Source organism: Oncorhynchus masou, chromosome 28, assembly GCF_036934945.1.
Source record: "Oncorhynchus masou masou isolate Uvic2021 chromosome 28, UVic_Omas_1.1, whole genome shotgun sequence".
Lineage (NCBI taxonomy): Eukaryota > Metazoa > Chordata > Actinopteri > Salmoniformes > Salmonidae > Oncorhynchus > Oncorhynchus masou.
Window position 1 is genome coordinate 55,246,115 of NC_088239.1, and position 72,089 is coordinate 55,318,203.

General features: G+C 43.3%; 2 protein-coding genes across 2 annotated transcripts in view; one reads left to right on the top strand and one right to left on the bottom strand.

Moving 5' to 3' along the window:
* The window catches only part of LOC135517924 (gelsolin-like), a 16,974-nt gene extending 2,757 nt beyond the window's left edge, over positions 1-14,217 (top strand). Inside the window, exons 2-16 of the mRNA XM_064942650.1 lie at positions 3,689-3,886; positions 4,257-4,411; positions 4,721-4,882; positions 5,138-5,287; positions 5,482-5,571; positions 5,708-5,840; positions 6,799-7,103; positions 7,666-7,799; positions 7,885-7,975; positions 11,623-11,793; positions 11,912-12,086; positions 12,179-12,306; positions 12,396-12,473; positions 12,809-12,869; positions 13,066-14,217. Coding sequence (XP_064798722.1) covers positions 3,694-3,886; positions 4,257-4,411; positions 4,721-4,882; positions 5,138-5,287; positions 5,482-5,571; positions 5,708-5,840; positions 6,799-7,103; positions 7,666-7,799; positions 7,885-7,975; positions 11,623-11,793; positions 11,912-12,086; positions 12,179-12,306; positions 12,396-12,473; positions 12,809-12,869; positions 13,066-13,235 — 2,196 coding nt within the window. The 5' untranslated portion in view covers positions 3,689-3,693 and the 3' untranslated portion in view covers positions 13,236-14,217. The remainder of the gene's footprint in view (positions 1-3,688; positions 3,887-4,256; positions 4,412-4,720; positions 4,883-5,137; positions 5,288-5,481; positions 5,572-5,707; positions 5,841-6,798; positions 7,104-7,665; positions 7,800-7,884; positions 7,976-11,622; positions 11,794-11,911; positions 12,087-12,178; positions 12,307-12,395; positions 12,474-12,808; positions 12,870-13,065) is intronic.
* A 3,279-nt stretch (positions 14,218-17,496) lies between these two features.
* Positions 17,497-50,736, bottom strand: LOC135517925 (stomatin-like). Its single transcript, XM_064942652.1, has 7 exons — positions 50,580-50,736; positions 46,851-46,960; positions 35,723-35,795; positions 33,097-33,179; positions 32,800-33,003; positions 31,590-31,724; positions 17,497-17,808 (listed from the first exon to the last, which is right to left on the bottom strand). The coding sequence occupies exons 1-7, from the start codon at positions 50,641-50,643 to the stop codon at positions 17,617-17,619; spliced, it is 861 nt and encodes a 286-aa protein (XP_064798724.1). The 5' UTR covers positions 50,644-50,736; the 3' UTR covers positions 17,497-17,616.
* Between the last annotated feature and the right edge of the window lie 21,353 nt (positions 50,737-72,089).

Below are 72,089 nucleotides of genomic sequence, written 5' to 3' on the forward strand. Positions count from 1 at the left end.
ATAATCATATATGCAATGCAACTTAATTAGCTGCTTTCTCTGATGAGACGTGACAGTGGGAGCTGAGAGGAGCTGGCTTCCCGCTCAAAGAAAGATTCCTGCAGGGTTCTTGCTCAGATGATGTTTCATATGTAAATACCTTGGTAGTGATCTAGCACTGGGGGCCTTGATGTTCTCACAGAGAGAACAGTCCTCTCTGTCAGAGTAGAGATCACAGTTACAGGTATTTGGTCATGTAACATCATACTTCATACTGCAAGCACTTCAAAAAGTTTGGAATTAAAGTTTGGAATTCATTTAATACAAATTGTTCAAGGCATGGAAACATAGTGAGCTGCAGGTGTAGTTCTCTCCATATAAATAAGAATGAATAGAACGGGTGTCCCCATTCAAGTCAATGATGGCATAATGGGTGGATTAACGGTCATTGCGTGATGTACCCATAGGAGCAAAGCAGGAAGCAAAAGCAGGAAGTGTACCCAGCAATGTACCCAGCAATCTGTGCTGTGATTTGTTGAATCAACTCAAATTACATTACAAAAAATGCATTCCATTGCATGAGCCACATCAGTTAGCATCATTTGAATGAACATTCTACCTTACCATGGAAATGACCTCATAATACCAAGCAACCATTGCGAGGGTACCCATGATGAGTTTACCAGTTGAATGGCAAGTGTTAGAGGTTTCAAGCCCATTCTATTCATTCATCATTTATTTATATGGCTCTCTCTATCTGGAGGCATGGCAATGTTCATGGTGTTGGACAGAGTTTCAAGTAAAAGCTGACTTGGGCTGATCTGTCAATATACATTAGTTCAAATCAAATTGTATTTGTCACATGCGCCGAATACAACCTTACAGTGAAATGCTTACTTACAAGCCCTAACCAACAATGCAGTTAATTATTATTATTATTATTATATATTTTTAGCCTAAAAAAAATAAGAATGAGAAATAAAAGTAACAATAATTAAAGAGCAGCAGTAAAATAACAATAGCGAGGCTATATACAGGGAGTACCGGTACAGAGTCAATGTGCAGGGGCACCAGTTAGTCGAGGTAATTGAGGTGATATGTACATGTAGGTAGAGTTATTAAAGTGACTATGCATAGATAATAACAGAGAGTAGCAGCCGTGTAAAAGAGGGGGGGGGGGGGGCAATATGCAAATAGTCTGGGTAGCCATTTGATTAGATGTTCAGGAGTCTTATGGCTTGGGGGTAGAAGCTGTTAAGAAGCCTTTTGGAACTAGACTTGGCACTCCGGTACTGCTTGCCATACGGTAGCAGAGAGAACAGTCTATGACTAGGGTGGCTGGAGTCTTTGACAAATTTTAGGGCCTTTCTCTGACACCGCCTAGCATAGAGGTCCTGGGTGGCAGGAAGCTTGGCCCCAGTGATGTACTGTGCCATATGCACTACTCTCTGTAGTGCCTTGCGGTCAGAGGCCAAGTAGTTGCCATACCAGGCAGTGATGCAACCAGTCAGGATGCTCTCGATGGTGCGGCTGTATAACCTTTTGAGGATCTGAGGACACATGCCAAATCTTTTCAGTCTCCTGAGGGGGAATAGGTTTTGTTGTGTCCTCTTAATGACTGTCTTGGTGTGCTTGGACCATGTTAGTTTGTTGGTGATGTAGACACCAAGGAACTTGAAGCTCTCAATTTGCTCCACTACAGCCCCATCTATGAGAATGGGGGCGTGCTCGGCCCTCCTTTTCCCGTAGTCCACAATCATCTCCTTTGTCTTGATCACTTTGAGGGAGAGATGGTTGTCCTGGCACCACACGGCCAGGTCTCTGACCTCCTCCCTATAGGCTGTCTTGTCGTTATTGGTGATCAGGCCTACCACTGTTGTGTCATTGGCAAACTTAATGATGGTGTTGGAGTCGTGCCTGGCCGTGCAGTCATGAATGAACAGGGAGTACAGGAGGGGACTGAGCACTCACCCTGAGAGGCCCCCGTGTTGAGGACCAGCGTGGTTGATGTGTTGTTACCTACCCTTACCACCTGGGGGTGGCCCGTCAGGAAGTCCAGGATCCAGCTGCAGAGGGGGGTGTTTAGTCCCAGGTTCCTTAGATCCCCGGGAGCTGTAAATCTGACTTCATGATCTGGTGTTGATCAAATTATTATATTTTCAACTGAAACAGGAATCAATGTGTTGTTTATGGCCAATGGTTTGTTCTCTGTTTGCTCTCTCCGGTGGCAGATTGTTCCCCCTGTGAAATTTGTAACAGGACAGATACCCGTGTGATTGAAAACTACATCAATATTGAACTTTACGATGGCTATAAGACTTACTACCATGTCTTCATGTAAGAAAAGATATGGGAAATAAGTATGTGGTTACTTGTGAAATTTGTCATAGGTTACAAAAGAGTAGAGACAGAGGAAAAAGGAACATCATATTCTTTGGGGTTAGGGTTGCCTGAATTCTCTCCCAAACAAAGATCACGTGTGAATTTTTTTCCATGCACTGATGCTGAGGGTTAGTCATAGAAGGAGACCCAAACGGCAGTCTTTCCCTAAATATATTAGTTGGAGACTTGAGTCCTGAGGCATGCAGATGGGCCCCGGTGCAGAAAGCACTGCGTTTACTCTCTAGAACATGGCCTCATTTAGGAGCACAGAGCAGCCTGTTTGCGCTGTCTGAAATGTTGTGTGGATAGAATTCATTCAGGGTGTGTTATGCTATGTAGATGTAGGCCTACCGTAACAGTAATTTAACTTCTCATTTGATTTGAACTGTTGTTGTTGTGTGTTTCAAAACGGATAAGAAACGAGGCCTTGTAATCTTATCTTGATCGGTTACTGCTTTTGAAACCTGAGCAAATATAGATGTCTGACACTTCCCTTTCAGTGGGCATCACCTTATGTGTTTGGTTGCTGTGGAAACAGTGTGTGGCAGGGCTACTGTCTAAGTGCAGGAACCAACTAAGGCATGATTACCTGGCATCTAGACCACTGACTGAACATTTTGAAACGCTTTTCTGTGGTCACTATAGTGATCTGCAAAGAGGATCGGTATTAAGTTAGACAGTTAAGACTCCTCAAGTCTTAAAAATCTCAACCATTCCCACATGCCAAAATGAGCTCAAATACAATATGTGATAATCTCACTGAGTGTAGCCATCCACTCCATGCCTTTAATACAGTTCCTCATTTTGGTGTCTGATATGACTGAAGTGTGATGTTTGTGGGCCTGTCCCATTGGGCTGTGTGCCTGACTGCGAGTGTGCTGTGTGTGTGTGCACTATGCCGTAGTTCATCTATGGTCTCTCCCCTCTCTTCTCTACACACACTTATAATGTGGTGGCACCACTGCTGGGGCTGCCGGTCTCAAACCGAGTCACAGCACTTTCCCATCAGAGAGAGGAAGAAACACCCAACACCCAGCACAGGGCACCAATGAGTCACCACATCACACATTATTAACTCACGACTCTAAATGTTATCTTTATATCCATGACAACAGCTCTCAGTGAAGGGAGTGGCTCCCTTCTGCAAAATATGTCCATAAATTGTAGAGACTGACTTTTCTTGTCTTTCACTAGATCTTGGTCCTTGGTCCATATTTGTTCTTATCTTACTGTCTCTGTATAACTTGGCAATTGGTGAATTAATAGTGTTCCATATCATCAATATCTTCTATCAAAGCATGTGTGTGTGTGTGATCTTTCCATGCAGTCAGCATGGTGTACCATCCTGAGTTTGAGAAGGCTGGCCAGCAGGCGGGCCTGCAGGTGTGGAGGATTGAGAAGTTTGACCTGGTGGCCGTGCCAGAGAATCTGTATGGAAGCTTCTACACGGGAGATGCCTACCTCATCCTCAACACCATCAAGCAGCGCTCCGGGAACCTGCAGTATGACCTGCACTTCTGGCTGGGTGAGGACAGAACCAGGAGCAGGATGGGTTGCATTACAAACCCTGGTGGATATGATTGACGTCATAGAAATACTTTTACTAGAATGGGCATCCTCTTTCAAGTCACTGTGACTTGTGGTGGGTATGTACTGTAATTCTATCTCTATGATTGATGGGATATGGGCTAAGTGAGTGATATTCAAACTTGGTTCATTCGATGTACCGGTATGTGTCCATTGAGTTTTGCTTTAGGGAAATAGTCATCCATGACGTCTGTGGAATCTAGCAGACTAAGTAGCTATTGGGGGTTGGGCCTCCATTGTACAAAGACAAGAGAGTAAAACATTGCAATTCAGAGGTTGAGTTTAACTTCTGTGGTTTTTCTACCCAGGCGACTTTTGCACCCAGGATGAGAGTGGAGCAGCAGCCATCTTCACAGTCCAGATGGATGACTATTTGGGAGGTAAACCCATCCAGTACCGTGAGGTCCAGGGACATGAATCCAAAGTATTGCTGGGTTACTTCAAGGCTGGACTGAAGTACTTGGTGAGGAGATGTTATTTGAGATAACAATTAGAATTTTCTTTGACAGTTTTGTCATTATTGAGCTTAAACCCAGGTCATGACACACATAATATTGCATTCATACCTCAGGCAGGGGTATTGTTATAAACTAGTCTCTATACCTAAATTGTTTTGGAGTACATCAACCATTTAATAGGTATAAAGTATGCCCTCATTGTATTGTCCCCTTTTTTGTGATAATAAAGTTAATCTAATCTAATGGTGGAAATATGCCCTAGAAATGTGAATGGCTCCATATTAACCGTGCCATATCTTTTGTCACTGTTTTAGAAAGGAGGCGTAGCATCTGGGTTCAAACATGTTGTTACCAACGAGGTGGTTATGCAGCGGGTGCTACAGGTCAAAGGTCGGCGTGTTGTCAGGGCGACGGAGGTGCCTGTCAGCTGGGACAGCTTCAACCAGGGAGACTGCTTCATCCTGGACCTGGGCAGCGTGAGTTACCATCAGGCTGAGGGAGACGGTGTACTTTTAATTTCATAGGACTTAGTGTCATCAAACATTGGCGTCACATTTCAATAAAATAAACAGAGAAGCATGCACATTGCATGTTTCACGTCTTGCTTAAGAGAAAAGAGAAACGTTTAATAGAGAGATTGTCCAAATACACATACAATTCTTGCAAACAAATTCCTGGCCGATGCTGACCACATCACGTATCCTGTTTGTTGTGTATCTCTCCTCCCACAGGAGATCTACCAGTGGTGTGGCTCCCAGAGCAACCACTTTGAGAAGCTGAAGGCCACTCAGGTTGCCAAGGGTATCCGTGACAACGAGCGCAGTGGGCGAGCCCGCGTGTACGTGTGTGACGAGGGAGCAGAGCGAGACAAGATGATAGAGGTGAGATCATAAACCACTAAAGAACAGAAGAGTCTTCTTACTCTCTTTATCACTCTTTCTGTCTGTGATTGGTTGACGTTTATTGTGGTGTTTAATGGTGAATAATGGACTTTTGAATAAACTCCAGCTGTGGTTAAAGCATTGTTTAATTTTCAACAGTATATCTAAAAGGGATCTTCTCTGTGCGTCTTCAGGTTCTGGGAGATAAACCCCACTTTCCTGAAGGATCTTCTGATGACATCAAAGCTGATGCCTCAAACAGGAAGATGGCCAAACTGTACAAGGTGGGAAAACAGGGAACAATCTACTGAAACCAAGATCAACTGGTCTAGCTGCATAATGAGAACATCTGAGGACTTTTCACATACACGTCTCTGATCTCTCTGCAATTCTTCCTCTGTCGCTCCTCATCTCCCCCAGGTGTCAAATGCCAGTGGAGACATGTCCATGTCCATGGTGGCAGCAGAGAACCCATTCTCCCAGAGTGCATTGGAGTCCAGCGACTGCTTCATCCTGGATCACGGCTCCGATGGCAAGATCTTCATCTGGAAAGGTCAGCTGGGTTCACCCAATATCAAAGACATATTTATGATCAGCTGATTTTTCACAGTTTGCAACACTCTCCACCAATTCAACCAGTCAATGAAAGCATAATACTGTAGCTGGAATTGTTTTGGCATGGTATGGCTGCTGACATGTCCATTTGGTAACACGTAGAATTACAGACCACATTTAGAGAATGAGACATTGTCTTGGACAGTTTCACATGATAAACTTCCACAGAGAGCATATGATGCAACCACGGGTGTCATTTCAGCTTAACCTCCAAGAAATGTATATAAAATTGAAGCTCATTTACTGCATTTCTACACCATTTAAAAACTCAAAAATGCAACTTGGAGAACAGCAAAAACAACTTCCAGCCATTATCATCTTGTTGCGGTAGCTTCAATCACCTCAGTCAATAGGGGACTTAACATTCGACAAACACGTCATACAATAATTAGTTGCAACGCACGAGGGATTAAAACTAGTTTTGTTTCATGTGAAGTCAAACAGCAGTTACCTAGCCAAAGCCATCTACTACAGCCATCTTTAACTCTGCACTCTTTTGAGAAAAAGTTTTGCTGTTCCCAGCAGCTGCATCGAAGCACCTCCCATTAAGCCTGCTAGCCACACAAACAGCCTTCCCTCCAACTCCCAGGTGTCCGCATAGTTCTAAAGTCAGCCTTCTAATACCACTAAAGTACATTTGCCTTTTAATCAGGATTGGAATGATTTTATTAGCCTATTTGACATTTTTGGTGTTGAGCTAAGGTATGGCGAGCGCCATACCCTACCGTACACAATTGATACCCCTGGATGCAACTGAAAGGTGTTGTTCTTAATTCAAAATATAATTGTCCTCCGTTATTTATATAAAGTCCTCTGTCTTTATAGTTTCTAAGTGGTTGAATTCATTAAACCCACTTTTTGTATTTCTCACCCAACTTCCACACACTCTTACCCAGGTAAAGAAGCCAACTTGGAGGAGCGTAAGGCAGCCATGAAGGCAGCAGATGAGTTCATCAAGAAGATGGGCTACCCCAAACACACCCAGGTGCAGATCCTGCCGGAGATGGGAGAGACGCCTCTCTTCAAACAGTTCTTCAAGAACTGGCGTGACATGGACCAGACGGAGGGTCTGGGTGTGGCCTATGTCTCCAACAGCATCGCCAAGCTAGAGAAGGTGCCATTTGATGCTGCCACACTCCACGACTCCCCCGCCATGTCTGCCCAGCACGGCATGGTGGATGGTGGAAACGGAGAGAAGCAGGTGGGTGGACAAGACCAATGGCTGGGCCTGTGCCCACATTGTATGACAAGCCTTCCCAGTAATCTTTCTTAGAGTAACTATCAGGATGAGTATTTAACCTGCATTTAATTTAACCTGTATTTAACTAGGCAAGTCAGTTAAGAACTAATTCTTATTTACAATGATGGCCTAGGAACAGTTAACTGCCTTGGTCAGGGGCAGCACAACAGATTTTTACCTTGTCAGCTCTGGGGATTCAATCTAGCAACCTTTCGGTTACTGGCCCAACGCTCTAACCACTAGGCTACCTGCCGCCCCAGTATTGCTTGTCACTATCAACTTTATGTATTAGGGCTATTATACAGTAAAAATAATTCTGTGAGCTAATCTATGTAGACTGTGAGGGAGGTATGCTAGGGTTTCAGCCCAATGTAGCCGATAGAGGAAGGATATTGAAGTAGGAAATCTCTGATGAACAGATAGCAACCAAATGACAGGGGCATGAATTTGTATTTACATATATAGCTCTGTTTTGGTAGCCTGCCACCATTAGGGGTCACATCATGCGTATGTTTATGGACAGATCTGGCGTATTGAGGGATCAGACAAGGTGGAAGTGGACCCCTCCACACATGGACAGTTCTATGGCGGAGACAGTTACATCATCCTCTATAACTACCACCATGGAGGACGCCAAGGGCACATCATCTACATGTGGTAAGAGAGACACTAAAGTAAAAGTCAAATTAAACAGTAGAGAGACAATCTGAAGAGATACATTGCTAACTAGAATGTCTCTCAGGCAAGGAAGTGACTCTTCCCAGGACGAAATTGGTGCTTCGGCCATCTTGGGTGCCCAGTTGGACGATGAGCTTGGTGGTGGGCCTGTGCAGGTAATGAATGTGTGTTTGTAAGTGGATGGGTGTGTGTGTGGGTATAGAAGTGGCATATTCCTTTTTTCTATGGTTTCCTCTTAGCCTCATCTATATTCGAACCAGTAACCCTGTGTAACCCCGTGTAACCCCGTGTGTCACTCTCCCTCTTCCACTCATTGTTTCCTGTCTTTCATTTGCTTTCTCTCCCCAGGTTTCAGGTGCTCCTATTACCAGCCACTCTCAGGGCTGCATAACTCAGTACAGAGCAGAGTATTTAACTGATATGGCTCAATGTGTTTACAGAGAAATGAGCTGGTTGAAATCAACAGGGACCCAAAACAGGATATTAAGGGCCATGTTTATGAGGGTGTTCCCTTTATCCGCTCGGATTCTGTTGCTTCATCACTCTGGCACAGTTACTGTTCCCCGACGAGCCAATTCCCTGACCTGTTGTAGGGACAAAGAGCTGTCTTGCTCGTCCTTATGAGATGTGCTCAACTCAAGCAAGGACCATTGCATAGGTTATATAGAGGCCACCAGTGATTCTAGGTCAGCTTTTCCCAAACTCGGTCCTGGGGACCCCAAGGAGTGCACATTTTGTTTATTGTCCGAGCCTTACACACCTGATTCAAATAAGGGACTCATCATCAAGCTTTTCTTATTTGAATCAGCTGTGTAGAGCCAGAGCAACAACCAAAGCATGCACACCTTGGGGTCCCCGAACCGAGTTAGGGAAACGCTGTTGTGGGTTGTCTTATATACTGCAGTTCATTATGATTTGGCTAGATCATGCCCTGGCTCTGTATAAGGTTCCATGCTCTGGGAATGTCTGCAACCATCTCTTTCTGTCTATCTGTCTGTTTGTGCCTGTCAGTCTCACCTTCCTGTCTATAGCCAGTATGAAAAAGGGGCCCTGCACTACGTAGTTATTTAATTGATTTGTTATAATGCATGACTAACAGTGATCCTACATTTGTGGAGAAGCCCACCAGGGTGGAAAAGTCAGTCACAAACCTGTTTATGTTCCATCAAACTGTCCATGAATTCTAACAGCTGATGGCTACCCAGACCCCTCTTTTACGCTGCTGCTCCTCTCTGTTTATCTTCTATGCATAGTCACTTTAATAACTCTACCAACATGTACCAAATTCCTCAACTAACCGGTGCCCCTGCATATTTACTCTGTACCGGTAAAACTCTGTATTTAGCCTTGCTATTGTTATTTTACTGCTGCTGTTTAATTATTTGTTCATTTTAATTTCTATTTTTTTTACTTATCTATTTTTTACTAAATAAGTTTTAAGAAAAAAAGTGTTAAAGCATTGTTGGTTAAGGGCTTGTAAGTAAGTATAGTTTGTTAAGGGCTTGTAAGTAAGCATTGTTGGTTAAGGGCTCGTAAGTAAGCATTGTTGGTTAAGGGCTCGTAAGTAAGCATTGTTGGTTAAGGGCTCGTAAGTAAGCATGGTTGGTTAAGGGCTTGTAAGAAAGTATTGTTTGTTAAGGGCTTGTAAGTAAGCATTGTTGGTTAAGGGCTCGTAAGTAAGCATGGTTGGTTAAGGGCTCGTAAGTAAGCATGGTTGGTTAAGGGCTTGTAAGTAAGTATTGTTTTTTAAGGGCTTGTAAGTAAGCATTGTTGGTTAAGGGCTCGTAAGTAAGCATTGTTGGTTAAGGGCTCGTAAGTAAGCATTGTTGGTTAAGGGCTTGTAAGTAAGCATTGTTGGTTAAGGGCTTGTAAGTAAGCATTGTTGGTTAAGGGCTTGTAAGTAAGCATTGTTGGTTAAGGGCTTGTAAGTAAGCATTGTTGGTTAAGGGCTTGTAAGTAAGCATTTCACTGTAAGGTCTACAACTGTTGAATTTGGCGCATGTGACAAATTCAATTTGCTTTAATTTGACACACAATCATACATACATTTGTAACAGTGTGATTCATAGTCATTCAACAGAAACAGTATTTAGAGGAACTCAGTGCATGGAAATTAGTCATCACACTAAACATCCAAGATTGAAACATTGCCTCACACATGTTTTCAGTACAGAGGTAGACTTCTTCATTAACTCTGTGCAATATGCACCTAATCTCTATTTCTCCGATTAGTAGTCTCCAATTTTGAAAACAAATAAAACTGAACAAGGCTTTGTGCAGGCTCACCCAGGTCCCAAAATGTCAGGAATGGTGTTAAGGGGAGAACAAACACACTCGAGAGACTAAACAGGGAGAAATGCACACAGTCAGACTTTGGATAGCCCATTGCTTTGGGATAGTTAGGGACCGTCAATAAACTACACAATGTAAGTGGGATAACATTTTCATGTTGCACATCTTTTAGTTCTCTCATTAAATGCTTTTAATATTTGTATATGATTTTAGTTGGTTTGAGGTTATTAAGTAATTGAAATTTGGAGCTATGGACCTTTTAAAAATATTGTCCTATGTACATTGTGTAATTTACTGATGGTCCCTAACTAGCCCCGATTGGGAAATCGAATGTTAAACCAAATTGACCATGCGCATTACATTTGGGTCGCATGCAACTGCGCTCTGAATTGATGATTGGGTGCTGCCAGCTGTGGGAACAATTCAAATAAACACAGCCCACTGAAACCTGTTACGGTACTCATCATTCCGTGACATACTGCACAATTTATCCTATCATCTCGAAAATGATTTCCGTTTTGGACGAGACTGACATTATGTTCATAATTATTCTATTTACACTTTGTTAATTTTTACACAAAATACATTTTTCTGACTCATATCAATGCCACATTGGCCATTTTCTAATCAAGAAGTTGCTTTTTAGGAGCAGTTGCTCTTTAAGGGTAGGAGAGAAAGAAGGCCCCTTTGTGCTGGCGGATGGCGAGACAAGCTTGCTGCATCCACTAAACAGGACTTCCTGTTGTCAACCAGCCAGACAGATACACAGCATGCTGGGAGATTAGGGTGGGGAGCGCTGTAGAACACTTAGTGCTTAGTGTTTTCATGCCTTGTTGTTCAGAGCTCACTGCTGCCACCCTGTGGGAAATATTTGCAGACACATGCAAGGCTACGTTGCAAGTATGTCCATAGATTTCCAAATAGATGTAATTAAATACAATTATATTCTTCCAAAGATCCACTTCTTTTTGTTTTTCACCACACTGGCCCATGTTGACTCCAATGCTTCCCACAGTTGTCAAGTTGGCTGGATGTCCTTTTGGTGGTGGACCATTCTTGATACACACGGAAAACTGTTGAGTGTGAAAAACACAGCAGCATTGTAGTCCTTGACACAAACCGGTGTGCCTGTCACCTACTATCATACCCCGTTCAAAGGCACTTAAATGTTTTGTCTTGCCCATTCAGCCTCTGAATGGCACACATACACAATCCATGTGTAACTCTGTGTTGTTGTATATGTCGAATTGCTATGCTTTATCTTGGCCAGGTCGCAGTTGCAAATGCGAACTTGTTCTCAACTAGCCTACCTGGTTAAATAAAGGTGAAATAAATAAAACAATGTCTCAATGATTAAACTCCTTATTTTTAATTATTTAACCAGGCAAGTCAGTTTTAAGAACAAATTCTTATTTTCAATGATGGCCTAGGAACAGTGGATTAACTGCCTTGTTCATGTTTGGTATACCTATGTGTATGTTTGTTAACTAGTTTGCTCTGTGTGGTCCAGGTGAGGGTGGCCCAGGGCAAGGAGCCAGCTCACCTCATGAGCATGTTTGGGGGGCAACCCATGGTTGTGTACAAGGGAGGTACGTCCAGAGATGGGGGCCAGTCCGCCCCCGCAGAAACACGCCTCTTCCAGGTGCGCTCCAACTCTGCAGGGTGTACAAGAGCTGTGGAGGTGAGTGACATGAGGACAATGCCTCTCTTTTTTCTGAAATCAGCTACTAAACTGCAATATATTTACAGGCATGACACTCGTGGTCATTTTCTACCCACCATGTCTTATCCACCTCTAGGTTGATGCTGTGTCCTCCAACCTGAACTCCAACGATGCCTTCCTCCTGGTGACTCCTGGAGCCTCCTTCGTGTGGATGGGCCAGGGGGCCAGTGACACTGAGAAAAATGGCACCCAGCAGCTCTGTGTTATCCTGGGGGTGTCCTCCTCAGAACTGCCTGAGGGCGGAGAGACCGGTATGTACATTGTGCCAATGACATTTGCTTACCTTTGCTCTGTGGCTGGCTGTGGCATGTCATAACCAACTGACTATTGTGTGTCTATGCAGATGATTTCTGGGAGGCTCTAGGAGGGAAGGCAGCGTACCGCACCTCCTCTAGACTCAGAAGCAAGGACAAGATGGACGCCCATCCACCCAGGCTCTTTGCCTGCTCCAACAAGTCTGGAAACTTCATTGTGAGTCCCATTATTAATATCATAAGCCATTCATGGTTAAACATCTTTAACCCTGTTTTTTCAAATGCCTTGTTGCCTTCTCCACCCAGATTGAGGAGGTGCCTGGGGAGATGACCCAAGAAGATCTGGCCACTGATGATGTCATGATCCTGGACACATGGGATCAGGTAGATAAATTAGCATGTGGTATTTTCTGAGATGTGAATGTTATTAAGTATGCAGATATAGGATCTTAATTTGACCTATATTTTAACAGCAAAATAAGGTTGACTAAAGTAAACTACATAAAAAATGCAATACTCTTAATATAACCCTGTCTTAGTGTGGGTTGTCAGTGAATTTATGTAAATCACAAAGCTCATCTGCATTTCCTGTGGGAAAGGAAAATTCTCAGCAACAAGTCCAGCTGAACAAATTAAGATCTTACACCTGCATAGTAACACAGTGGATAACATATGAATTGCTGTACATAGTCTAATGAAAGTTGAATATCCTCTTCTAGGTGTTTGTCTGGATCGGGAATGAAGCCCACGAAGAGGAGAAGACTGAGGCGATGGCCTCCGGTAAGTAATACAATTGAAAACTGCTTAATTTAATACATTATTTACGAATTATCTTGCAGGCGGTTTTACATAGAGAATGTTCATGCCACCTTTTCCTTTTGAGTGCCTTACTCATGACTACAATCATTTGATTGAGAAGTTTCCCACCGAGAAAACTGCTCTCTATAGAACTATAATTGAATCCCCTCCTCCCCAGCTGTGCGTTACATTGAGACGGACCCTGCCAACCGTGACCTCAGGACACCCATCGTGAAGATCAAGCAAGGGTTCGAGCCACCCACGTTCACCGGCTGGTTCCTGGGCTGGGACCATGAGTACTGGACCAGCGACCCCCTGGAGCGGGCCATGGCTGAGCTGGAGCTGTGAACCCTCACCTTTAACCCCTAACCCTGCCGCCTGACTTTACCGCACGCACTGAGCAGCTCCAGCCATGAGACTTAATGGGGAACCCTCTATGCCCCGCCAACCTCCTTTCTTCTGACTGCCAGTGGGAGGAGGCTTTTTGTTGATTTTTTACATTTTGAAAAAGGAAATGTGTCAAAGAATATTGAGCTTTTAGGTTAGAATGTGTTGCTTTGATTAGAGTAGAAGAGGCTGTCATAACCCTTTATATCTGATACAGAGCACTGGTGCACAATTGCAATGCCAATAAGGTACTGTAATAGAGTAGCTCTACTCCCCCACCACATGTAAAACGTATGTTTCTCATTTCATGTTTTTGTATTGTGATAATGTTGTGTCATTATTTCAGCCCACCCCTGCTTCTAAATTCATCCAAGGATATTTAGGAGCAGTGACCCAATGCAGTCTTCTGATAATAAAATGGAGACTTTATTTGTTTTTTTTACGTATGCAAATAGCATGCAAGTGACCAATAATAAGGGCTTTAATGGAACCACAGGTTTAGATAAGGCTTTGCACCTGCTACAATCTGCATTAAGATTGAAATATATTTTATACGACGTTAGCAACATTAGGCTGTTTCTATTCAGTATCTCACCATTAAGAAACCTAGAATATTACAATCATCTGAACCAACAGAGGCAGGGAGACAAAGCTTTGAGGAAATCACACTGCCAGACATAACCTCACTAGTTATCAATCCGTATCGCTACAGTTTTCGCAATAACAATTTAAAGGTCATTTTCCGATTGAGACGATATATGCAGTGTTTACCGTGAATGCAGTCTCCACTAACGTGGGAACATTGCCTTTAAATTGTATTTGTTTGGTGTCAGCCAGTCAGGAGTATAAGGATCACACAATTAACGTAACAGCAGTCAATGTCAAGTTCAATGGTTTTCCCCAGGCCTTACTATTGTTTCAATAAAACCTTATGCCACCGACACTAGATGTGTTGTCTCCATCATATATATCATGTAAAGTGTATATCATTTTTATTTAAAGGCTGAATCATAGTGAACATAACAATATGGCTTTGAAGGACAACAGTGTAAGAGAACAGTTCAGTTTCAAATGTATGTCAATACATTTACAATTCATCGTAATCAACATTGACCTTTATAGAAACTGTTCAACAGCAAGTTTGCATGATAAGGATATGAAAATATAAACATGAGAAAAAATGATTTCAATATGAGAAAAATAGGTTACAACAGAGTACTTTAGTAACATGAAATAATGTAACTATGTCCTCCTTCACACACACAGTAACACTATACACCAGAATACATTTACAATACAAAACATTCAGAACACCTGCTCTTTTCATGCCAGACTGACCAGGCCATTTCAGGTGAAAGCAATGATCCCTTATTGATGTCACTCGTTAAATCCACTTCAATAAGTGTAGATAAAGAGGAGGAGACAGGTTAAAGAATGATTTTTAAGCCTTGAGACAATTGAGACATGGATTGTGTATGTGTTTCATTCAGAGGGTGAATGGGCAAGACAAAAAAGTGCCTTTGAACGGGTATGGTAGTAGGTGCCAGGCACACCGGTTTGTGTCATCAACTGCAATGCTGTTGGGTTTTTCACGCTCGACAGTTTCCCGTGTGTATCAACAATGATCCACCACCCAAAGGACATCCAGTCAACTTGACATAACTGTGGGAAGCATTGGAGTCAACATGGGCCAGCATCCCTGTGGAATGCTTTCAACACCTTGTAGAGTCCATGCCCTGGCAAACTGAGTCTGTTTTGAGGGGGTGCAATTCAATATTAGGAAGGTGTTCCTAATGTTTTGTAAACTCAGTGTATAACACATACCATGTATTATACAGTAATGTATACTGCATAGGTACTGTAACAGCATCTGAAGAGCATGTAGTCTTAATGATAAATACTGCTATTAAAACAGACTTAAATGCACTTACAATTTCCACCCAGGTATGCATAAAAACTGTGTGAGATGAGTACATTGACTCCATGGCAATGATTTAAGGCTGTGAGCTGTTTAAATGGCTATAGTAAAGAGGTTGCTTCCCATGGAGACAGACAAACAGACAGGGTCCCTAGTACATCCTGGTCTCATAGCAGGGCTGGAAACACCACACCTCAGTAGTACGGGCGAGTGGCGACTCAGTTTCCCTTGTTTTTGTTCAAATCCTGTTCCTCTGTTCCATTCAATGGGAACTCACAATACAGAATATAGTCTTAACACACAAAACATTTACATTAAGTTCTTCGACTCAAAGCTCAACCAAGCTCTTCAGCTAGCGTCCTCTGCACCAGCTGGCATTGACATAATGTTTGGCACAAGGGAAAGCAGCACACTATGATATACAGTGGGGCAAAAAAGCATTTAGCCAGCCACCAATTGTGCACGTTCTACCACTTAAAAAGATGAGAGAGGCCTGTAATTTTCATCATAGGTACACTTCAACTATGACAGACAAAATGAGTGGAAAAAAATCCAGAAAATCACATTGTAGGATTTTTTAAAGAATTTATTTGCAAATTATGGTGGAAAATAAGTATTTGGTTACCTTCTGGCTCTCACAGACCTGTAACTTCTTCTTTAAGAGGCTCCTCTGTCCTCCACTCGTTACCTGTATTAATGGCACCTGTTTGAGCTTGTTATCAGTATAAAAGACACCTGTCCACAACCCCAAAAAGTCACACTCCAAACTCCACTATGGCCAAGACCAAAGAGCTGTCAAAGGACACCAGAAACAAAATTGTAGACCAGCACCAGGCTGGGAAGACTGAATCTTCAATAGGTAAACAGCTTGGTTTGAAGAAATCAACTGTGGGAGCAATTATTAGGAAATGGAAGACATACAAGACCACTGGTAATCTCCCTCGATCTGGGCTCCACGCAAGATCTCACCCCGTGGGGTCAAAATGATCACAAGAACGGTGAGCAAAAATCCCAGAACCACAAGGGGGGACCTAGTGAATGACCTGCAGAGAGCCTACCATCAGTAACACACTACGCCGCCAGGGACTCAAATCCTGCAGTGCCAGACGTGTCCCCCTGTTTAAGCCAGTACATGTCCAGGCCCATCTGAAGTTTGCTAGAGAGCATTTGGATGATCCAGAAGAAGATTGGTTTCATCTGACCATATGACATTCTCCCAAAATATTACTTTTTGGTAAAAACTCAACTCGTCATGTTTGGAGGACAAAGAATGCTGAGTTGCATCCAAAGAACACCATACCTACTGTGAAGCATGGGGGTGGAAACATCATGCTTTGGGGCTGGGTTTTTCTGCAAAGTGTCCCGTTCTGACCATCGTTCGTGTGTGTTTTCCTTGTTTTAGTGTTGGTCAGGACGTGAGCTGGGTGGGAATTCTATGTTGTGTGTCTGGTTTGTCCATTTCTATGTTAGGCCTGATATGGTTCTCAATCAGAGGCAGGTGTTAGTCATTGTCTCTGATTGGGAACCATATTTAGGTAGCCTGTTTTGTGTTGGGTTTTGTGGGTGATTGTTCCTGTCTTTGTGTTTGTGGCACCAGATAGGACTGTTTTGGTTTTTGCACGTTACTTGTTTTTGTAGATTGTCGTACTTTCATCTTTATTAAAGATGCACAAAACTAACCACGCTGCATTTTGGTCCGCCTCTCTTTCCCCACAAGAAAACCATTACACAAAGGGACCAGGACGACTGATCCATGTAAAGGAAAGAATGAATGGGGCCATGTATCGTGAGATTTTGAGTGAAAACCTCCTTCCATCAGCAAGGGCATTGAAGATGAAACGTGGCTGGGTCTTTCAGCATGACAATGATCCCAAACACACCACCCGGGCAACGAAGGAGTGGCTTCGTAAGAAGCATTTCAAGGTCCTGGAGTGGCCTCCAGATCTCAACCCCATAGAAAATCTTTGGAGGGAGTTGAAAGTCCATGTTGCTCAGCAACAGCCCCAAAACATCACTGCTCTAGAGGAGATCTGCATGGAGGAATGGGCCAAAATACCAGCAACAGTGTGAAGACTTACAGAAAACGTTTGAACTCTGTCATTGCCAACAAAGGGTATATAACAAAGTATTGAGATAAGCTTTTGTTATTGACCAAATACTTATTTTCCACCATAATTTGCAAATAAATTCATAAAAAAATCCTACAATGTGATTTTCTGGATTTTTTTTCTCATTTTGTCTGTCATAGTTGAAGTGTACCTATGATGAAAATTACAGGCCTCTCTCATCTTTTTATGTGGGAGAACTTGCACAATTGGTGGCTGACTAAATACGTTTTTGCCCCACTGTATGTGGGAATGTTTGTTTCGTGTGTGTGTACTGTATGTGTGTAACAGCACTCACACAGCACCCAACAGGCTCCCCTCAGTCTCTCTTCATGAAGGCCTGCATCATGTCCATTGGCAGGGGGAAGATGATGGTGGAGTTCTTCTCGGCAGCTATGGTGTTGAGGGTCTGCAGGTAGCGCAGCTGCAAGCCCGATGGAGACTCAGCGATCACCAGAGAGGCCTCCTTCAGAGCCCGCGAAGCGTTCATCTCCCCCTCCGCTGCTATCACCTACACACAGGACCCAGGGGACAGGAGGCAGGGCGGAGGGGGACAGATAGAGAGAGGAAGGGAGAGATGGGAGAAAAAGAGGTTAGGTAATGACCATTAAGTAACGAAGATAGATAATGGAGAGAGAGAGAGAGAGCAGGCTAGAGGTCATGATCACATGAGCTCCTGCATTTTTCAGCATTTTCTTAAAAAAAGATAGATTTAGAGTTAGATGAACATGGATTTTTTGTCAGGAACATATACAGGATGCTACCCTTGACAACATAGCCTTCACTCCAAATCAAAACTCAAAACCTACAACCTGATTTTGGACAGAATTAAGGAATCACCGGGAGGTTTACAACTACCAATGATTATTATTCTATACAACAAATTCTCTGGAAAACAACAGAAACCTGAAAACCCCATCCAACCTGGAACTGAGTGAGTAATGTTTAGTCTGAAACTGTATTTTATTTCAAAAAGCCAAGAAGAAAAATACACTACATTACTTTATTGGGACTGAATGGTAAATTAAGGGTGCCAAGTTTGATACAGCTTCAATTAGCACTGACGTGTCAAGTGAGAGGTGTCAAAGTCCTTTAGCCCAACAATGGCAGGAGAGTCAAACAGTCACCTCCAACCAAATGGAGAGGCCTTAGAAGCTGCCTCCCGCTGTTCAGAGGTAATTAAAATACAGTATCCTGTGTATGTAAAGAATGATAAAGCAAGAAAAGACTACAAAATGAAGCTCCTTATGGAAAATCAAGAGACACTTTTTGCTGACTATTACAAAAATGGGAACATCAGCAACCTTATCTTCCACACAAATCATCCCCTGGCATGGCACAGTGCTATATTTGCACACTACCCCTTTGTTAATTAAAAACCTCTTAGAGATCGGGCTACTTTTTTCAACATTCTGTTAAAAATCGCGCAACATTTCAACGTCCTGCTACTCATGCCAGGAATATAGTATATGCATATGATTAGTATGTGTGCATAGAAAACACTCTGAAGTTTCTAGAACTGGTTCAATGGTGTCTGTGACTATAACAGAACGAGTTCCGTGGTCAAAATCGCCAGAAAACCTGGTCACTAAATCGACGAAGAAAAAATCAATCCACCAGCACATGTATTGTCAATTGGAAGGAAAAATAATTAAGGGTGAGATTATAGTTCCTACAGCTTTCACACGATGTCGCCAGTGTTGTGATTTCGATTCAACTAAATCATTGGTCATCTGAGTAATAGCCACATCCGGTTGTCAAGTCCACAGTTGTAAACAATGGAACCGGAAAAGTTAGTTATGTTTCCCAAACTCGTGCTTATTGAATACAGATCGCTCCGTGATCAATTTGATCGTTTATTAACGTTTAGTAATACCTAAAGTTGGATTACAGAAGTAGTTTGAAGTGTTTTGTCAAAGTTTATAGGCAACTTTTTTAATTAAAACAAATAACGTTGCGTTTAAAAAATGTGTTTTTACTGGATCTGACAGTGTTCATAAATTGACATTTTTGGTACACAAGGACAGATTTAATCGAAAAAAAGACCCAATTGTGATGTTTATGTGTAACGGCATTCTTCGTTTGTCGAAAGAAAGTCGGACCGAAATGCAGCGTGTTGGTTACTCATGTTCTTTAATGGAACAAATGACGATACACGAAATAACTTATAAATACAAAAAACAACAAAACGGAACTTGAAACCTATTACAGCCTATCTGGTGAACACTACACAGAGACAGGAACAATCACCCACGAAATACAAAGTGAAACCCTGGCTACCTAAATACGGTTCCCAATCAGAGACAACGAGAATCACCTGACTCTGATTGAGAACCGCCTCAGGCAGCCAAGCCTATACAACACCCCTACTCAGCCGCAATCCCAAATACTACAAAAAACCCCACTATGAAATACAACAACATAAACCCATGTCACACCCTGGCCTGACCAACTAATTAACGAAAACACAAAATACTAAGACCAAGGCGTGACATTATGGGACATATAGGAGTGCCAACAAAGAATCTCGTCAAAGGTAATGAATGTTTTATATTTTATTTCTGCGTTTTGTGTAGCGCCGGCTACGCTAATTCCTTTGTTTACGTCCCTTCTGGTATTTCGGCGTGTTGCCTGCTATCAGATAATAGCTACTCATGCTTTCGCCGAAAAGCATTTTACAAATCTGACTCGTTGGCTTGATTAACAACGAGTGTAGCTTGAATTGACTACCCTGCATGTGAATTTTAATGAACGTTTGAGTTTTAACGAGTGCTATTAGCATCAGGCGTAGCGCATTTGCATTTATTGTTGGAAGGGGGTGCGGTTGCGTCCCGGGTGGGCCAGACAGGTTAAAAGAGGAGGTGTTAACGAGGGGTGGAAACTCAGGATACTTGACAACGAGGACTCTGAGTCAGCTAATATAAATCTCTATAAGTCTGGAACAGTAATGGTACAGGGCAACCCAAAACAGTTTCAGCTGGACTTTCACCTAATCAAATAATTAGCCCAGCAGGAGAAGCTCTCCCTTGAGAAAGATACCCCCACATCGAGCGGGTCAGACCAGACCTCTTCATTATATAACCCCACAAATGAGCCACCCCCAGCGGAAATTCAATCTGGGGCGGCAGGATAGCCTAGTGGTTAGAGTCCAAACGAGCCACCCCCAGCGGAAATTCAATCTGGGGCGGCAGGATAGCCTAGTGGTTAGAGCGTTGGACTAGTAACCGGAAGGTTGCGAGTTCAAACCCCAGAGCTGACAAGGTACAAATCTGTCATTCTGCCCCTGAACAGGCAGTTAACCCACTGTTCCCAGGCCGTCATTGAAAATAAGAATGTGTTCTTAACTGACTTGCCTGGTTAAATAAAGATAAAAAAAATAAAAATCTCCCAGCACAGAGTACTACCCTCACATTGATAATAAGGATACATTTACCCAGCTGGAGGTAAGGCAGGTGGAGCTGGAACAGCAGGTGATTACACTCCAGTCAGCACAGACCCAGGCCACAGTCCGGAGTGCTGGAGGTGGAGAGAGACATATCTGCACTCTGGACAGTGGTGAGACAACTTCAACAGGAGCAAGAGCAGGAGAAGAACAGAGCACTAGAGGAGAGGATCAGACTGCTGGAAGAGAGATTGAGGGGGATGGCGTGTGACAGAGAACAACCCTAGAGAGGTGGCCATCCCCGCAGAGAAGCCAGCAGAACAGCCCACCTCAGCACCTGACAAAAGTCTCGACATCACAGCAGAACAGACAAATGAAGAACCCCAGGGGCTCTCACCGCCTCTGAGCACCCCCCCTGTCAGCCACCCTGATAGGCCTTCTGACAACCCCCCACACCCACTGAAGACATACACAAGACACAGATTGTTCTCTATATGGACAAATGGGAAATATATACAAGAAAAAAAAACGTTTTCCCAAACACAGTGTGTCTAAACTCTGATGTCCAAACACCCAGCACCCTAGACCTTCTGTCTGAGGACCAACTAGGTTCACCTAGCCAGATAATAATACACACAGGCACAAATTACCTGAGAGCACAGCAGGAAAGGGTGGCCACAGCACTGAAGGGAGTGATTGAAAAAGCTTCTTCTACTTTCCCCAACACACAAGTGGTTATCTCCACCCTGCTACCACGAAAATACTTCCACCCTGCCACAATACAGCGGTTAAACGCAAGTATTTCCCGTGACTGTGCCTCAAAACCAAATGTTTCCCTGGCCCACCACTCCACCCTGGACATGAACAGCCTTTACGACCAGGTCCACCTATACAAGGCAGCAGTGCCCACCTTCGCCCGGACCCTAAAGGACATTGCTCTCAAACGTAGCCCCAACACTTCACACAGCAGCAACAGATCAATAGACACAACGCCCAGACCAGCGAGACACCCTCCCAAACCTGCGGGACCTCCCCCTCCTGGACTTACACATAGAGGACCCACACCAAGAGGACTTACATCCAGACCACAGCACCACCAGCCACATCCACACCCCCACCCCAACCAATCAACACCCCCCCACGTCAACCATGCCCACACCCCATTTAGGCCCCGTCCGATCAGACCTATGTAAAAATCACAGTCTACTTGAACAGAGCAATACTCAATCATGAGGCATCAAAGCCAAAGGAACTGAGTAACATTAAGAAATGCTATAGATGGAAGGAATGCAGTTTGGAAACCTACCAAAAAACAATTAGGCAACAACAAATTAAATCCCTTTTAGACAATTTCCTGGGTAAAACGTTCCACTGTAATAGTGAAGGTGTAAACTTGGCAGTAGAAAATCGTAACAGTATATTTGACCTCTCAGCTTCCCTATCAAATCTAAAAATCTCAAATAGAAAACCGAAAAAATGAACAACAATGACAAATGATTTGATGAAGAATGCAAAAATCTAAGAAAGAAATTGAGAAACCTGTCCAACCAAAAACATAGAGACCCGGAAAACCTGAGTCTACGCCTTCACTATGGTGAATCACTAAAACAATACAGAAATACACTACGGAAAAAGAAGGAACAGCACGTCAGAAATCAGCTCAATGTAATTGAATAATCCATAGACTAACCACTTCTGGGAAAATTGGAAAACACTAAACAAACAACATCACAAAGAATTATCTATCCAAAATGGAGATGTATGGGTAAACCACTTCTCCAATCTTTTTGGCTCTATAACAAAGAATAAAGAGAAAAAACATATACAGGATCAAATACTAGAATAAATCTTAGAATAAACCATTAAAGACTACCAGAACCCGCTGGATTCTCCAATTACCTTGAATGAGCTACAGGACAAAATAAAGACCCTCCAGCCCAAAAAGGCATGTGGTGTTGATGGTATCCTTAATGAAATGATCAAATATACAGACAACAAATTCCAATTGGCTATACTAAAACTCTTTAACATCATCCTTAGCTCTGGCATCTTCCCCAATATTTGGAACCAAGGACTGATCACCACAATCCACAAAAGTGGAGACAGATTTGACCCCAATAACTACCGTGGGATATGCGTCAACAGCAACCTTGAGAAAATCCTCTGCATTATCATTAACAGCAGACTCGTACATTTCCTCAATGGATAGAACGTACTGAGCAAATGTCAAATTGGCTTTTTACCAAATGACCGTACAACAGACCATGTATTCACCCTGCACATCCTAATTGACAACCAAACAAACCAAAACAAAGACAAAGTCTTCTCATGCTTTGTTGATTTCAAAACAGCCTTCGACTCAATTTGGCATGAGGGTCTGCTATACAAATTGATTGACAGTGGTGTTGGGGGTAAAACATACGACATTATAAAATCCACATACACAAACAACAGTGTGCAGTTAAAATAGGGAAGAAAAAAACACATATCTTCCCACAGGGCCGCGGGGTGAGACAGGGATGCAGCTTAAGCCCCACCCTCTTCAACATATATATCAACGAATTGGAGCGGGCACTAGAAAAGTCTGCAGCACCTAGCCTCACCCTACTAGAATCTGAAGTCAAATTTGCTGATGATCTGGTGCTTCTGTCACCAACCAAGGAGGGCCTACAGCAGCACCTAGATATTCTGCACAGATTCTGCCAGACCTGGGCCCTGACAATAAATCTCAGTAAGACCAAAATAATGGTGTTCCAAAAAAGGTCCAGTCGCCAGGACCACAAATACAAATTCCATCTAGACACCATTGCCCTAGAGCACAAAAAAAAAACTATATATACCTTGGCCTAAACATCAGCGCCACACTTCCACAAAGCTGTGAACGATCTGACAGACAAGGCAAGAAGGGCATTCTATGCCATCAAAAGGAACATCAAATTCAACATACTAATTAGGATCTGGCTAAAAATACTTGAATCAGTCGTAGAGCCCATTGCCCTTTATGGTTGTGAGGTCTGGGATCCGCTCACCAACCAAGATTTCACAAAATGGGACCAACACCAAATTGAGACTCTGCAAGCAGAATTCTGCAAAAATATCCTCAGTGTACAACATAAAACACCAAATAATGCATGCAGAGCAGAATTAGGCCGATACCCACTAATTATCAAAATCCAGAAAAGAGCCATTATATTCTACAACCACCTAAAAGGAAGTGATTCCCAAACCTTCCATAACAAAGCCATCACCTACAGAGAGATGACCTTGGAGAAGAGTCCCCTAAGCAAGCTGGTCCTGTGGCTCTGTTCACAAACACACCCCACAGAGCCCCAGGACAGCAGCACAATTAGACCCAAACAAATCATGAGAAAACAAAAAGATAATTGCTTGACACATTGGAAAGAATTAACAAAAAAACTGAGCAAACTAGAATGCTATTTGGCCCTAAACAGAGAGTACACAGTGGCAGAATACCTGACCACTGTGACTGACCCAAACTTAAGGAAAGCTTTGACTATGAACAGACTCAGTGAGCATAGCCTTGCTATTGAGAAAGGCCGCTGTGGGCAGACATGGCTCTCAAGAGAAGACAGGCTTTGTGCACAATGCCAACAAAATGAGGTGGAAACTGAGCTGCACTTCCTAACCTCCTGTCCAATGTATGACCAAATTAGAGACACATATTTCCCTCAGATTACACAGAATTCGAAAACAAACCCAATTTTGATAAACTCCCATATCTACTGGGTGAAATTCCAGTGTGCCATCACAGCAGCACGATTTGTGACCTGTTGCCACAAGAAAAGGGCAACCAGTGAAGAACAAACACCATTGTAAATACACCCCATATTTATGCTTATTTACTTTCCCTTGTGTACCCTTAACCATTTGTACATCGTTGCAACACTGTATATATACGTAATATGAAATTTATCATTTATGTCTTAATTGTTTTGAAACTTCTGTATGTGTAATGTTTACGGTTTATTGTTATTGTTTATTTCACTTTTGTATTTTACCTACTTCACTTGCTTTGGCAATGTTAACACGTTTCCCATGCCAATAAATCCCCTTGAATTGAATTGAATTGAGAGAGAGAGAGAGAGAGAGAGAGAGAGAGAGAGAGAGAGAGAGAGAGAGAGAGAGAGAAATAATTCCACATTGTCATGGAGCGCGTGTCCATGACTTACAGACAATGACACTGAAACAAATGATTGGTTGGAGAGACTCTTTATTGTGTCTCTTTAAGGTATAGCCAAGAATCCTGAAACTAAAGAGAATATGTTGGATTGAGTAGCACATTCTGTTTGCCAACAACACCTTGAGATAAGGCGTCAAAGTCTAGTGTTTGTTATGCATGCCAGTTACTAAAACAATGTAACTTGTGAACCATGGTTGTACTGTGTATAAAGCTGCCTATTTAAACGTACATGCTCTAGTAATGTGAAAAATATTACTAGAATAACGATCAAAGTGTTGGTAGAGTATAATCACATCGTTTAACCTAAATTGTGTTTGTCTGAAGCGCCGCAATGTTTCCTTGTTGAAGTGCCACTGTGCATTACGCATTACACAAATTAGTCTACGAGTCATCGAGGAACATGTATTGGTTGATGGGAATAACCAAAGTGATGAATTATCCCGGGGGTGAATTACTTCATTAATGTGTATTGTGCGATTTAAAGAAGAATTCATGGTACAAGTAATCAAAGGGTTTGTTTATGTAAAACTGTTGTTTAGGACGTTATATGTCCATAGGAAATTACACATTTATGGTAGAAATGTGTTTTGGGGTGTGGGGTACTAACTTCTAAAGTCGAAATATCCTTATTCATGTTACCATTTTAAAACTGAGGGTAGGTAAATATACAGAGTGAGAAAGGGGAGAGCAGAAAGTTTAAATTCTGTCAGAACATGTTATTGTTCAATCTCATATGGAGAGCTGATAAACCACAGTCTGGTGTCAGTCACTGGTAAGGTGGGAAAGCAGTGAGTTAGGGAGAGGTGAGGACTGTGGCTTGAGGTAAGGTCAGAGAAGTGAAGAGGAACAGTTCTATGACATACACACGTAGGAGGCAGAGCCATGACTACCCCAATGAGAGGAGCCACTTAAGTTGTTAGAGGCAAAGAGTTGTTGCCGGAAGAGTTTAAATTGAGAATACCTTTGATTTATTAGTCTTTGTAAACGTCCTGTTTGTTATTTTCTGTACAAACTTTATTGGCCAATTAGTCCTGCACCTGGTAATATTGTAAAAGAAAAGTGTCTACGAGAGGTGAGCACCAAACCATCCTGTCTGTCCCCTCGCGGTCCGATCCGATTCGGCACACATGTCAAGTGAATGTAAGCATACAGAGAGTAACCATAGTGAGTGGATGATTAAATAAATCAATCCCAGAGAGCCCTCTTAACTTTAACCAGCAGATTGAAGATGATATCCAATTAGTGTAATGGCCGATGGGAGGAGACTCGGGCAGAGAAGCCCCAGCTTGTGACCTGCTATGCTCTCGGGTTCTTACGATATGACTACCGGTTGCTAAGGAACAAGGGAGATGACGTGTTGACCCGTCAAAAAAACATTTTCATCTGGATGATTTATTTTGGGAGTCAATCAAATCAACAAACGATATAATAGAAGCCAAGTGGGGATATTTCACTCAGAGGAAAAGGATTTAGCTCAACTCAAGGGACTGAAAAATAGACTAAAGACCAATGCCTGTATATTTGTTATGAACTTGAGTGAAGACCCAAAAGCGGTTTTAACAGAAAACAGAGTTCTTTAATGAAAAACAGGAATGGCATAAATCCTCTTCCAACGTTGTCAGCGGAACAAAAAGAACGTTAGTATAGTGCAGGATGCACCTGCCAGGCAGACTCCGACAGGACAGGACAAGGTGGAAGCAAACGAGACGACAGCTTGCTTCTGGCATCAAAAACACAAACAAGAATCAGACACTGAAAGTAGCAGGAACAGAGAGAGAAATAGAGACCTAATCAGAGGGGAAGAGAGAACAGGTGGGGAAGAGTGAATGAGCTAGTTAGGGGAGATGTAGAACAGCTGAAGAATGAGAGACAGAGAAGGTAACCTAAAAAGACCAGCAGAGAGAGACAGAGTGAAGAGAAAGGACAGGAACAGACATAACAAGACATGACAGTACCCCCCACTCACCGAGCGCCTCCTGGCGCACTCGAGGAGGAAACCTGGCGGCAACGGAGGAAATCATCGATCAGCGAACGGTCCAGCACGTCCCGAGAGGGAACCCAACTCCTCTCCTCAGGACCGTACCCCTCCCAATCCACTAGGTACTGATGACCACGGCCCCGAGGGCGCATGTCCAAAATCTTACGAACCCTGTAGATGGGTGCGCCCTCGACAAGGATGGGGGGAGGGACGAGCGGGGGCGCGAAGAACGGGCTTAACACAGGAGACATGGAAGACCGGGTGAACGCGACGAAGATAGCGCGGGAGAATAAGTCGCACTGCGACAGGATTAACGACCTGAGAAATACGGAACGGACCAATGAACCGCGGGGCCAACTTGCGAGAAGCTGTCTTAAGGGGAAGGTTCTGAGTGGAGAGCCATACTCTCTGACCGCAACAATATCTAGGACTCTTGGTCCTACGCTTATTAGCGGCCCTCACAGTCTGCGCCCTATTACGGCAAAGTGCCGACCTGACCCCTTCCAGGTGCGCTCGCAACGCTGGACAAAAGCCTGAGCGGAGGGGACGCAGGACTCGGCGAGCTGAGATGAGAACAGCGGAGGCTGGTACCCGAGGCTACTCTGAAAAGGGGATAGACCGGTAGCAGACGAGGGAAGCGAGTTGTGGGCGTACTCTGCCCAGGGGAGCTGTTCTGACCAAGACGCAGGGTTACGAAAAGAAAGACTGCGTAAAATGCGACCAACAGTCTGATTGGCCCGTTCGGCTTGACCGTTAGACTGGGGATGAAAGCCGGACGAGAGACTGACGGAAGCCCCAATCAAACGGCAAAACTCCCTCCAAAATTGAGACGTGAACTGCGGGCCTCTGTCGGAAACGACGTCAGACGGAAGGCCATGAATTCGGAAAACATTCTCGATAATGATCTGAGCCGTCTCCTTAGCAGAAGGGAGCTTATCGAGAGGAATGAAATGAGCCGCCTTAGAGAATCTATCGACAACCGTAAGAATAACTGTCTTCCCCGCTGATGAAGGCAGTCCGGTGATAAAATCTAAAGCGATGTGAGACCATGGTCGAGAGGGAATGGGAAGCGGTCGGAGACGGCCGGCAGGAGGAGAGTTCCCAGATTTAGTCTGCGCGCAGACCGAACAAGCGGCGACAAATCGACGCGCGTCACGTTCCCGAGTGGGCCACCAGAAACGCTGGCGAATGGAAGCGAGCGTACCCCGAACGCCGGGATGGCCGGCTAATTTGGCAGAGTGGGCCCACTGAAGAACGGCCGGACGAGTAGGAACGGGAACGAACAGAAGGTTCCTAGGACAAGCTCGCGGCGACGGAGTGTGAGCGAGTGCTTGCTTTACCTGCCTCTCAATTCCCCAGACAGTCAACCCGACAACACGCCCCTCAGGGAGAATCCCATCGGGGTCGGTGGAGACCTCAGAAGAACTGAAGAGACGAGATAAAGCATCAGGTTTGGTGTTTTTTGAGCCCGGACGATAAGAAATAACAAACTCGAAACGAGCGAAAAACAGAGCCCAACGAGCCTGACGCGCATTAAGTCGTTTGGCTGAACGGATGTACTCAAGGTTCCTATGGTCAGTCCAAACGACAAAAGGAACGGTCGCCCCCTCCAACCACTGTCACCATTCGCCTAGGGCTAAGCGGATGGCGAGCAGTTCACGATTACCAACATCATAGTTACGTTCTGACGGCGATAAGCGATGAGAGAAAAACGCGCAAGGATGGACCTTGCCGTCAGAGAGAGAGCGCTGAGAAAGAATGGCTCCCACGCCCACCTCTGACGCGTCAACCTCAACAACAAACTGTCTAGAGATGTCAGGTGTAACAAGAATAGGTGCGGACGTAAAACGATTCTTAAGAAGATCAAAAGCTCCCTGGGCGGAAACGGACCACTTAAAGCACGTCTTAACAGAAGTAAGGGCTGTGAGGGGAGCTGCCACCTGACCGAAATTACGGATGAAACGACGATAGAAATTAGCGAAGCCCAGAAAGCGCTGCAGCTCGACGCGTGACTTAGGAACGGGCCAATCAATGACAGCCTGGACCTTAGCGGGATCCATCTTAATGCCCTCAGCGGAAATAACGGAACCGAGAAAAGGGACAGAGGCGGCATGAAAAGTGCACTTCTCAGCCTTCACATAAAGACAGTTCTCCAAAAGGCGCTGGAGGACGCGTCGCACGTGCTGAACATGAATCGAGAGAGACGGTGAAAAAATCAGGATATCGTCCATGTAAACGAAAACAAAAATGTTCAGCATGTCTCTCAGGACGTCGTTAACTAGTGCCTGAAAGACAGCTGGAGCGTTAACGAGGCCGAAAGGAAGAACCCGGTATTCAAAGTGCCCTAACGGAGTGTTAAACGCCGTCTTCCACTCGTCCCCCTCCCTGATGCGCACGAGATGGTAGGCGTTACGAAGGTCCAATTTGGTGAAAAACCTGGCTCCCTGCAGGATCTCGAAGGCTGAAGACATAAGAGGAAGCGGATAACGATTCTTAACTGTTATGTCATTCAGCCCTCGATAATCCACGCATGGGCGCAGGGACCCGTCCTTCTTCTGAACAAAAAAACCCCCGCTCCGGCGGGGAGAGGAGGAGGAGACTATGGTACCGGCGTCGAGCGAAACCGACAAATAATCCTCGAGAGCCTTACGTTCGGGAGCCGACAGAGAGTATAATCTACCCCGGGGGAGTAGTTCCCGGAAGGAGATCAATACTACAGTCATACGACCGGTGTGGAGGGAGAGAAGTGGCCTTGGAACGACTGAACACCGTGCGCAGATCGTGATACTCCTCCGGCACCCCTGTCAAATCGCCAGGCTCCTCCTGTGAAGAAGAGACAGAGGAAACAGGAGGGATAGCAGACATTAAACAGGTCACATGACAAGAAACATTCCAGGATAGGATAGTATTACTAGACCAATTAATAGAAGGGTTATGGTGCACTAGCCAGGGATGACCCAAAACAACAGGTGTAAAAGGTGAACGAAAAATTAAAAAAGAAATGGTTTCGCTATGATTACCAGAGACAGTGAGGGTTAAAGGCAGCGTCTCACGCTGAATCTTGGGGAGAGAACTACCATCTAAAGCGAACAAGGCCGTGGGCTCCCCTAACAGTCTGAGAGGAATGTCATGTTCCCGAGCCCAGGTCTCGTCCATAAAACAGCCCTCCGCCCCAGAGTCTATCAAGGCACTGCAGGAAGCAGATGAACCGGGCCAGCGGAGATGGACCGGAAAGGTAGTGCGTGATCCAGAAGGAGAGGCCTGAGTAGTTGCGCTCACCAGTAGCCCTCCTCTTACTGATGAGCTCTGGCTTTTACTGGACATGAGGTGACAAAATGACCAGCGGAGCCGCAGTAGAGACAGAGGCGATTGGTGATTCTCCGTTCCTTCTCCTTGGCCGAGATGCGGATACCCCCCAGCTGCATAGGCTCAGCATCCGAGCCGGCGGAGGAGGGTGGCAGTGAAGCGGCAGGTGGCAGTGATGTGGAGAGGGGAGCAACGGAGAACGCGAGCTCCTTTCCACGAGCTCGGCGACGAAGATCAAACCGTCGCTCTATGCGAATAGCGAGAGCTATTAAGGAGTCCAGACTGGAAGGAACCTCCCGGGAGAGGATCTCATCCTTAACCTCGACGAGGAGACCCTCCAGAAAACGAGCGAGCAAAGCCGGCTCGTTCCAGTCACTAGAGGCAGCGAGAGTGCGAAACTCAATAGAATAATCCGTTATGGATCGATTCCCCTGACATAGGGAAGACAGGGCCCTGGAAGCCTCCTCGCCAAAAACAGAACGGTCAAAAACCCGTATCATCTCCTCCTTAAAGTCCTGATACTGGTTAATACACTCAGCCCTCGCCTCCCAGACTGCCGTGCCCCACTCACGCGCCCGTCCGGTAAGGAGAGAAATGACGTAGTAGGCGATGCGGGCTGCGCTCCTGGAGTAAGTGTTGGGCTGGAGAGAGAACACCACATCACACTGAGTGAGGAATGAGCGGCACTCAGTGGGCTCCCCAGAGTAACACGGCGGGTTGTTGATCCTGGGCTCCGGAGACTCGGAAACCCTGGAAGTGGGCGGTGGATCGAGGTGGAGTTGGTGAACCTGTCTTGTGAGGTCGGAGACTTGGACGGCCAGGGTCTCAACGGCATGTTGAGCAGCAGACAATTCCTCCTCGTGTCTGCCTAGCATCGCTCCCTGGATCTCGACGGCGGAGTGAAAAGGGTCCGGAGCCGCTGGGTCCATTCGTGGTCTGATTCTTCTGTTATGAACTTGAGTGAAGACCCAAAGCGGTTTTAACAGAAAACAGAGTTCTTTAATGAAAAACAGGAATGGCATAAATCCTCTTCCAACGTTGTCAGCGGAACAAAAAGAACGTTAGTATAGTGCAGGATGCACCTGCCAGGCAGACTCCGACAGGACAGGACAAGGTGGAAGCAAACGAGACGACAGCTTGCTTCTGGCATCAAAAACACAAACAAGAATCAGACACTGAAAGTAGCAGGAACAGAGAGAGAAATAGAGACCTAATCAGAGGGGGAAGAGAGAACAGGTGGGGAAGAGTGAATGAGCTAGTTAGGGGAGATGTAGAACAGCTGAAGAATGAGAGACAGAGAAGGTAACCTAAAAAGACCAGCAGAGAGAGACAGAGTGAAGAGAAAGGACAGGAACAGACATAACAAGACATGACAATATTCAAGTGTGTGTGTGACCCTGGTCTGTATCTGTGTCAGTACCGTACCTTTGCCCTGGCCTCACGGCTAGCCTCGGCCTCTGCAGCCATGGCCCTCTGGAGCTGCTGGGGCAGTTTGACGTCCTTGATCTCCACCCGCTCCACCTTGATACCCCAGTCATCTGTAGCGTCGTCCAGGGTAGTCTGAGGAAACACAGGGGATAAGACACGGAACTCTACATCCAACACGCTCCTTTTGAAACCTCAGGTCACAACAGGCCCAGACAGGGCTCAGAAGGGCTCAAAAGTGTGACCATTTTGGCCGCATATGCACCGAAATATTTTGCTGTTTGACCTGAAATTAAATGCAATTTTAAGAGCACCAGTGCGCCTAGAATAAAAAAATGTGCCCACTTAATAATTGTCGTAATGATTAGGTTTCGTTGTACCGTTGTTTCCGAGTGCCCTAGAGAAAAAGCAGAGTGCAGATTCGTTAGTGTCACAGCTGAACCATTACTACAAAGAAAACTCATTGTTTCTGGCACAAACAGGTGAAAGGTAATTACCCGCACCATTACTAGTGTGTTTTGACCAACATCTGTCGGGACATACACATTGCCACAATCATCTATTTTTGTCCCGTGGAATAGATCTAAATGTTTATCCTCATAATTATGGACTATTGAATCACCATCTTATTAGGTTTGCAATCGGAAACAAATAATTCCCTCAGACCCCAACCAAGGATTATCCAAAGCCGCACTATAAATTCTAGGACAACCCAAAGATTCCTAGGTGCACTTCCAGACTCAATCCACCTACCCAAGGGCGGTGGAGTAAAAACAAATCTGTTAACCACCTAACCTTAACCTTGTGTAATACCCTAGATGCAGTCGCACTGCTAAAAACATTGAGGGGTGGAATATACACGGCAGTGACAATAACCAAAGAAAATTATCTCAGGAGGTAATTGTTGAGGTATTCCAGATCGGGAAAAGAAAAGGACTTGAGTTCCTTTACGCTACCACAATCACACCATGAGTTGTTAATCATGAGACATGCCCCTCCATCTTTGCTACCTAGTGGCTTTAGTGAACTCCAGCAACATCTCCTGTTTTATGGCAATTATGGCTTGCTGCAAAGTGTGGTTTTAAGTTGCTATAGCAAGACTAAATAAAGAACAGACCACAGTGCATTAGAGTACCTGCATGCTGTGGAGTATGGTGCGTGTGTATGGTCAGGTTATGGTCAGAGTGAGTGGTAGGATTCTGTGGTCCACCTGCATGCTGTGGGCTATCTCCTCGCGGTCAGACAGGATCTCAGCCAGGTTCTTGGTGCCCAGGACGTTCCTCAGGGTGGTCTGTGCCAGCAAGCGGGTGGCAGCGTCAGCGTTGGTGATATTGGCCACAGCCAGGGTGGCATTCTGAACACGGTAGTACACCACTCCATCAACACTGACCGTCACTGAGTCCTTAGTCAGAATCTGGGGAGAAGGGGAAAATCAGTTTCTACTGACAGCACTGATCACTGGTATTTCATGATAAGAGTAATTAAGGTAATGGGGGGTGGGGCTCACCTCTTGTGGGGGGATGTCGAAGGTGATGGTGCGCATGTCCACATTGATGAAATTATCTGTGCACGGCAGGATGAAGAACAGGCCTGTGGGGTGATGTGCACGCACACATGTTTTACAGCAAAGCCTAAAGCTACAAATCAAGCCTCAGTTCCATTAGTCTCACAACTATTGTACAATCAGTACAGTACAAATACAGAGTTCTGGGCATGATGGTGTGTAAGATGATGATGGTGTGTAGCTTAGGCCAAACAAACGGCTTAAAATGATACTTTGGGATTTTGGCCTCGCTGCTAGAATCCTGAAGTATCCCTTTAACAATTTGTAAGTCGCTCTGGATAAGAGCGTCTGCTAAATGACTTAAATGTAATGTAAATGTAACAGAGGCATTTGCCCCGTGCAACTTTCACTCATGTAAACAGCCCCTTCTTTTTCTTGAATAATTGTTCCCAGCTGGGACTTCAGCCAAATGCTAGCTGCTGGCCCTGGTTGTACTGTACTGCAAGTCTGAAACACAGGAGCATGCTCTGAATTCGCTATGCAAAGCATCATGGGATATGATGGAAAATTCCATGGATTCCCACCCTAAAAATGTAACTGGTTCACTCACCACACCAACTTGGTTTAAGGCTAATGCAGAGTAACACCAATGCATAAAGCATCAGGGAAACTTGCAAATGCAAACTACTGACTAGCCCATAGCCTGACTTATAACAGTTGATTCTGTTAAAAGATCTTATCTGACAGTTGGACAATACTTACTATGGAGGGAGGGGGAAAGACCATAGAGATAATGAGCAGAGTTTAGTTGGCGAAACCAAATATTAAACTCAACTTTGGTGTTTGTGTCTCCGGGCAGCAGAGGAACTTGAGGGTCCCTTCGTGACAGATGGACACAGTTTATTATTACCCCTGGCTGTTATCATGCGGCTGTTCCGGAATCCTGCTAGATCATGTTTCACCCATGGAGAGCAATGCTTGAGAGTTTGATGTCCATAGCCTGGCTATGGTAGATAGGGGCCACTTTATACTTACACTGAAGGTTGGAGATTTTTTATGGCAATACCGTATCTTGCACATTGTTAAAGTGTAAATACAGCTAATTCATCAATTATCTTAAGAATGCCAACATCTACTGAGGGGTAAATGTCAACCAAACCCTCAGCACCACCCTTCCACTCCAACTACAAAGAGATAGCATGCCTCTGATCTAGCCACTCTGCTCAGCTAGGGGGGAATTCCAACAAGAATGAAGTGCGTAAATGGAACATAATTCCCTTTTTAGACTTTTCTGTCTACACGTATTCTGGTCTTGAACTTAAGCATGAGAATAGCATGCTATTAACCTGCTATTCGTTTGGGGTGGCAATCAAAGAAATTAAGGTGTGGCAAAGGTGTGTCTACAGATACACCATATTCTGACCTTGACTTAATTCCCTCGTAATTCCACCACCTTTATGCACAATGAATAAGGTTGAGTAACCTGTTGGTTCCAAGTGGAACAACATCTACTTTATTTTTTTTCTAAAAGAAATAACACCAGTGTCCATGCACTGAAATGTACTAATTGATAAGAGCTATTGATTAGAGCTCGGTAAATGAGCAAGCCATTTGGATAAGGGGATTGTAAATATAAATTACCATTGTTTTAGATCCATTTTACCTTATGATAACTGGAGACAAATGTCAAACCAGTTATATGGCTGTAAACTGAAGCATACCAACATATCACCTTTTCAACAGTGAAGTTTACGAAATGCTGGCACTATAACATGCAGGTATGACAGTTATAGGCTTCTTTAGAAATGTGCAAATGACAGAATAGTGCCAAATCTACCCGAGTTGATTTTTGATTTGTAGAATGTTTTAATTATATGCCCAGACTTTTCTTTATACTGTATTTTTTGCAATTTGTATCTTTTTAAATATTATTCACTATCGGTAGCCACCATCAGTTATACCCACATACAGTTTTAACTAGTGTTAGTTTCCTTACATTTGTAACTGTCATTTTAGTGTTAGTTTCCTTACATTTGTAACTGTCATTTTATTCTTTATATAATTTATTTTGCACCTGCATATGGTAAGTCTGAATACCAACTACCGAGAAGTGCGTAGGAAAAGCGTACATAGGGAAAGCGTACATTTCCTAAGTCTGAATACCAACTACCGAGAAGTGCGTAGGAAAGGTGTGCATAGGGAAAGCGTACATTTCCTAAGTCTGAATCAGGCCATTCGAGAAATGAGGAGAACCTAATTTAGGGAAAAAGTTAGCATCAAAGGGTAATATCATTAGAGTAAAGGAAAACACACAAACAGGAGATGCACAAAATAACCTTCCGAATAGGCGGTTGGTAGTAGGCAAAAGAAAGATCAGAGAGCTGAGGAGGGATGTTGATGTTTATTCTGCATTACCAGTCCAGTACTCCTCCTCCTAACATACTTTCACAGTTAACGTGGTTTCAAGGCAGGCCCACATCCTGTTTACTGCGATTTTCGTTTATATCATACTCGTAGAGACTAAAATGTAATTTTATGGGACCTTGAAAGAATCCAAGAATCATAGCTAATAGGCACAGAGTTTCTCCAAGGACGGTGGGTGTGAAGGTGATGATGGGGAGTATGTTACCTGGCCCTTTAGCTCTTCCTCGTAGGATCCGCCCCAGCCGAAAGATGATGGCCCTCTCATACTCCTTCACAATCTGGGAGAGAAAGTAACACAGGCTGGGTAGTCATAGTTCTCCCTTCTTTTATATATATATATATATATATATATATATATATATACACACGCACAACCGTTCAAAAGTTTGGGGTCGCTTAGAAATGTATTTTTTCTTTAAAGAAAAGCTCATTTTTTGTCCATTAAAATAACATAAAATTGATCAGAAATACATTGTAGACATTGTTAATGTTGTCAATGACTATTATAGCTGTAAACGGCAGATTCTTTATGGAATATCTACATAGGTGTATTGAGTAGAGGTCGACCGATTAGGATTATTTTAACGCCGATACCGATATTGATTATTGGAGGACCAAAAAAACCCGATATATATAAATGTGTTCATTGTTCATTCAGTATTTTTGTAATTGTCATTCTTACAAGTATATATATATATATATACTTGTATGGATGACAATTACAAAAATACTGAATGAACAATGAACACGTTTATTTTAACTTAACATAATACATAAAGAAAATCAATTTAGTCTCAAATAAATAATGAAACATGTTCAATTTGGTTTAAATAATGCAAAAACAGTGTTGGAGAAGAAAGTAAAAGTGCAATATGTGCCATGTAAAAAGGCTAACGTTTACGTTCCTTGCTTAGGTATGAGAACATGTGAAAGCTGGTAGTTCTTTTTAACATGAGTGTTCAATATTCCCAGTTAAGAAGTTTTAGGTTGTAGTTATTACAGGACTATTTCTCTTTATACCATTTGTATTTCATATAGATTTGACTATTGGATGTTTTTATAGGCACATTTGTATTGCCAGTCTAATTTTGGGAATTGATAGGCTTGAAGTCATAAACAGTGATGTACCTCAAGCATTGCTAAGAGCTGCTGGAAAATGCAGTAAAGTGCTGTTTGAATGAATGTTTACGAGCCTGCTGCGGCCTACCACCGCTCAGTCAGACTGCTCTATCAAATATCAAATCATATACTTAATTATAATGAACACACAGAAATATGAACCTTTGGTCATTAATATGGTCAAATCCGGAAACTATCATTTCGAAAACAAAACATTTACTCTTTCAGTGGAATACGGAACTGTTCCGTATTTTATCGAACGGATGGCAACCCTAAATCTAAATATTGCTGTTACATTGCAAAACCTTCAATGTTATGTCATAATTATGTAAAATTCTGGCAAATTAATTACGGTCTTTGTTAGGAAGAAATGGTCTTCACACAGTTTGCAATGAGCCAGGTGGCCCAAACTGCTTCATATACCCTGACTCTGCTTGCACTGAACACTAGAGAAGTGACACAATTTCCCTAGTTAATATTGCCTGCAAATATTAATTTATTTTAACTACATGTGCAGGTTTAAAAAATATATACTTGTGTATTGGTTTTAAGCTGTGATTTGATTCGATGATAAATTAACAGGCACCGCATTGATTATATGCAACGCAAAACAAGCTAGTTAACCTAGTAATATCATCAACCATGTGTAGTTAACTAGTGATTATGTGAAGATTGATTGTTTTTTTATAAGATAAGTTTAATGCTAGCTAGCAACTTACCTTGGCTCCTTGCAGCCACAAGGTCCTTTTGATGCTGCACTCACGTAACAGGTGGTCAGCCTGCCACACAGTCTCCTCGTGGATTGCAATGTAATCTGCCATAATTGGCATCCAAAAAGGCTGATTACCGATTGATATGAAAATTTGAAATTGGACCTAATTAATCGGCCAGGCCGATTAATCAGTCAACCTCTAGTACAGAGGCCCATTATCAGCAACTATCACTCCTGGGTTCCAATGGAACATTGTGTTAGCTAATGCAAGTTTATCATTTTAAAAGTCTAATTGATCATTAGAAAACCCTTTTTGCAATTAGCACAGCTGAAAACTGTTGTCCTAATTAAAGAAGCAATAAAACTAGCCTTCTTTAGACTAGTTGAGTATCTGGAGCATCAGCATTTGTGGGTTCGATTACAGGCTCAAAATGGCCAGAACAAAGAACTTTCTTCTGAAACTTGTTAGTTTATTCTTGTTCCGAGGAAGGCTATTCCATGCGAGAAATTGCCAAGAAACTGAAGATCTCATACAACGCTGTGTACTACTCCCTTCACAGAACAGCACAAACTGTATCTAGCTTCATTAAATAGTACCCGCAAAACACCAGTATCAACGTTAACAGTGAAGAGGCGACTCCGGGATGCTGGCCTTGTAGTGTATATATGGTTTTATTTACCCCTTTTTCCTCCCCAATTCTGTGGTTTCCAATTGGTAGTTACAGTCTTGTCTCATCGCTGCAACTCCCGTACAGCTCGGGAGAGGCGAAGTTTGAGAGCCGTGCGTCCTCCGAAACACAACCCAACCAAGCCGCACTACTTCTTGACTCAATGCCCACTAAACCTGGAAGCCAGTCACACCAATGTGTCAGAGGAAACACCATACACCTGGCGACCGTGTCAGCGTGCACTGCTCCCGCCCCGGCACAGGAGTCTCTGCCAACCAAACCCTCCCCTAACCCGGACGGCGCTGGGCCAATTGTGTGCCGCCCCATGCATCTCCTGGTCACGGATGGCTGTGACAGAGCCTGGACTCTAATCCAGCATCTCTAGCGGCGCAGCTAGCACTGCGATGAAGTTCCTTATACCAATGCGCCACTTGGGAGGCCCCCTCTCCCCTTTTTGACAAACTTTTCGCTACACTGGTAATTGAGATATCATATGTAAAGTCTATGAACATATGGAGAAGGAACTGTCAGATGCGTCACAATACCCCCTGAACTAGATGCATTTGGAGCCAAATTTGAAATGGAATACATTGAATACATGCAGCAGGGTGGAAAAAATAAATGTAGGAATTTAAATGCATTTTCGGAAGGTCTGTGTCACCATTCATGAACTACATTAAATATATACACTGAATAAAAATATAAATGCAACAAGTTGGCTTCAGGTTTCATGTGCTGAAAATGTCGTGCACAAGTTTGTTTAGATTCTTGTTAGTGAGAATTTCTCCTTTGCCAAGATAATCCATCCACCTGACAGGTGTGGTATATCAAGTAACTGATTAAACAGCATGAACATTACACAGGTGCAGTTGTCACACAACACAATTCCACAGATGTGTCAAGTTTTGAGGGAGCATGCAAGTGACATGGTGACTGCAGGAATGTCCACCAGAGATGTTGCCAGATAATTGAGTGTTCATTTCTCTACCATAAGCCGCCTCCAACGTTGTTTTAGAGAATTTAGCAGCATGTCCAACCGGTCTCACACCTGCAGACCACGTGTATGGCCTTGTGTGGGTGAGTGGTTTGCTGATGTCAACGTTGTGAACCGAGTTGCCCATGGTGGGGTTGTGGTATGGGCAGACATAAGCTACGAACAATGAACACAATTTGAATGAACAGAGATACCGTGATGAGATCCTGAGGCCCATTTTTAGGCCCATATTTTTAAAAGGAATCTGTGCATGCATCTTTAGTAACCCTGTGCATGTATCTTTAGTAACCCTGTGCTTGGCGTGACTGTTATAGGGAAGAGCAAAACATTCGATATGCCCTAAAATATTTTGATATGCAACCTGGAACAAAAATGTAAGAGGACCAGTTCTTCTATAGTGAAGCAAATCTCACATCTGTGCTGTTTCCGAGCAATGTTGTTAGGCTACATTGTATCGTTCAAAATAATTTCACTTCACCAAGACGTCCAAGTTCTTCAAGTTTACCACTACAGTGCCTTCAGAAAGTATTCATATCCCTTGAGATCACGTCCTGACCTTAGTTCCTTTGTTCTGTCTCTATTTTAGTTTGGTCAGGGCGTGAGTTGGGATGGGCATTCTATGTTTTGTGTTCTGTGTTTTCTATTTCTATGTGTTTGGTCTGGTATGGTTCCCAATCAGAGGCAGCTGGCAATCGTTGTCTCGGATTGAGAGCCATACTTAGGCAGCCTGTTTTCCCACTATGATTTGTGGGTAGTTATTTTCTGTTTAGTGTTTTTGGTGCACCTTACAGAACTGTTCCTTTGTCGGTTTGTTGTTTTTGTTCAGTATTCATCTTTATTAAAATTATTATGAATTACGTACCACGCTGCACTTTGGTCCTTTTCTCCTTCTCCTGACGGTCCTCTTCTCCTTCTCCCGAGGACAATCGTTACACTTGACTTATTCCACATTTGGTTGTGTTACAGCCTGAATTCAAAATGGATTATATAGTTGTTTTTCTCTCACCCATCTACACACAATACCCCATAATGTCAAAGTGAAAAACATTTTTAAACATTTTTACTTATGTATTGAAGATGAAATACCAAAATGTAGTTTACACCCCTGAGACAATACTTTGTAGAAGCAACTTTGGCGGCGATAACAGCTTTGAATCGTCTTGGGTATCTGTATCAGCTTTGCACAACATGAGTATTTTCTCCCATTCTTCCTGGCAGGCTTTCTCAAAACCTCTTAAGTTAGATGGAGGAGCAGTGATGAACATCAATCATCAAGTCTTTCCACAAATTTTCAATGGAATTCAAGTCTGGGCTTTGGCTGGGCTACTAAATGACTTTCACATTCTTGTTCTGAAGCCATTCTAGCATTGCTTTGGCTGTATGCTTGGGGTCATTGTCCTGTTGGAACGTAAATCTTCGATCCCAGTCTAAGGTTGTTTGCACTCTGAAGCAGGTTCCCATCAAGGATTTACTTGTATTTGGCTCCATTCATTGTTCCCTGTATCCTTGCTAATCTTTCAGTTCCTGCTGCTGAAAAGCATCCCCATAACATGATGCTGCCGCCACCGTGCTTCACGGTATGGATGGTGTTAGACGGGTGATGAGCTTTGCCTGGTTCTCTTCAGACACAGCGCTTTGCATTCAGGCCAAGTACATTTTTTGTCTCATCAGACCATAAAATCTTTTGCCTTACGCTCTCAGAATTTTTCACATGCCTTTTTGCAAACTCCAGGCGTGCAGTCCTGTGACTTCTTCTCATGAGTCGCATCTGTCTGGCCAATTCCCAATGATGGACACCACTGTGCTCTTGGAAACACTCTAGAAATTGTTTTATACACTTCCTCAGATATGTGCCTCATCAGAATTCTCTCTCAGAGATACGGACAGTCTCTTGAACATCATGGAATAGTTTCTGCTCTGACATACACTTTCAACTGTGGGGGTCGAAAAGTATTCAGACCCCTTGAACCTTTTCTATATTTTGTTACGTTACAGCCTCATTCTAAAATGTATTAAATATTTTTAAAATTCACATCAATCTACACACAATACCCAATAACAGGTTTTTCTTTAGATTTTTGCAAATGTATTAAAAATAAAAAAACACAGGAATATGTTATTTAGATCTGTTATTATCTGTTAATATGTTATTCAGATCCTTTGCTATGAGACTCAAAATTGAGCTCAGGTGCATCCTGTTTCCATTGATCATCCTGGAGATGTTTATACAACTTGATTGGAGTCCACCTGTGGTAAATTCAATTGATTGGATATGATTTGGAAAGGCACACATCTGTCTATATTTGCCTACTCAACTTCCACCTCTCACGTGGCTAGCCATGGTACTGATTTCTGTCTGTGTGTATGTGGTAAGAGTAAAAACATTTGACCCTAATTGTGAACGCTAATTCCATTCTCTTTTTCAAGTTGTCAAAACGGTCTATGGCTCTGTCATACAGTACACTTTTAGTTTTTGTTGCCATAGGCTACTAAACTAAAATGCTTGCTAGCCTAATTTCCTGGCATGGGCAACAATGAACCAGCTAAGTTTGCAAGATAGTCAACGTGAGCGTACTAGGCTACATCTAGGACCAAGGTAAAGTTAGTTTTATATTCATACATTCAGACATTCAACAGACATTCGGCAAAAGCCATTTACAAATGTAAAAATCAATAACTAATTCACCGTTTGTCACAGAATCATCAAAATAGATATGAGTTATTCTATAAATTTCAAGCATACTTTTGAAATACAAATTCCATTTTTGATTTGATAGAAAAAGTGGTATAAATCAATAACGTGTTCACTGATTATAACATAATCATCAAAATAGGTGGGATTTATTCTATTACAATCTTAAAGTGTATGCCAAATCAATGTTTTCATTTTTAGTGCAACAGTTACATGACACAACAGTCATTTATTTATTTATACTTCTCTAATTTAACAGCAAAGAGGCCCCTTCCAATCATTTTCTATTTTGGCTTTGTTGAAGTCCTTCTTTGTCATCTCCATTCAAGCTAAATGGTACCATCTCCTGTGGGGGCGGCAGGGTAGCCTAGTGGTTAGAGTGTTGGACTAGTAACCGAAAGGTTGGAAGATCAAATCCCCAAGCTGACAAGGTACAAATCTGTCATTCTGCCTCTGAACAGGCAGGTAACCCACTGTTCCTAGACCGTCATTGAAAATAAGAATTTGTTCTGACTTGACTGACTTGCCTAAAGGAAAAATAAATAAAAAAAATAGATTCAGCTGTTCAACACTTACAGCCAAATGTTTAATACTCTGGGTATTCACAGAAAATATTCTGGAAAGTCTATTGATTCAGGAGTCACTTTATTAGCTTCTGGAACAGTGTGAATTCAAAACAGTTGATGAAACTGGGAAAGAGATAGAGACTGTTCAAGTCAAGTCCAATTAGAGTTTATTACAGTCAGTACAAGTTTTTTTTACTTTTCTGAGTTACCAAAGACCATCACAGACTGTGCTGTCATTTTGCACATTCTAAAGTCCAAACAAACAGTAACAGAATACCTGAATACTTCTCTGCAAGCTTTAGTGACTAGCAAGCCAAGACCACGGGACTTAGTGAATGTAGGAGCAATTTATTTTTGTGAAGAAGGTGGTGATCCTAATAAAGTGGCAACTCCTTTTGAGCAGTGTCTGTCTGTTATATGTTTGATCATTTACATTTACATTTACATTTAAGTCATTTAGCAGACGCTCTTATCCAGAGCGACTTACAAATTGGTGAATTCACCTTCTGACATCAGTGGAACAGCCACTTTACAATAGTGATCAATGGGTATAATGGTAAATCTGATCCCCAAGGTCCTCATAGGCTCACTTAGATACATAGAGTTGGAGGTAAAGAAAAAAATATGAAACTAGGACATTAAAACACTGGCAGAATTCTTTCATCCACATACATTCACATAAAATATCTATTCTAAAGTATAAATACCCTTCAAAGACCACTGTCTTTCTGGACTTTTTAAAAGGTTTGCAAATAGTTATTTCTACAAGTAATGTGAATTGAAAGAGATTTGGTAATACCTATGTAGGTGACGTACAGTGCCTTGCGAAAGTATTCGGCCCCCTTGAACTTTGCGACCTTTTGCCACATTTCAGGCTTCAAACATAACGATATAAAACTGTATTTTTTTGTGAAGAATCAACAACAAGTGGGACACAATCATGAAGTGGAACGACATTTATTGGATATTTCAAACTTTTTTAACAAATCAAAAACTGAAAAATTGGGTTTGCAAAATTATTCTCAACTGGCAGCTTCATTAAATAGTACCCGCAAAACACCAGTCTCACTGTCAACAGTGAAGAGGCGACTCCGGGATGCTGGCCTTCTAGGCAGGGTAGCAAAGAAAAAGCCATATCTCTGTCCAGTGTCCGTGTTCTTTTGCCCATCTTAATATTTAATTTTTATTGGCCAGTCTGAGATATGGCTTTTTCTTTGCAACTCTGCCTAGAAGGCCAGCATCCCGGAGTTTCTCAGAACAAGAATAGACTGACGAGTTTCAGAAGAAAGTTATTTGTTCTGGCCATTTTGAACCTGTAATTGAACCTGCAAATGCTGATGTTCCAGATACTCAACTAGTCTAAAGAAGGCCAGTTTTATTGCTTCTTTAATCAGAACATCAGTTTTCAGCTGTGCTAACATAATTGCAAAAGGGTTTTCTAATGATCAATTAGCCTTTTAAAATGATAAACTTGGATCAGCTAACACAACGTGCCATTGGAACACAGGAGTGATGGTTGCTGATAATGGGCTTCTGTACGCCTATGTAGATATTCCATAAAAAAATCTGCCATTTTCAGCTACAATAGTGATTTACAACATTAACAATGTCTACACTGTATTTCTGATAAATATGATGTTATTTCATGGACAAAAAAACTGCTTTTCAAAAAAAAAAAGGACATTTCTAAGTGACCCCAAACTTTTGAACGGTAGTGTGTGTTACGGTTCACTCTTAGTTTTCCTTATCTCCACTGTGGAATGTTCATGTTGATCCTCTTGGTTGTCTTGGTCCTCTTGATCCATGCACCTGTCTTCTTTGTTAGTCAAGCCTGACCCCTTAATCCCGTAGTTTTTTCCTGTAATCTAATTGAGTATGACTGAAGATACAGAATTTTATGCCCGGTCCCTTCTAATAGGGTATAAAACAGACTCATTAGAAGTTTGACCACACTCCCTCTAGTCGGACTACATGCCCTCTATCAAATCAAAACTGGAATTTTTACTCAAAACAAAGGTTGTGAATGTATGCTAGACATTTATAGAATAAATCATACCTAGCTTGATGATTCTGTCATAATCAGTGAAAATGTTATTGATTTATACATCTTTAATTGGCATTTTATAGAGGTTATGTGTTTCTATCGAATCAGAAGTGGAATGTTTACTCAAATCAAAGGTTGTAAAAGTATACTAGACATTTATAGAATAAATCATACCTAGTTTGATGATTCTGTGACAAACGGTGAATTGGTTATTGATTTATATCGCTTTAAATTGCATCTATAAATTGTATGTATTTTTATCAAATCAAAACTGGAATGTTTACTCAAAGCAAAAGGTTGTAAAAGTATGCTAGACACTTATAGAATATATCATACTTACTTTTATGTCTGTGACAAGTGACAAACTGTGAAGTATTTATTGATTTATAAAGATTTAAATAGCATTTTAAAGATTGTATGTATTTCCATCTAATCAAAACTGGAATTTTTATTCAAAACAAAGGTTGTAAAAGTATTCTAGACATTTATAGAATAAACCATATCTATTTTTATGTTTGTGAATTAGTTATTGATTTTTACAATTTTAAATGGCTTTTGGCGAATGTCTGATGAATGACGGTTGAATGCCTGTTGAATGCCTGATGAATGTCTGTTGAATGCCTGATGAATGTCTGTTGAATGTCTGATGAATGTCTGTTGAATGTCTGTTGAATGTCTGATGAATGCCGGTTGAATGCCTGTTGAATGCCGGTTGAATGCCTGTTGAATGCCTGTTGAATGCCTGTTGAATGCCTGTTGAATGTCTGATGAATGCCGGTTGAATGCCTGATGAATGCCGGTTGAATGCCTGTTGAATGCCTGTTGAATGCCGGTTGAATGCCTGCTGAATGCCTGATGAATGTCTGTTGAATGCCTGTTGAATGCCTGTTGAATGCCGGTTGAATGCCGGTTGAAAGCCTGATGAATGCCGGTTGAATGCCTGATGAATGTCTGTTGAATGCCTGATGAATGTCTGTTGAATGCCTGATGAATGTCTGTTGAATGCCTGTTGAATGTCTGATGAATGCCTGTTGAATGCCTGTTGAATGTCTGTTGAATGTCTGTTGAATGTCTGTTGAATGCCTGTTGAATGCCTGTTGAATGCCTGTTGAATGTCTGATGAATGCCTGTTGAATGCCTGTTGAATGCCCGATGAATGCCTGGTGAATGTCTGATGAATGCCTGATGAATGTCTGATGAATGCCGGTTGAATGCCTGTTGAATGCCTGTTGAATGCCTGTTGAATGCCCGTTGAATGTCCGAATGTGTGACTGTAAAACCAACTTTACATCTAGGCTACATATTGAACTTATGGAATCATCTCAGGCCAGTGGAACAATATATGACTTTATGGTTAGATCAGAATCGCCATCATAATCATTGGCCTGTAAAGGTACTGTTAGTCAAAACAACAAGTCCAAATCACCATCTCAAATCAATGGTGAAAGGCCATATTTAGCAAGCTAGCTACTGCAGGACAACAACACAAGCAGACTAGAAACAGACACTTTTTTCTAAGAATTACATTTTGCTTTAGATGTGATTTGATTGGTGTGAAGGCCTCCCGTGGGGGGCATTTTACAGTGCCTGGACAACCCACTGTTGAGCTCAAGTCAACGCTGATTGGCTAATAATTTTATACTTTTTTAATCAAGGGAGGCAAAATGCTTGCTGGCATCAATCAATCAAATTCTACGGTGGCAACATGTCATCCTCTTTTTTCCAGATAGCGTCAGATACATGGGCTACACATACTTAGACATAGGGGGCGCTGTTTCCCTCGCTCAGATTATTTATCTGGTGAGATTCAGCCACTTGTGAATTGAAGGGAAATTATGAAAACACAAAGACAAAAGACAAATAATCTTGGTCAAATATTTTGGTAAGCCTGGCTTCCCTTGGCATCCATGAATATACACCACTGTTGCCCTCTGAAGAGGAAACAATGATATGTAGGCAAGGCTAACCACAGATCTGAGATTTTCTTTCACTATAGAAGCACTGGTCCTCTGAAATTTTCATTCCAAGATGCACATAAAGATATTTAGTGCTATATGATGGTCTGCTCTGCCATTCCTCCCCTTCACACCAGGGTTGCCAAGAATTGACCCATCAAAAAACTATAAAGCAGCTTCCCACTACCGTGAGATGTCAATATTTAAGGTATTACATGAATGGTGACCCAGCCTTTCCAAAAATACAGTCCATTTAAATAATATTTTCTTTCCACCATGCTCCATGTATTCAATGTATTCCATTTCAAATTTGGCTCCCACTGCAGCTAACTTCCAAGCCATTATGACACATCTAGTAATTCCTTTTCTATATGTTCCTAGTTTAAAGTGTGTAAATATCTAACAATACAACCTTGACGGATGGTGCTGCATCACGAGGAGGAGAGAAAGGCCAGATGGGCAACGGGGCATGCTGGTTCTCGATCAATTCACAGAATAAATAGACTCACACAAATGACACCCCTAACCAGTTCTCAGTTCACAGACCATCCAGCTTGTGTAGATGTATAGGTAATGACTGTACCTTAATACACATCCATATGGAGAGAGGCAGAGTCGCGAGCATCAGAAGCATGGATAATCCGACAATGATCCACCCACATAAGCCAATACCAATATCTGGGCTCTCCAAGGCTGAAAGACAATACAAAAACATACCAACAGTGTGAAATATAACTGCAAACAGAAAATGTACATTCTCACATCCCAGCCAACCCAAGAGCAGCCCCTTCCACATCATGCATTTCTGGTAGCATCATTCTTCAAAATGTTTCATCCGTATTCTTCTGTGATCTGCCAAGTCTAGTTTATGTAGCTGAAATTGTGCATTAGCTACTTTACCTAGGCTACAAACAATTAGGCTGAAAATTGTTTTAGAACTGCTGGTAAAACCCAGATATGCATGTGTCTCAAGTTAGCAACCAGCGAAAGCATCCAATCCAGATGACTGGGATATCACACTAACCTTTCCCTAAATTCACACCCTGAACCACCTACCAAAACAATGAATCAATCAGATTATTGTTAGATTAGGATTAAAATAAACAGTCTAGAAGAGATTATGTGTATCCACTGAGCAACTGTTCAAATTAAATTTGGTTAATGCAAACAGCCCTAAAGCTTTACTTGTTGAATTAAACCTACCTAGTTAGCTATGGAACAAGTAGCTAATTCCCCTGACATACTCAAAAGAAACATACCTACCTGTATCAGAATCACATGCAAACTGCAGAGATACTGTATACCATAATATTCAGACGATTCACAATCGTGACATTACAAGCCTTGGCATTCACATGAGGGGGGATACACCACTACTGTAGCAGGGTTGGGTCAATTCTGAATTGAGTGGAGTGATTTCACGCCAATGGAAGCGGAAAATACTTTGGGTATTTTAGATTGATCTGACAATTCTCACATAGGAGCTTCAATGGGAGGAAGGATGTTTAACATGCTTTTTACATTTGTATTTTCCTTTTTTGGGGGAGAAAATCATGATGAAAGTTGCCATTTTTGAACCTTTTTAGACCTATGTCTCCTGTAATACCCTATGATCTGTGAACCGTACATGATACAGACAACAACTTGGTGTCATTATAATCCTTATAGCATTCTCTCAAATATGGAGCATGTCTAGATTCTGAAATACACATTTTCACATTCATTTGTTCAATATTAAAAATAAAATCTCAACTACCCTTTTTGATTTTGCTTATTGTTAAACATTATTTGTAACAATATACATGTCAAAATTCCGGAGTGTGCTCTCTGGTTCATTTAATGATATGACCCATTTTATACATAGAAATTGACATTATAGGTCATTAACCAATCACAGCTCTCTTTTAGGATTGCACATTCCTTAAATCACAAGCAAAGGGAGTTCGCTGTGAATCCATTTTCCCATTCTCTGTTGATGTTCATAAAATTGATCATACTTCCAGAATTAGCAGAGACCCCACTTTGGAAATGTGATGTACATGTAGAGTATATTGTTCTAAATAATATGTCTTAAAATAAACTAAATCAAAAGGATAGTTTGGAAATATTGATATTAATATGTTTAATGTTGAATACATTAAAGTGACATACTCCAGAATCTGTATCATGTACAGATCATGTGGTCTTGGGGCGCAGGTAGCCTTGTGTTGAGCCAGTAATAAAAAGTAATCAAAAGGTTCAAATCTGTCATTCTGCCCCTAAGCAAGGCAGTTAACCCACTGTTCCTGGGTGCCGAAGACTTGGATGTCGATTATGGCAGCCCCCCGCACCTGTCTGATTCAGAGGGTTTGGGTTAAATGCAGAAGACACATTTCAGTTGAATGCATTCAGTTGTACAACTGACTAACGTAAACTCACCCCATTCCGTACAAATGTGTGCAACCGCAACATTCAAACGAGACTACAAAGAAAACTAATGGGACTGTAGCGACTGTGTTTACTTCAAAATCGGGGGTGTGAACTAGGTTTCTATTCAAGCGTTGATCGACATGGTAATGGCTCTAAAGTATTGGAGAAAAGTTGAAAAAAAACGGACCCTCCGTTACATCGTGACGTGTCATGTCGTAACGTACAGCACTCGTAAAGCAACTATTTCTGTCTTACAGTCTCTTTCCTCCAGGTGTAGCACTTCTCTCATCCTTTAAAAACTAAAAATGGACAGTGACGGGGGTAAGGGGGGATACCTAGTCATTTTTACGTCATCATTGCATGCGATCATCATTCTCAAAGCCGCTGTTTACTTATAAGATCACTTTAGGACCGCCCTAAAAACTCGATTCAAATTCGACACAAACCTTTAAATAGGTATGTAATGACACAAACATATAAACTCTTTATAGTGTTTTATTTACATTTTAAAGGCGATAAGGTGATAAGTAGGACAGATCGAGTGAAAAAAAACTATTTTCCCACACATCTCTCCTTCTCACTATCACGCATTAGTTTCTCTTCCCATTTTTAAAAAGACCCGACGGGGCTCATTACCTTGTTGAATCATGCAGAAATGGGCAGCGTTTAGGTCATGTAATTGATTATTTTGGAAAGGGGAAAAATTGTGCTTTACAATGGTATTGACATTACAGTTGATCTGAAAGTATTACGTTTTTGGGGCGCTAAAATAAGGTCAATTGTACGGACCAAGGGGATGTATAAAAGTGAGTGAGTTTAAGTTACATGCATCCTGTAAAGAATCATGATGTAAAAACCATTTCAAACATCCTTCCTCCCAATTAAGTTTCTATGTGAGAATTCCCATATCAATCTGAGATACCAAAAATATTTTCGCCCAGATACAAATTGCTCTTTAATTCCAATTAAATTCTTGAATTGAATTAAATTCAGAAATGCCTAATTAACCCTAAACCTGTACAAGCAAGGGATAAGAATGTTGCCAGCCAATATGACAATGAAACATTTAGAACGAACGACTGGGTCGCGTCCATAGATAAAGAACAAAAAGACTGAACGACTGGGTCGCGTCCATAGATAGAGAACAAAAAGACTGAACGACTGGGTCGCATCCATAGATAGAGAACAAAAAGACTGAACGACTGGGTCGCATCCATAGATAGAGAACAAAAAGACTGAACGACTGGGTCGCGTCTCTGGCAACCGAATCAATAGAACGACCAGACGGTTTGGGTAGCAACAATAGATTTGCTTTGTTTTTTTGTGGAAGGATGAAATAATATGAAGAAATGATCAAGATAACATTTTTTTATGAAAATATGTCAATCATTATTTTAATATTTTGTTAACCGGTTGTATAAATTAAGCGACCACTTCCTAGAGACGTAGGGGTTGGACTATTGTTTTTCTGATGCAAACATAAACATTGAATGAAATAATAATTTTATGGGTGAACACCATATATACTAATTTGAGTATGACAGATTTACGTTTACTATGTTAAGTCTAGTCTACGAGACCATGCTGGGCTATGATACTAACTATAACACTGAATTCTGAATTTGATCTGGCAAATCGACGTTGGGCAAATAGCCTAACTATGCAACTGCCCGACACTGCAGGCAAACTGTATTGAATACAAAATTGTAATGTGGCAAAAACGTAAGTTAACCATTATGTCTGATACATAATGCGTGCATGCGGGCGTCGCACACCATAACGGTGTTTTGTAGGGTGGGTCTCTGTTCCACTGCTTTCTTTGGTCATGTGTTGATTTGACCAACTAAAGATGACCAAATGTAGATATCAGCAGACTTAAGTAAATAAACTGGATTAGGCCTACCTGCTTGACGTTCCCGTCTTTTACTCTCTCTAATTGAAATGGTTTCTTTGCCGTCTTCCTCCATTGTAAAATACAGTTCAGTCACTGATCTCAGTACTGTCGCTTCAGTCGAGTATGTGTGTTGATGAAAATGAGCGTGTTTGTGTCACAAGATAAGACGTCCTCAGGGGGATGTACTGACATATCTTACTTCATTTTTATGCACTTTGTCACCCCCTACTGGGTCAAGCACACACACAAAAAAACTATGATGACGTAGCTTTATAACAACAAATGATGTAGCCCGATAATTTGGCTTGCTGAAAAGGAAAATGAGCCAGCTGCATTATTTGGCAACTCTTGGAGGACAGTTGCTAAAAAAACATGATTTAAGCGCTGAGGCCCCTCATTTGGGTTTTACACACATAAATATTAGGAGGGTTTTAATATATCAAGTTTCAAGTTTTAATGTCACTTGAGCAAGTACAATGAATTGCCTTTCTTGCAAGCGTTAATACCAACAGTGCAGTAATCAACAGCAATGAAGTACTAAAAATAACATAAGGTAGAACAAAAACACACAATAAATAAAATAAGAAAAACACAAGTAGTAAGTAAGATACAGTTGGAAGTCTGAAGTTTACATACACCTTAGCCAAATACATTTAAACTCTGGTTTTCACAATTCCTGACATTTAATCCAAGTAAAATTCCCTCTCCTAGGTCACTTAGGATCACCACTTAATTTTAAGAATGTGAAATGTCAGAATAATAGTATTGAGTAATGTATTTCAGCTTTTATTTATTTTGTCACACTCTCAGTGGGTCAGAAGTGTACAGTTTAAATTGTTTAACTTGGGGCAAACGTTTGGGGTAGCCTTCCACAATAAGTTGGGTGAATTTTGGCCCATTCCTCCTGACAGGGCTGGTGTAACTGAGTCAGGTTTCTAGGCCTCCTTGCTCGCACACACTTTTACAGTTCTGCCCACAAATGTTCTATGGGATTGAGGTCAGGGCTTTGTGATGGCCACTTCAATACCTTGACTTTGTTGTCATTAAGCCATTTTGCCACAACTTTGGAAGTATGCTTGGGGTTATTGTCCATTTGGAAGACCCATTTGCGACCAAGCTTTAACTTGAACTGACTGATGTCTTGAGATGTTGCTTCAATATATCCACATTCTCATGATGCCATCTATTTTGTGAAGTGCACCCTCCTGCAACAAAACACCCCCACAACATGATGCTGCCACCCCCGTGTTTCACGGTTGGGATGGTGTTCTTCGGCTTGCAAGCCTCCCCCTTTTTCCTCCAAACCTAACGATAAGTCATTATGGCTAAACAGTTCTATTTTTGTTTCATCAGACCAGAGGGCAAAAAGTACGAACTTTGTCCCCATGTGCAGTTGCAAACCATTCTGGCTTTTTTTATTGTGGTTTTGGAGCAGTGGCTTCTTCCTTGCTGAGCGTCCTTTCAGGTTATGTTGATACAAGACTCTCTAGGAGACAGAACGTGTCTCCTTCCTGAGCGGTATGACGGCTGCGTGGTCCCATGGTGTTTATACTTGCGTACTATTGTTTGTACAGATGAACGTGGTACCTTCAGGCATTTGGAAATTGCTCCCAAGGATGAATCAGACTTGTGGAGGTCCACATTTGTTTTCTGAGGTCTTGGCTGATTTCTTTTGATTTTCCCATGATGTCCAGCAAAGAGGCATTGAGTTTGAAGGTAGGCCTTGAAATACATCCACAGCTAGACCTCCAACTGACTCAAATGATGTCAATTTGCCTATCAGAAGCTTCTAAAGCCATGACATCATTTTCTGGAATTTTCCAAGCTATTTAAAGGCACAGTCAACTTAGTGTATGTACATTTTTGACCCACTGGAATTGTGATACAGTGAAATATAAGTGAAATAATCTGTCTGTAAACAATTGTTGGAAAAATTACTTGTGCCATGCACAAAGTAGATGTCCTAAATGACTTGCCAAAACTATAGTTAACAAGAAATTTGTGGAGTGGTTGAAAAACAAGTTTTAATGACTCCAACCTAAGTGTATGTAAACTTCCGACATCAACTATATATACAGGGTCAGTTCCAATACCCTATTTAAAATGGAGTGGTAGAGGTAGAAATGTATATAAGGTGACTAGGCCTCGGGATATATAAACAGAGTACTACCAGAGTATATGATGATTGTATGTGAGTGTGTGCTTATGTGTAGAGTCAGTTTAAATGTGTTTATGCATGTTATGTGTGTGTGATTAAATTAAGTGTGTGTGTGTGATAGTCAGTGTAGCCATTTTGATAGTGATTTATCAGTCTTATGGCTTGGGGATAAGCTGTTCGGGAGCCTGTTGGTGTCAGGCTTGATGCACCGGTACTGGTTGCCATGCGGAAGCAGAAAGAACATTCTATGGCTTGGGTGGATGGATTCTTTAATGATTTTCCGGGACTTCCTTTTACACCGCCAGGTCCATGGATGGCAGGGAGCTCGGCCCCAGTGACAAACTGGGCTGTCCGCACAACACATGCAATTAAGGGTGGTGCTGTTGCCATAATAAGCAGTGATGCAGCCTGTCAATATGCTCTCAACGGTGCAGCATTTTGAGGATTTGAGGGCTAATGCCAAACCTCCTGAGGGGGAAGAGGTGCTGTGAAGAAGGTGTGACAGCTCCTTGACCCGTTCCACTGCAACCCTGTCGATATGGATGGGGGCGTGCTCGCCCAGCCGTTTCCTGTAGTCCACGATCAGCCCTTTGGTCTTACTGATGTTGAGGGAGAGGTTGTTGTCCTGGCACCACACTGCCCGGTCACTGATCTCCTCCCTGTAGGCTGTCTCATATTTGCCAGTGATCAGGCCTACCACCGTTGTGTCATCAGCAAACTTGATGATGGTGGTGGAATTGTGCGTGGCCACACAGTCGTGGGTGAACAGGGATTACAGAGGAGGACTAAGCACACACCCCTGTGGGGTCTCCGTGTTGAGGGTCAGTGTGGCGGAGGTGATGTTGCCTACCCTCTCTACCTGGAGTCGGCCTATCAGGAAGTCTAGGATCCAGTTGTAGAGGGAGATGTTCAGTCCCAGGGTCCTAAGATTGGTGATGCGCTTGGAGCTGTAGTCAATGAACAGCATTCTCACATAGTGCCAGTCAATCTACCCATTCCATTTTTTTCTTTATTTTGACTATTTTCTAAATTGTAGAATGATAGTGAAGACATCACAACTATGAAATAACACATATGGAATCATGTAGTGACCAAAACAGTGTTAAACAAATCAAAATATATGTTATATTTGAGATTCTTCAATGTAGCCACCCTGTGCCTTGATGACAGCTTTGCACACTCTTGGCATTCTCTCAACCATCTTCATTTCAATTAACATGTGTGCCTTGATAAAAGTTAATTTGTGGAATTTCTTTCCTTCTTAATGCGTTTGAGACAATCAGTTGTGTTGTGACAAGATAGGGGTGTTATACTGAAGATATCCCTATTTGGTAAAAGACCAAGTCCGTATTATGGCAAGAACAGCTCAAATAAGCAAAGAGAAACAAGAGTCAATCCTTACTTTAAGACATGAAGGTCAGTCAATGCGGAACATTTCCAGAACTTTGAAAGTTTCTTCAAGTGCAGTCGCAAAAACCATCAAGCGCTATGATAAAACTGGCTCTCATGAAGACCGCCACAGGAAAGGAAAACCCAGAGTTATCTCTGCTGCAGAGGATAAGTTCATTAGAGTTACCAGCAATGGCAGCCCAAAACTTCAAGTAACAGACACATCTCAACATCAACTGTTCAGAGGAGACTATTCAATTGAGACTGCTCTTCTCTGTATCACGGAGGCGCTCCGCACTGCTAAAGCTAACTCTCTCTCCTCTGCTCTCATCCTTCTAGACCTATCGGCTGCCTTTGATACTGTGAACCATCAGATCCTCCTCTCCACCCTCTCCGAGTTGGGCATCTCCGGCGCGGCCCACGCTTGGATTGCGTCCTACCTGACAGGTCGCTCCTACCAGGTGTGGTGGCGAGAATCTGTCTCCTCACCACGCGCTCTCACCACTGGTGTCTCCCAGGGCTCTGTTCTAGGCCCTCTCCTATTCTCGCTATACACCAAGTCACTTGGCTCTGTCATAACCTCACATGGTCTCTCCTATCATTGCTATGCAGACGACACACAATTAATCTTCTCCTTTCCCCCTTCTGATGACCAGGTGGCGAATCGCATCTCTGCATGTCTGGCAGACATATCAGTGTGGATGACGGATCACCACCTCAAGCTGAACCTCGGCAAGACGGAGCTGCTCTTCCTCCCGGGGAAGGACTGCCCGTTCCATGATCTCGCCATCACGGTTGACAACTCCATTGTGTCCTCCTCCCAGAGCGCTAAGAACCTTGGCGTGATCCTGGACAACACCCTGTCGTTCTCAACTAACATCAAGGCGGTGGCCCGTTCCTGTAGGTTCATGCTCTACAACATCCGCAGAGTACGACCCTGCCTCACACAGGAAGCGGCGCAGGTCCTAATCCAGGCACTTGTCATCTCCCGTCTGGATTACTGCAACTCGCTGTTGGCTGGGCTCCCTGCATGTGCCATTAAACCCCTACAACTCATCCAGAACGCCGCAGCCCGTCTGGTGTTCAACCTTCCCAAGTTCTCTCACGTCACCCCGCTCCTCCGCTCTCTCCACTGGCTTCCAGTTGAAGCTCGCATCCGCTACAAGACCATGGTGCTTGCCTACGGAGCTGTGAGGGGAACGGCACCGCAGTACCTCCAGGCTCTGATCAGGCCCTACACCCAAACAAGGGCACTGCGTTCATCCACCTCTGGCCTGCTCGCCTCCCTACCACTGAGGAAGTACAGTTCCCGCTCAGCCCAGTCAAAACTGTTCGCTGCTCTGGCCCCCCAATGGTGGAACAAACTCCCTCACGACGCCAGGACAGCGGAGTCAATCACCACCTTCCGGAGACACCTGAAACCCCACCTCTTTAAGGAATACCTAGGATAGGATAAAGTAATCCTTCTCACCCCCCTTAAATGATTTAGATGCACTATTGTAAAGTGGCTGTTCCACTGGATGTCATAAGGTGAATTCACCTATTTGTAAGTCGCTCTGGATAAGAGCGTCTGCCAAATGACTTAAATGTAAATGTAATGTAAATGACTACGTGAATCAGGCCTTCATGGTAAAATTGCTGCAAAGATACCACTATTAAAGGACACCAATAATGTCACGCCCTGACCTTAGAGAGACGGTTTATTTCTCTATTTGGTTAGGTCAGGGTGTGATGTGGGGTGGGCATTCTATGTTTTGTTTTCTATGTTTCTTTATTTCTATGTTTTGGCCGGGTATGGATCTCAATCAGGGACAGCTGTCTATCATTGTCTCTGATTGGGAATCATACTTAGGTAGCCCTTTTTCCCTCCTTTCAGTGTGGGTAGTTGACTTGTGTTAGCGGCACTTAGCATTCGTAAGCATCACGGTTGTTTATATTGGTTCTTGTTTTGTTGGCGTCATTCCAGAATAAAAGGAAAATGAATGCTCACCACGCTGCACTTTGGTCAACTTCTTTCGACGGCCGTGACAAATAAGAAGAGACTTGCTTGAGACAAGAAACACGAGCAATGGACATTAGACCGGTGGAAATCTGTAATTTGGTCTGATGAGTCCAAATTAGACATTTTTGGTTCCAAACACCATGTCTTTCTGAGACGCAGAGTATAGTAGGTGAGTGGATGATCTCCGCATGTGTGGTTCCCACCGTGAAGCACGGAGATGGTGTGGGAGTGCTTTGCTGGTGACAACGTCAGTGATTTATTTAGAATTCAAGACAGACTTAACCAGCATGGCTACCACAGCATTCTGCAGCGATACGCCATCCCATCTGGTTTGCACTTAGTGGGACTATCATTTGTTTTTCAATAGGACAATGACCCAAAACACCTCCAGGCTGTGTAAGGGATATTTGACCAATAAGGAGAGTGATGGAGTGCTGCATCAGATGACCTGACCTCTACAATCACCCAACCTCAAACCAATTGAGGTGGTTAGGGATGAGTTGGACCGCAGAGTGAAGAAAAAGCAGCCAACAAGTGCTCAGCATTTGTGGCAACTTCTTCAAGACTGTTGAAAAAACATTGCAGGTGAAGCTGGCTGAGAGAATGCCAGGCTTGTGTCATAACCAGCCTTTCAAAGTACTTCATGATTACAGATGTGAGTGCTACAGAGTGGTAATCATTGTGGCATAAAGCCTTAGAATTCTTGGCAACAGCAAATATGGTGGTCAGCTTAAAACATGTGGGGTTTACAGACTGAGACGAGGAGAGGTTGAAAATTTCCAGAATATGCCTGCCAGCTGTTCTGTGCATGCTCTGGGAACGCGCCTAGGAATACTGTCTGGCCCCCCAGCCTTGCAAGTGTTGACCTGATTAAAGACCTTACTCACGTCAGCCTTGGATAGCGAGATCACGAGTCCTCTGGGTCGGTAGGGGCCCTCACGCATGGCACGGTGTTATTGTTAAAGCGTGCATAAAATGCATTGAGTTTGTCTGGTAAAATTCATTGCGTTCAAGAGGCATGGAAGAGTGGTATCGCTGGGCAGATCACGGCTGGGTATTCCTTTGTAATCCATAATGGACTGTAGTCCCTACCACATGCGGCAGGCATCGGAACCTGTGTAATATGATTCCACCTTATTCTTATATTGCCCTTTTGGTTGTTTGATGACTGTGCAGAGGCCATAGTGTGACTTCTTGTACTGGTTCCTGTCCTCAGCCATAGCCTCAGGGTTGTCTGCAATAGTCTTGTGTGCAGTAGCCCTGTCCTTTAGTTTAGCGCCAACCTCAGTGTTAATCCAGGGTTTTTTTATCGGGAAAGCAGTGAATCTTCACTGTGGGGACAACGTCACTGATGCATTTCCTAGTGAAACCAGTGGCGGAGGTGTTCAGCTCGTCAATGTTATCGGAGTCTCATAACACATTCCAATCAGCTCTAGCAAAGCAGTCCTGTAGCATAATCTCTGGTTCTGATAACACTGGCTGCGTTTCACACTCAAAGTAGACAGCCCTCGGCCCTAAACCCTCAGCCCTTGAATGACATTCTACATCGTTACATCCGAGCATACCTTAAATGTCCCTTGCCCAAGCAAGGGAGAGTGATGATCAGAGAGGCAACGTCCTTAGTAGAAATCTTTAAACTAAGCTTAAAAACAACCAACCTAAGCGATTGTAATGTAATTGCACCGGAGAGGATGGTTGCCGTTTTATTGGCTCTTAACCAACCGTGCTATTTTGTTGTTGTTTTTTGCGTTGTTTGTAACTTATTTTGTACATAATTTTGCTGCTACCGTCTCTTATGACCGAAAAGAGGTTCCGGACATCAGAAAAGCGATTACTCACCTTGAATTGGACGAAGAATTTTTCTTTATTGAGTCAGACGAGAGGGATTTCCTTAAGACATCCGAACAGGCCCTCATCTGTATTTTTCGTAGCTGTCTACATACCACCACAGACCAATGCTGGCACTAAGACGGCACTCAATTATCTGTATACCGCAATAAGCAAACAGGAAAACGCTCATCCAGAGGCGACGCTCCTTGTGACTTTAATGCAGGGAAACATAGATCCCTTTTACCTCATTTCTATCTGCATGTTAAATGTGCAACCAGATGGGAAAAAACTCTAGACCACCTTTACTCCACACACAGAGATGCATACAAAGCTCTCTCTCGCCCTCCATTTGGCAAATCTGACCATCATTCTATCGTCCTGATACCTGCTTACAAGTAAAAATTTAATAAGGAAGCACCAGTGACTCCGTCAAATAAAAAATTGGTCAGATGAAGCAGATGCTAAGCTACAGGAATGTTTTGCCATCACAGACTGGAACATGTTCCGGGATTCTTCCGATGGCATTGAAGAGCACACCATATCAGTCATCGGCTTCATCAATAAGTGCATCGATGACGTCGTCCCCACAGTGACCGTGCATACATACCCCAACCAGAAGCCAGGGATTACAGGCAAAATCCACACTGACCTAAAGATTAGAGCTGCTTCTTTCAAGGAGCGGGACTCTAACCCAGAAGCTTATAAGAAATCCCGCTTTGCTCTCCGACGAATCATCAAACAGGCAAAGCATCAATACGGGACTAAGATTGAATCTTACTACACCAGCTCCGACGCTCGTCTGATGTGGAAGGGCTTGCAAACCATTACAGACTACAAAGGGAAGAACATCTGAGAGCTGCCCAGTGACACGAGCCTACCAGATGAGCTAAACTACTTCGTGGATTTATCGGTGGTGACAGTGTTACCTAGCCTCAGTGCAGTGGGCAGCTTGGAGGAGGTGCTTTTATTCTCCATGGACTTTACAGTGTCCCAAAACTTTTGTGAGTTAGAGCTACAGGATGCACATTTCTGTTTGAAAAAGTTAGCCTTTGCTTTCCTGACTGACTGCGTGTATTGGTTCCTGACTTCCCTGAAAAGTTACATCACGTGGACTATTCGAAGGTAGTGCAGTCCGCCACAGGATGTTTTTGTGCTGGTTGAGAGCAGTCAGGTCTGGAGTGAATCAAGGGCAATATCTTTTCTTAGTTCTACATTTTTTGAAAGGGGCATGCTTATTTAAGATGGTGAGGACATTACTTTTAAAGAAAGACCAGGCATCCTCTTCTGACGGGATGAGGTCAATATCCTTCCAGGATACCAGGGCCAGGTCGATTAGAAAGGCATGCTCGCAGAAGTGTTTTAGGGAGCGTTTGACAGTCATGGTCGTTTGACCGCGGACCCATAGCGGATGCAGGCAATGAGGCAGTAATCGCTGAGATCCTAACTGAAAACAGCAGAGGTGTATTTGGAGGGCCAGTTGGTCAGGATAATATCTATGAGGGTGCCCATATTTACAGATTAAGGGTTGTACCTGTTGGGTTCCTTGATAATTTGTGTGAGACTGAGGGCATCTAGCTTAGATTGTAGGACTGCCGGGGTGTTAAGCATATCCCAGTTTAGGTCACCTAACAGAACGAACTCTGAAGATAGATGGGGGAAATCAATTCACATATGGTGTCCAGGGCACAGCTTGGAGCTTAGGGGGGTCTATAACAGGCGACAACAGTGAGAGACTTATTTCTGGAGAGATTAATTTTTAAAATTAGAAGCTCGAATTGTTTGAGCATAGACCTGGAAAGTATGACAGAACTTTGCAGGCTATCTCTGCAATAGATTGCACCTCAGTTCTATCTTGACAGAAAATGTAGTTTGGGATGGAAATCCCAGAATTTTTGGTGTCCTTCCTAAGCCAGGATTCAGACGGCAGTGGGGCGGCAGTGTAGCCTAGTGGTTAGAGTGTTGGACTAGTAACCGAAAGGTTGCAAGTTCAAATCCCTGAGCTGACAAGGTACAAAATCTGTTGTTCTGCCCCTGAACAGGCAGTTAACCCACTGTTCCTAGGCCATCATTGAAAATAAGAAATTGTTCTTAACTGACTTGCCTAGTTAAATAAAGTTAAAATAAAATAATAAAATAAAGACATGGCAAGGACATCAGGGTTGGCAGAATGTGCTAAAGCAGTGAGTAAAACAAACTTCGGGAGGAGTGTTCTGATGTTAGCATGCATGAAATCAAGGCTTTTACGGTTACAGAAGTCAACAAATGAGAGCACCTGGGGACACACAGGGCCTGGGTTAACCTCCACATCCCCCGAGGAACAGAGGAGTGGTAGGCCTGATCACCGACAATGACGAGACAGCCTATAGGGAGGAGGTCAGAGACCTGGCCGTGTGGTGCCAGGACAACAACCTCTCCCTCAACGTGATCAAGACAAAGGAGATGATTGTGGACTACAGGAAAAGGATGGCCAAGCACGCCCCCATTCTCATCGGTGGGGCTGCAGTGGAGCAGGTTGAGAGCTTCAAATTCCTTGGCGTCAAACTAACATGGTCCAAGCACACCAAGCCAGTCTTGAAGAGGGAACAACAAAAACCTATTCCCCCTCAGGAGACTGAAAAGATTTGGCATGGGTCCTCAGATCCTCAAAGGGTTCTACAGCTACACAATTGAGAGCTTCCTGACTGGTTGCATCACTGCCTGGTATGACAACCTCTCGGCCTCCGACCGCAATGCACTACAGAGGGTAGTGCGTATGGCCCAGTACATCACCGGGGCCAACCTTCCTGCCACCCAAGACCTCTATACCAGGTGGTGTCAGAGAAAGAAAGAAAATTGTCAAAGACTCCAGATGCCCTAGTCATAGACTGTTCTCTCTGCTACCGCACGACAAGCGGTCCCGGAGCACCAAGTCTAGGTCCAAGAAGCTTCTAAACAACTTCTACCCCCAAGCCATAAGACTCCTAAACATCTAATCAAATGGCTACCCAGACTATTTGCATTGCCTCCTCCCCTTTTCTGCTGCTGCTACTCTCTGTTATTATCTATGCATAGTCACTTTAATAACTCTACCTACATGTACATATTACCTCAATTACCTCAACTAACTGGTGCCCCTGCACATTGACTCTGTACCGGTACCCCCTGTATATAGCTTCGCTGTTGTTATTTTACTGCTGCTCTTTAATTATTGTTACTTTTTTTCTTACTTTTTTAAGGTATTTTTCTTAAAACTGCATTGTTGGTTCAGGGCTTGTAAGTAAACATTTCACTGTAAGGTCTACACCTGTTGTATTCGGCTCCTGTGACAAATAAAATGTGATTTGATTGATGTACCTAATAAGCTAATGTATCTAGGTGGCACTCCTGTCAGGAGCTACATTTACTCATAGCTGGTTATATAGTTTGGTGATTTATTCCAATATATTTCAGATCTGCAAAAAGTCTGTTTATGAATCTACCAACGTTTTATACACTTATTACTACGAGACTAAGGCAATTTGCCAATGGTAAAATCAATGTGTATATATATATTTATTTTTTTGCAGCCTTGTTGATTACATTTGACACTTCATGGCCACCAGAGTTTGACATGTAACTACAGTTTGCATTGAATTGTGGGTGTCGTGTCTTTGGCATCATTAAAAGTGAAGACTGTTATTTTATCATATCAATTCTCTCTTATTATTATTACGTGATTAAACGAATCATGTAAATGTAATTCACTAGGAAGTCGGGGCACCAATGAAAATCTTCAGATTACAAAGTAATAGTTTTCCGATTTTAACTCTTAGTTAGTCTTCGATTCATGAATTATTCTTTAACTCACGTCAGTCTCATACCAAACGTCGTAAATTGTTGGTTATCTGCACGAACCCAGCCAGTACTATCAATCATCCATACACCAATTGGCTTAATCATTTATTACTAACTAACTAAATAATCACATAAATGCATAAACAAACAGTAGATATGTTACTAACAAATGATAGGGAAGATTCCCTAGTATGGTAAGCCGATGTGACGGCTTGGTGGACAAAGGGAAGTGGGTGTGGACTGAGAAAGAGCGGGAAAGACAAAATGGATCACTACACACAGTTGACAACTATATTAACTGAAATGCTAATCCTTTGCACATGAACGCTCATTCATTCGTGAATAATTGCAATCAATATATATTTACGCCCATGTGTCATGATCTTTTCTGTTGGAATCCAGTCCGTCTGCTGGAGAGTTCATCCAAATCGCTCTCTCTCTTTCTGCTTCCTTGAAGATCAAAGTCTTTTGTGGTTAGAATGGATACTTCAGAGTACCATTCAGAATTGTTCTCATAGAAGAGCTGTTTCGGCGGTTGTCTGTATTTACATCCCAGGTTTACATCATTTCTAGCTGCAGACTAGTAGTTAGTATCTAAGATTTGTTCTTATTCTGTAGTGATCGATAGTCTCAGAGTTGAACCATTTCCAGCCGGGTAGGCAATGCTCCATGTGGTATGGTTAGGAATTCAATAACTATTTGCAATCACAGCTCAAACTGTGGGTTTGCTTAGTCTAAACTATTCGCAATCACAGCTCACACTGTGGGTTTCTCAGTCTTGGTACTCAAACCTGTGTCACCCAAGTTTACACTGAGGTATGCGTGGTCTGAAGAGGATTTCCTCAGGAGGGGTTTTTATTCGTACCAATAGAAAAGGCAGTTCTATGATGCCTGATCATGTCTGTGCTCACCGGGGCAGGCCAATGACTTAAACTTTAAAGGGAATACAATTCTCTCACATTAAAGGTTTAACATCACATTACATCATTTCACAAATAGTTTCATCTTTACTCATTCATTTTAAAAATAATTAGATGCAAACCTCATAACAGAGGCACCTGTATAAACAGAGTTATGGTAATGTTTCTGTATTGTCTTTCATGAGATCACAAACATGAAACAAAATGGATCGGGTCGTAGCTGGCTTCTCCACCGACCATTTACACAATCTCCAAAACATGGATATTGTTCAGTTCTCAAATGATGTGATGTTGTAGAAGTTCCTTTGTTCTACTGTGAAACTCTCTCTATATATACTGCATGGCCAGGGGGAGAGAGTCTCCGACAGGAATTTAGGACCTGAGCTAACAGAACCTGGGTGTAGGAGAGAGTGAGAGAGAGGTGGAAGCCACAATCTATACCCAGAAAGGGCCACGTCATGACATGGGTCATATCAACCCGCAAGTGACCAAAGTTCACTCGCTCCCTGGAAAACTCCCTCGAGAGGTAGAAGGGTTGGCAATTGACCGCCAGGTATTCCAAGATGGGTGAACAATGGGTCGAGACTTCCACTGCGCTCGAGTCGGCACACCATTTGTTGTTGATGAAGAGGCAAACCCCCTCTCGATTTCCCTGAGTCCGCAGAGAATACGGAAGTGCTTTATGTGAAGCACTCTCTTATTTCACACAGGTAGGCCAATTAGCAAAAAATAGCCTAGTCAATGATATGCCTAATGACAAATGAATAGCCCACTGGCTGGCAGAGGTAGGTGAACTACCCAGTTCACCTAGCCCAGTCCACAGCACACTACAGCTGTGTGTTCAATGTGACCCGGGCCCACTGCCAACCATTCTACTGGGCCTGCCTTTTCCAGGCAAAAAAAATCCCTGCAATTCCTGAAGGTGTGATTATCCTGGGAAAGCAAGGGGATGGAGGCTGCCTGCGCCTGTTGGAGTGGCCGGGAAAACTCCATGCCGGCTAATCCTCTTTTAATTAGGGTAAGGAGAGGGGATCTGGGAACCCTCCTGGATTAGTCACAGCACATTGACAAAGCACCAAGCTGGGACCAGTGCACTGGACTGGCTGGCAGTGGCCAGTTAGGAACCGCCAACGCCCACTCAGGCGTGAAAAAATGCTTTCCCTCTCCCAGCGGCTACCTGGGATTTGACCTTTTCCTCTAATACTAAAGGTTCTTTGGTCTCTGGTGGGCCTGGTGGATGAGTTACAGAATATGATTCACTCATTTTCCAATATCTCTCTCTCCCCCCTTCTCCCTCTTGGTCTGGTCTCCCTCCCTCTCCCTATTATCCTCTCCCTTTCTATTCCCATGTCCCTCTCTCACTCTATTTTCTCTCTCCTATTTCCCAATTCCCCCTCAATTCCCCATCCCCTCCTCCATTTCTCTTTTTTTCTGCCCTTCTTTGTTTTCTCTGTACAGTACTAATGGAGGTGAGAAACCCTTCATGAGAGTAAGGGGTTGAGGACAAAAGGATGCTTGAACCAATCACATGTCCACAAAAATAAAGGCCCTTATGGTTCTCTAAATATCATCATGGCAGTATTGCAACCTATGGGCAGCCTCGTAGAAATACTAGAACATTAGTGCTGGATAAAAACGTTGTCTTTTGGGTTATATTCTCAGACTAATTTGTTAAACATGTGGTTGTTTTTGATGTGAATCTGTTGCAGCAGTATCAAGATGTGTCACTGCTGGTGAATGATTTATTTGTGAAGCCTGTACTGGTGAACGATTCTGAACACTAGAGAGCAGTGTTGCTCTCCAAACAAGATGATGTCAGATTGGTGCATGACATGAAGAACAACTGGGAGAAGGGACAGAGCAGAGTGAGGAAAGAGTGGGCCTGGAGCTGGGACACACATTTAACAGCTCTATTTTTATAGGAGGTATGCCTGCAAAAATATCAGCGGAAACATTTCAACCTTTAATGGGGCACAATCGTTCTACATCATTTAGGGTTTGAAACAGACACTTATGTTCCACATAGGAATAAAGAAGACTAAGTAAGTCATAGAATATGTCTTCAAATAGTTCACATTTGTATTCACTGTAGTCTGAAGATCACACTGTTCTCCATGTATTAAATACACATAGAATAATATAATAGGTGTTAACACAGTCCCCACTTGTATTCACTGTAGTCTGAAGATCAGACATTTCATGTATTCAATTCAAATTCTGTATACTAAATGAGTACAGTTTCCTCTTATCACAGCAATACATTCTGTACTGTCTAGGTAAATATAAAAATCAGCTGGATGAAAAAAACATCCTCTCTATGTTAACATAATCGCTTGTACATAACACGTTCAGGGCTCACATCTGTTCACCCGATCATATAGTCACTACTTGATAACCCAAGAACCTTTTCATTTCATGTACTATTTTGTGTTTTACCTGCAATACAACTATGTGTACTGCTGTTCCTGAGCATTATGATAATGTTATAGCCCAGGCAACCTCTACTTTCCATTGTTCCTGCTGGTATCCAGGTAGTGTGCTGCTGCCTTGACAAGCGAGGCGCCTGCCTGTGTTTGGCATTCTGCTCCACTTCTCCCAGTGAAATGAGTTCTCTCTCTCAACTTACAGAGGATGCAGCGCCCACACAGCTGTTCTCCCCTGAGCTGGCGTACATAAAACATAAAAGCCGGGCCTATATGAAAAATGCACCGAGCGCTGGAATATAATGTGCTTGATACCCTGCTGCTGTGGAGAGAGGCAGAGATAAAGAGAGAGACCTGCCCTGGATAGATTCTCTTTCTCCTCAATTCGTTGGACTGCAGAGCTTGGATGGCTGCCTGCGCAAACATTTACTCACCGTACTCCAGCCGCGTATCACATTACAAAGATTGATTGCTCACTTGCCTCTCACCCACTGCTGTTTCATTGGCCAATATGAAATCAAATGGGATTTTAGAAACAAGGCAATTGGAAGGGTAGAATAATGCAGAGAACAAGTGGCAACCTCTGCCAAGCCTAAAGACATACTTAGTAGGCCTGTGTGTGTTTCCAGGAAATTCATACCATTGTTCTTCTTGTGTATTGAATATGAATTGAATGCTGGGTCCAGTGATAACAAATCAAGATGAAAAGGACAATAACAGTGCATCAAGCGGAACACAAAGACTATTTGTACTTAGATGGTGATTGTGTTGTGAGAGATCAAATTGATGTTGTGTCCTCTACATCAAATATAATACAAATATGACTTAAAATGTCATGTGAAATGGTATTTGAAAATGTGTGTTTATTAAGGTATAGATTTGTGCGTCATCTATATTCAGGTCTGCTGCTCACTTAAAAGAGTCACCAAAGCACAGCAGCTGCAACTGAAATTGGTGCTGCAGGACGCAACTACTGCAGGTATTTAAGTTCAAATGATTGCCTTGTGTTCATCTATAATTTCATGGGTCTTAGGGCCACTGCAAAAGGAAAAACTAACGAGAAAACACATGTTCCAGTGACAGAGGGAGCAGGAGAACTCATACCAAACAATAGAAGGTACCTCTGGTCCCAAGATGCAGCGCTCCGAGCAGATCGAAACAGACATTACTCTCAGTTCAAGGTGACCCACAGCTTTTACCCCAGTCTTTTCCGACCAACTACACCAGCCAACGCCGAATCACTCTGCAGATTCTAATTTCATGCAGTAAAAGAATACCCAGGTTTTAATCAATAGTGGCGTTAAAGTAGGTACAAATGAGCACACCGAGCCCTGGTGGAGAGCCTGGCTGAGCAGAGCACAGGGCTCTGGGCAGCTGTGGTGTGTCAGAGCAGCTCGAGTGGAAGTAAGAGGACAGATCAGGTGCTTTGACCCTGGGGATGAAGGGTCAGCATACAGGATGTTGTGATTCTCCTCAGCTAACCCACTTTCAAAATAACCAAACCCCTCTCTGGGACCCCAGGCAACTGCAGATTAGCCCCCCTCTGCCGCATTGTGTCCTCCCTCACCAACATATCCCCTCTTTCTCTCTCTCTCTCTCTTTCTCTCTCCTTCTCTTTTCTCTCTCTCACTCGCTCTCTCACATCGTTAGCATTTAGATAGACGAGAGCAGAGAGGCTTGGGTAATAGGCTTTACCCTCCATCCCTCCATCCCTCACCGTCTTGCTCAAATCAGCTGAAGTGAGAGGGATTAAATCAAAAGAACAACAGTGATGATGAGAGAGGGCAAGGGAGAGAAAGGGAGAATCAGAGGGGAAGAAGGAGAGGAAGGGGAGCATCATGCTCGATCGGCTGTGAGCTCATTAACCGAAGCCTTGACAGAATTGATGTTTGAGGTGATTGGAGATTATCACATTTAGGGAATACTTCATTCCCTTATCTCCTACCCCTCCCCTCTCTCTCCATCCTCCCTCTCAATTCCATCCGGGTCAGCTAACCCCTGCTAAATTCCCCAAGCCCTGGCCTGGAGCCCTAGGGGGCCTCACAGATACCACCAACACTAGCTGTCTGCTTGATCTCCTAATTCTGCTTCATTTAAACTTCATCAACTGTTCCATTGGACCGGAAGAGGAGAAGAATTGAAAGAGCTTTTGTTCCTCTCCCCCCTATGCTGTCAGATCTCTGATATGACATCCCCGTAGCTACCCACTCCTCTCTCCTCCCAACACACACTCTGCACATACATGCATATACCCCCCCCCCCCCCCCAGAATCTGACCGACCCCAGAGATACACAAAAAAAGACACTAATCCTACACCCACGTACCTCCTGCCCCCATCCTCACACAGGGAAATGTAGCATGCCCCTTCAGCTGATGCAGAAAATGAGATTACTGTATTTAAATGACTATGGAAATAGAAAGCGTGCTGTCGGGCCCCTGTAGGATAGGGGATTTCTCTTGCGCTCATTGTTAGCAGTTTTGCTAAGCGCCATTGTCCTGCTCCTAGTTGCAATAAGGATGTTATCTGAAATATATATTTTTTCGTTTTTCTCTGTTCTCTCATTTCCCTCTGCCTCCCCCCCAATTTCAGTTCCTCAAAGGACTCAAATGTGTGTGTGTGTGTGTGTGTGTGTGTGTGTGTGTGTGTGTGTGTGTGTGTGTGTGTGTGTGTGTGTGTGTCACCCTTCTCCAGTCCAGACCAAGGTGAATGTTGCTCATTCAAAGCCTCACTGCTCTGATTGGACACGCTCAGTCTGTCCTAAATCCATTTGATGCTTGCAGTGAAATTAACACCCAAAGGACTCCCAGCTCCACCTCCCAGCTCTATTTTGGCAAAGGAGGCCAGGTGTCCAGTAAGCCAGTGAGTCAGCTGTTTGTTCATACCTATGTGACTCTTCAACTGCCCTCCCAATAGCAAAGTTTCATTCCATTGTTTTGTCTCCCCAAGAAGTGGTGGTGAAGGTAGAATGAGAGGTAGAAAATGATTGCCAAGAGATTAGGAGAGAGAGAACACGTCTCTATAAAACATAATTACCATTTTGACAGGGCTCTTTTGGGGTGCTTCGTGTCAGGGTCAAGCAGTCACACACCTCTCCAATGTGCTCCCTCATGTCAATGATCTGATGGCCACCACAGAAATGGCTCGCTTCCAAAACAAACAAATGCTGGACCAGAAAGTCTGTCTCCCTCGCTGTCTGTCTGTCTCCTTCACTGTCTGTCTCCTTCACTGTCTATCTGTCTCCTTCACTGTCTGTCTCCTTCTCTGTCCGTCTGCCTCCCTCACTGCTCGCTGTCTGTCTGTCTGTCTCCCTCACTGTCTGTCTGTCTCCTTCACTGTCTGTCTGTCTCCTTCACTGTCTGTCTGTCTCCTTCACTGTCTGGCTGTCTCCTTCACTGTCTGTCTGTCTCCTTCACTGTCTGTCTGTCTCCTTCACTGTCTGGCTGTCTCCTTCACTGTCTGTCTGTCTCCTTCTCGGTCCGTCTGCCTCCCTCACTGCTCGCTGTTTGTCTGCCTGTCTATCTTGGACAGCTAATCTATCACAGCTCTCAAGTTGGTTGTTGAAGTCCTAATAGAGTAAGGGATAAAGGAGAGAGGGATAGGTGGAGAATTGAAGATATAAAAATAACATAAAAGGATCATAGCTTCAGAGATGTATGAGTTAGGGAGAGCGAAAGAGAGTGTGATAAGCCAAGGAGATGTAAGTATGTTGTGCTGTATGACATGTATTCAGTTGACACTGTATGATAGCAGGACACCGGCTGTGAGCACAATGCTGCCGTTGGTCCCTCCCCCCCCAGAGTCTCCAGTCCCCTTACCTATCCCCATCCCTGTCCCCATCCCTGTCCCCCATCTCTGGTCCCTCTCTGCCTACAAGGCCCCCCGCTGCATGGCTGATCTATTGGTTTTCACCAGAGGAGGGAGCGATAAATCACAGGAAATGGGGGCCGCCGATGATTGGGCTGCGGGGCGCAAAGAGAGTTAGAGAGCGAGCGGAGAGATGGATCGGAGCGGAGCAGGAAGAAGGGAGGAGATGGGGGACAGGGAAAGCGTGGGCTCCGGCACGATGCAGTGCAGTGCCATGCGTGCATCAGACAGGTTACTGATGGTGTTGGTTTCTCAGAGGCAGAGCTGTACCTGTGCAGGGGGTAGAGTGAGCATCCCCCGGGTGTTACATAAAGGAACTATGGGTCTGTTATGGGTCTGTGGGGGACACAGGGAGCCTCCAAGACACATAAACTGGGGGAGGTGACAGGAATTACCTTTGCGCTGAAAAATATGGGCTCAGCATTGTTTATTCTGGCCAAGCCATTCTAATAGAACTACTGTAGAGAACAGAGAGAGAGAGAAGGAGGGTGGAGGAGGGAGATCGCCCCTGGGGGATGAAAAAGCAGGTGAATAGCATTGAATACATTAAACACAATTAAAACTTCATTTGTATAAATCTGTGGATTTTAGCCTCATTTAAGCCCTGTGCCCGTATCCACAAAGAGTCTCAGAGTTGAAGTGCTGATCTAGGATCTTTCCATATAATCGTATTCATTATGATCTAAAATGCATAACTGATCCTAGATCAAAACTCCTACTCTGAAAAGCTTTGTGGATACAGGCCCAGGACGGCTTGGTACAGAGAGGGAAATTAAGAGAAGCGTTTAACGAAGCTGCTCAATAAGCATTGACAGCTTACATCTTTAGGCCAACCCGAGACAGTCAGACTGGCTATGCATTACTAATGACTTAAGAATTTGATTATGGTAAAAGGGTGAATATTGATGAAGAAACTCCAGCAAGATAGGCTGCACTGTAGCCTCTGTCTGTCATCACATTGTCAGAGTGAGAATGCCAGTCACCCTGTCACTTCTGCAGCTGTTTGTGATAAGCACCGCTACACGTGTGTCTCTGTCTGTGGCTCAGCCTGAGAAGTCACAACACAAAGTCAACGGCGCCTGTCAGGGATAATGAACCACAGCAAGTGTGATGGGGAAGCCTGAACAAGCTCCGTTGTATTATACGGGCTTCTACAGCACAGCGTTTCCCGTTGCTTTCCTATTTAATGGACGTTCTCTGTTTCAGTGTGTTTCATCAGCGTTGGCGAGCTGGCAGTTGGGAGGGATCCTGCCTTTGGAGGAGCGGAGAGGGCTTGTGTTTGCTTTAGTTTACACACTGCCACTCGTTGTTTGTGGCATGTTCAGCAGCCAGCTCTCTGCCATCAGCACTGCCATGATCGAGGCTGACAGCTCCCCGCCATGTTGTGAGGGAGGAGGAAGAATTACCAAAAAGAACAGAACAACAGACACAACAGCCTTACATCTGGGCCATGTGGGCCATTTAGTCCAACTAAATGTAGGCCAAAGTAACAAAAATGTACGAGATTAGATCTTTACATCTGCTCTGAAGATCTAATCTCGTAAATATGTGTTACTTTGGCCTGCATTTAGTTTGACTGATTGAGCGAGGCTACATAAGAGCTAAGTCATAAAGAGTCATTTTTGGGGAGGGAGTAAAGGGGGGGTCTGGGATTAAAGAGATCATCCTACTATTCATCCTGGCCCTAAACAGACCCCGTCTTCCCTTCCCAAACTCTGCTAATTCCCTTTTGATGAGCCGTGCTAAATAAATCCTATTTCCACGCCTTTATTCCCTGCTGGCTCCCACAGTGCTGATCAGGCAGGCAGATTTGAGGGATTCTGCTGCCTGCTGTGTGTGACCCACAATGGAGCATGTCTGCATCGTGTATGGCCTGCTCTGCTCTGTCCACTCAGCAGCCTCATTATGCTTTCCCCCCAACACGTCTGACTGGTGGCTCACAGACAGACACTATGGCCAGACATATGGAATAACACAAACATGTTTACACAGAGATGTAGCCAACGACGATACATTTTGTGTGATTGCAATGGGCTGATCGCTGACACATTACATCAACCTTGGGACTGTGGTTGAGTTGTGTGTTGGTTTGGAATGTGTTTGTGGTGTTTATATGTATGGCTTCTGCCTGGTGTGTGTACTGGACTGTACGTCTCCCTCCTGTTTCCTCTCTAGTCCTACTCACCCATCCACTCCCATCCCCTCTCCCACGCTGGGCCCCTGTGCTCGGCTATGACGCTAACAAGCTTCTCTGTCTCCCTGCCTCTGCCTGCCTTTCCCCTCCGCCTGCCGCCCGCTGCCAGGGCCCAGTTATTAATGGGGACCAGCTGGGAGTGGTGAAGGTACATGCACATCCAGACAAAGCCCCATATATAACCATAAAGTAATAACAAACGACCTGATGTAAATGAGGAAGGCGGTGGATGGAGCGAAGAGGGACGTAAAAACTGTGGAAGTTATGTTATACACGTGTTATCTGACATAAAAATGGCCGCTGCTCTCTCGGCTGGCAGGGAGAGAACTGTCCGCCCTGGCCTTTGACCCTCTGGACACGGCAGGTTGGAGGTCAGGCCTTGAAAGTCATGGCGGAGTATCTCTTGGGCGGGTCATTTGGGCTCTGAATGGAGCAAGTTAGTCGGAGAAGCCAGCTGCTTGCAGAGTGGCTACCGTACGCGTCCAAGCAAACAAAGGGAGGATTTGGAGTCCCTGTATTTTGCTGCTGTAGACCTACCATGACTGACTAGCTACCACTCTGAACACAAAACACACAATGCAAATTCTTCAATTGTTACACCAATATATCACAGAGAGGAAGTTTTAAGGGCTAAATTGTTGAGGGCAGTGATATATTGAAGAAGGATGGATTTGCCGTATCATTACCAGAAAGAGACGGTGATTATGAGGCTATACTGTACGTTATGGCAGGCAGAGAGTCAGAATCCTGGCCTGCTCATCTGCAGTATGGAGGCGTCGCCAAGGCTTACTCAGACACATGCTCCCAATTAGCTGGCCTTCTTCATGTAAATGCTTCATAAATTATCCCCCCTGCTCCGGGATTAGGTGCTCATAAAGAGAGTTAGCATCTCAATAAACAGCCAGGTTGTGCATGGAGAGCAAA

What these genes read in the sequence shown, in the direction of transcription:
- LOC135517925 (XM_064942652.1), bottom strand. Translation starts at nt 50,643, where the DNA reads ATGGAGGAAGACGGCAAAGAAACCATTTCAATTAGAGAGAGTAAAAGA. An exon ending in AGATAGCCCACAGCATGCAG is followed by an intron (nt 31,725 to 32,799) that starts GTGGACCACAGA and finishes GTGTTTCCTCAG; the next exon opens with ACTACCCTGGACGACGCTAC. An exon ending in GCCGTGAGGCCAGGGCAAAG is followed by an intron (nt 17,809 to 31,589) that starts GTACGGTACTGA and finishes TCCTGTGTGTAG; the next exon opens with GTGATAGCAGCGGAGGGGGA.